Here is a 70,896-nt window from a genome sequence, read left to right on the forward strand (position 1 = left end):
CATTTCTTTCCTCTTTTCTTTTCCTCACTCACTCTTCCTTGTATCAACTCCTCTCATACCTCCTTAGGTGCAGAGTTGTTTCTCTCTCTCTCTGTTCTCTCGTCAGCCTCCCACAATTGGCCTCCTTAGCTCACTGCGCGTCACGGGTGTTTCTCAGCTACTAGCCAGTCTGTGCTGGCCTGCATAAGTTGATTCCAGCTCCGCTGTTGAGCTCTGCCGCCGCAGCACCGTGTACAATAACTCCGCACCCCACCTCAAAGACATCCTCTACGCCAGCCTGAAAACTCCGCACATCCATGTGGTCAATTTGAGTCCCCAACCTGGATTTACCACCACACCGGATGGCCCTTGCTAGGCTTTGTTGCAGTGGGTATGTCCCAGGCATGCAGCTCCTTGGACATTGTCACCTCCCACTGCGCTCCCAACGTAAGACTCCAAAGTGGTTGTGAAACCCTTTTTCTGAATGGTGAAGGGGATGATGGAGGTGCAAACTCTGCCCTTCTGACTATCAGAAAACAAGACCCACCAGGGTAAGCTTTAATGAAGTGATAGCAGTGGTTGGCTTAAGATAAGTTTGTTGATTGGCAAATTATAAGGCTTTAATTTCAAGTAGGGTTGTAATAGTGGACACTGGAAGTATTAAGTTGGGGGAACTGTAATTGGTGAGTGTTGAACTGGATAGCAGAAAACTGAGTGGAGTAGGAGCTCCTTTTATAGACAAATGTGAGAGATTCTAGCCCCCCTTGAGAGGGGCTCTTGGGTTAGGGTTTCAGCTAGTCTAGATAGGGGTATGAGGCATTTTAGCTGGTGGCAGAAGGTACAAATGATGTCATCATATGTCAGGGGTACAAAATGATGTCAAAAGGCTGCAGAGGTGCTACATGAAGATGGCATAAAGTGGTAGTAGTGACAGTAGGCTGCATGAAGTGTCACACAGATGCAGTGAGTGCATAAATGAGGTCTGAGGCTGTAGAGGCAGTGTAAGATGATGTCATAGTATGGAAATAAGGGAATACTTGACACTATGTAATGACTGTAGTCTGATGGGGAGATGTATGTTGATGTGTATGGGCATAATGCTGTGATCCTGGACTTCAGGCTGGTGAATGGGTGTGTCACACTGAGCAGGTAGAGGGGGGGGGGGCATTTGTGTCCATCCAAAAATCCAGCTGGAGTGTCCAACAATGGATTGTAACTGTATTGGACCATCAAGATTTCCAGTGGACACTGTGGCTAAAGAGTGTCCACTGGATGGTGTTTTCTGATGTCCAAATGACTTTCTCAAGTCCCAAGTCTGAGTATCACTTGGATGCTTCTGTATTATGTAAGATTCCAAGTGATGCTCACCACTTCTGTTATCTGCTGGATTCTCCCCAGGAATCCTCTGGACGCTTCTCATACATAAATGTCCATGGGATGCAGGGAATCTCAAGGAATGCGCCCTGTGGTGTAGGTTGATCTGATTCTGAATCTTTCCTCTTTTTAGGGCACACAGAATTAGCAAAAAAGTGTACTAACTTAGATAGTACTCACCACTTCCCCTGGAACTTTTTCCCCTTGGCTACAGGTATAATGTTGAGAGGCTACCTTAGCCTGGCCAACAATGTGCCAGTTTTTCTTAAATCACCATTTTAATCTGCTTTGAATTGTGAGTTTTCTGAGGGGCTATCAACAGGGGAGATATGTTCCACTCCCCAGGGAGTTCCAGAGCTGAATTTTACGTGAGTTTTTGTTGGCTGTGGGCCTGATGTGGATTAGCAAATCATCCCTAAATGAATCATAAAGTGGATGGAGAAGTGATTCAAAAGTCAGCCAGAATTTATTTGGGACTCAACACAATTTTGTCATTGTGTAGAATTCTCTTGTTTTCTAGGTACAACTGTAGGAAAAAATATGATGAAATGATATTTCACCCAAATTCAACTCATAAATTCCTCCTGTTTACTGATGTTGAAGGATAGAAAAGCAAAATTGACATTCTCAAATTCAATTCCTCCGAAAAAATGGGTTTCTTGTAATTCACATTATATGCCCTCATGTACAAAATTAAAGTAAAATTATACTTGGTGCTATTGGGTTTAGGATTTCAGAAGGTGGTAATGTTGCAGTAGAATTAGTGAAACCCATTTTCTTGGAAATGCAGGGATTAATTTGAATTTGGCTAAAAGAAAATGGTGAAAACCTTTTCAATAGGGTGAAAGTCTGAGTTAAGTCAAGGTTGGACTTGTGTCACACAGCTTTCTGCGGGTATGTTTGTGTGACACACATATCACCACACAGCTGAGTGCCCACGTGACACCAGTATATTAGGTGAAATCTTTACAAATTTATATGAAACAATTACCCACATGCACACACATCCTTTTGCGGGGATTGTCTAAAGTCATTCAAAACCCCTCATGAGTAATCTGGTGCTCCCTTGAACTTGTCCCAGACTTCCAACTCCCTTGTGAAAAAAAAATCAGAAAATTCCCCAACAAATTTGTATGTGAGAATGCCCATTTGCCTGTCTGAAACCTGCCAGATCACAATGTGGTTATGGTGGGTGAGTGATAAAATTTTTATCATTTGATGCCAAAAAAACATCAAGGAGATAAGCCAGTGAGTGATGCTAGCTCAGTTCAAAGTAAAATCACACTTTATCTCAAAGGATATGATGCTTACAGCATCAATAAAAACAAAGGATATAATTATCCACTATCTTATTTTTTCCTGCACATCTATACATATTTTGAGTGATGAAAACAGAAAAACTATTCATTGAATATATGCACTTTCATAACACAGTCATATCTACAAAGTGACAAATTCTGTTTTTCATGTATGAAAACATATTTTGAGTTGTGTGGAAGACAAAATAACCACATGAAAATATATTATTACATCAAGAAAAACCTGTTTCTGCCTGGCCAAGAAGTTAAAATAGTTACAATAAATTGAATGGTCAAGTGGGGGTTTGTTTCAAGTTGATTTCAACCCATTCCCAATGTGATTTCAGAAACATTCAGCATCAATTAGGGTGTTCAAAGTTGACTTGCATAAAATCATAACACCATAAAATCATAAAATTCTAAGCTGAAAAAAATATGTTGCACCCAAGCACTCAAATTAGAGCAACATTTCTAGAATGGTACATATGAAATCATCACTTGAAAGTTTTATAATTTTATGATTTTATGCATTGAAAATTTTATGATTTCAACTTTGAACACCCTTAATTTAGCATAAAAATAAGCATAAATTCAGCACAAAAATTTCCACAATTCCAGAGTAAAGTTCCACAAGAAATCTCAAAATCTTCCTAAAGAGAGGGGTGATGACACTGCACCAGGGAAAATAAACTGTCACAAGACTACAGGTGACATCAGCCTAAGTCCAATGAGCTACCCACCAGTTGCAAAGCTGGCTGCATGGACAGCCCCCTATAGGAAACAAAGGGGCCCTTGGCGCCTAGTGGTGGTAAGACCAGAGCAGGTTCAAAGTAATCACCATTGTTGCTTGATGTCACTTGATGTCTGGTGACAATTTATTTTTCCTGGTGCTTTCATGTGAGTGCTGAGCAAACTCTCCTGGTGCAAAATCAAGGCTAAGCTATAAATAATATGCTACGAAAGAATGAGAACAGTATAGAGTTAATTTAATCTAGACTGGAGATAAGAAAAAAAGAAAAGCTAGAAATTTGAATACATGAATGTGGGTTCAATCCTCACTCTGAATAACTTTTGATCTGGCTTCCTGGCATCATACTGAGTTCATGTGGTTGTTTAGTGTCAACTTGAGCAAACATCTTGCTCATACTGATAAAAACAGCCACAAATTAGGGCCTCTACCAGAAATTTACACCTAAGTTACCCAAATCTGGGAAAACATGTAACGTACCCGGTTTTGTTCAAAATATCCAGGGAATGTAACTAGAAAAAATGGAGCCCATTTTCTGCAAGAGATATTGTAACTCCAAATTAGATATCTGTAACTAGCAGATAATGTAACGGTATGGAGCTTTGACCGGTGCTAGGCCGGCGACAGCGCTGGGAGGGGAAAAAGGTGCCTGGTGGCTGCCCTCTCGGATCGGTCCAGAAGGAGTCGTGCGGATTCGAATTGATAGCTTGTGGTTGGGTGGTTTTGAGAGTTCGCCGAGGATTGGATTCTCGACGGCGGTTTTGTTGAGGATTCTGAGATGGTTGAGGGATTTGTCAAAGGGAAGGGGATTCTTGGACTCGGACTCTGGACTCTGGAGATCAATAAGATTTGATGGCGGATCAGAATGCCATGGCCACCCATCATCCAAGTTCGAGCTGAACTTGGACTCAGGGTGACATGTCACATACATTTCATCACATCATCCGCGCGCGCAAGCGCGCGCAACAAAACCACACAACACAGAGAAGAAGGAAGAAAACAAGAAAAGAACAAACAAGAACAAGGAGAAAAACCCTGAGCCTGACTGAGAGATGAAAGAGAAGAACAGAGCACCAAGAAATGAAAGATCACAGAGCAGCAACAAAAACCATACAAGTGAGAATGGAGGAAAGAAAGGAGGAAACAGGGGATAAAAGGAAAAACAAAGAAAAAAAACCAACAACAAACCCACAGCAAATGCTGTGTTAGGACCAAGAAAGGTGAAAAAGGATAGATGAGAGAGGGAATGGAAAAAGGGAATAGGGAAGAGAATTTGAAGGGAGGGGAAGATCTTGAAGTCTTGAAGAAGGTTGAATATTGAGGATCTTGAAGAATGAAGTCTTGATGATCTTGAAATCTTGAGGGTCTTGAGAGTAGAGCTGATCTTGCTGGTGGCGAGGGAACTGCTTCTGACTAGCTGTCAACAAAATGGGCCACCACAACGGTAAAGGTTACATTACACTCAGAGTTATCCATTTGGAGAACATATCTGCCCACTGCTGCCAGCTGGTCCTGTTTCTGTGCAAAAATCATGGCATTCCGTGATTGCAATTATTTTGTGTTTGCCTCACACTGTGAAATAAGATCATCATGATAATTTTCACTTTGGCACAGGAAGGCTGTTGCCACCGGGCTGTGTATGGCAGAATTGGGGGAGAGTAAATTGGGACTGTGCCCAAGAACCCCATCACTATAGCATCACATTCACTCTTGATGTCCAACCAACAAACAAGCAGCAATACATTTTTGGTTACTACCCCGGCCCTTGCCCTAAAAAAATCATACATTTGAGGTGAGTAACTTTTACTGGTCAAAATGACTATACATACAGCTGGGGTGCGTAGTACTTTTGCTTTTTGACAAAAAAATCATAAATTTTTGTTACTGTGCTCCATAGGAACTTTCCCGGATCCTGTCACAACTCTCCAATACGGCAAAGCCGCTTTGCACATGATAGTCGGAGGAAAGCAAAGAAAATGATAAAGACAAAGTTGATAATAATATCCAACTAATTCAAAATCCAAGTCACATAAAACAACAAATGCAAGTTAGTTCAAGAGCTTAGTGATTCTCTCAATCTCATCTATAGACTTTCCAGCATCTAAAAACTTGGCAAACAACTCCATCTTCTTTGACTTATTCTCTTGAGAACCTTGGCAATCGAGTTTTTCCAATTCAAACTTTCAATCTTTGTCCCTCTCCTCCTTCTCCAAGGTCAACTTCTTCTCCTCCAACTTGATTCCGTGATCCCACTTTTTTACCTTGAGTTCCTTTGTATGATTGAATTTCTTTTCATCCAAATAGATTCCTTTACTATCAGTTTCAATCAATAGATGATACTTCATCTTCTCAAAGTTTAGATTCTCTCAAGCAACCTCAGACTTGCCTAAAAACACATCCAAAAAAATTGCATCAATTATGATTCCAAACAAAAATTCAATAGGATGACGGACCAGCTTCCCTCTTCAATGTGTAATCTTCATAGGCAACAAAAGGAATAGGAACACTGCTTCGGCAAGACTGGCTTTTAGGGTTGATGTTTTTTGATTTTGAAGCTTGGCGTTTCCCTTTATTTGGACTAGGCCTTGGAGTTTCAGAAGATGTGTTGTCATTTGTCAAATCGTCCAAGGCAAGCTCAGCAGCTGTCAAAACAGTGGAAGAAGATTTGTGCTTCTTCTTTCTTGAAGCTGGTTTCTTAGGTTGACTGGAGTCTTCATCAGTTGTATTGTGTACTGCAACCTCGGCAGCTCAGAACGATCTGGACTTCTTCTTCTTTGCTGCAGTTTTCTTTGTTGGGCTTGCAGCTTCACTTTGATTGGAATCATGCTTTTGGGAAGGTTTTGTGAAAGCTGTCGAAGTTGATTTATAAATTTCCTTGCGCTTCCTCTTTGATCCCATTTCCTTCAATGGAGAGTCGTTCAAATCATTGTTGTCTTGCAGGCCAATATCTTGTGAAGTGTTGTTGAGATTGATTTGAGAGGATTGATTGTTTTAGAATTTCTTCCGGTGTCAATAACATTTTTGCCTGATGGAAGGCTATCACATAGTTGAACAAACAATTTCTTGGAAAGCTGGACAGGAGCATGTATCAGTAAACATTATTTCAGTGAATTTGATTTCAATTAAAAACGTTCATCTAATCTTGCCACAGCTTTTGGATCTCCTCTATTTTCATTTGAATGATCTGAATGTTTGCTCTAAGAATTTCAATTTGTATTCAGTTTAGTTATGAAACAAAACAATTTGTATGAATGATTTAGGTGTGCTTACACTCACTCAATTCTCCTCAACATACTCAATTGAGCTATCATCATCAGAGGTTGGTTTGGGTCCATTTTTTTGATGCTTCTTTGGACTTCTCAACAATAGATTGATTGCGGAGGAGTTTGATTGCTTCTCTTCATCGGAGCCGTCAGAGCCGTCTTGGTTTTTGTCATCTGAATGATCCTCAGAAGAATGACTTGAATCCTCTGCATCTTTCCGACACCAAGGAGTCACATCTGGACAATCACCAAATAAGTCATCCATTTCAGCATAAAGGGCACACATGCTGTCAAGCTTCTCAGCAATTGTACTGATTCCAGCTTGTTGATTGTTGGGGGTTAGAGCAAATCCAGTAGAAAGTGATTGTGTATGAGCCTTCTTGTATTTCGTCCGGTAAGACATGAATTGATCTTTCATTTGTCGAGGTGTGAGATCGATTTTTGAGGGAGACTGATTGCAAAGGTTGATAGCCATTAACTTGTAACCATTGATCTTCCCTTTAACTGGTCATCCAACTTTAGGGGCCTTGTCGTCTCCAAAACAAGCGATGTAGTTTTTCCTGTCTCTGAGCCAGTTGATTATGATAAGGTAATCTTCTCGCTTCAGATGACCTTGGGTAGTAGCGATTTTGTCCACCTCTCCCAAATTGTTCTTTGGGAATCGGTTCTTAAGGAAGGACCTTGATTCCTTCTGTGTTGGTTTCTTCGCTGCCAAAAATTTGTTTTGGGCCATTCTGTTGGTATGATGAAGAAGGATGAGAAAGAGATCAATGGGATCAAAGGTATAAGTATACTTTGAATTGACGTGGAGTTAAAACTTACCTTGAAAAAACAGATTCGAATGAAGTCGGGGTGGTTGAGGTTGGAGTGTGGATGATATTTTGGCTGGGATGATTTGATTTGTACTTCAAAATCAGATGTATTTGGTTGAGAACAGGTATTTTTTTGTCTTATATTTGACAGGCCCTGGCCAAAAAAGAACCTTTTTTTGCTTTTGCAATTGAGGATTTTGCAATCAAGGATTGCGTGAGACCCGTTGATTAGGTAATGGTGGGTTTGGTCATATTTGATACCCCCTAATTTGGATAACTAAAAAGATTTTATGTTATCCAATTGAACTGCTGTAACGTAAAGTAACGTATCTGCCCACCGCTGACAGGACCATCTGTCCAAGCATTTTACAAAACACAATATGAGAATCAGGGGATGATGCAGTGATGACTCTAACCCCCCCTCAACAGCAGTCTGGCATCCATATTTTTTTTTCTCCCCTCCCCCCCCCCTTGGAAGCAGCATCATTGATGGCAATAACACCAGGTGACTGCCAGTGTGGTAGTAACCCGATGACCCAGACATCAGAACTACTTGAAAAAAGTACTTATTGCTGGGAGTATTTCTTCACAGCAGCAAAAAAAACGTGCACACAAAATTTGTATGAATCTTTTGACCAAGCTCTGAACCTACACATAAAATATGTATGAATGAGCTTCAAAAATGTATGAATTTTTCAAAAACATTGGGATTTTGGTTTCTGTGTTCTATTGGGGCTTTCCTGGGTCCTGTTTGTCATGTTGGATATGCAATATGGGTGACCTTGATTATGTAATACATACCGTCTAATACACACGCGTCCCGTCATCGTCAACTTGTAACCATCCACTCAATTCTGCAATCTCGCTCTCATATCGCTCACACCACGCAATCAAAACTCAAAGCTTCCCATGTTGGCTCAGTATCGTAGGCTGTTAAACCTGCCCAATCTGGCATTAGCTGTTGCTCTGATCTCGAATACCGTTAGGTCTATCAAATTCGATCTCCACGCTAGTCATTCACCTGCACCGTGAGTGGAACGGATTTGGAAACTGGCTGTCAAATTCAAGATGTGGGGTCTGATCGATTATCAACTAACTATCATCAGACAATGTATATGGTATTATGCCATGACCGATACTCTGGTAAGCTTCCACTCACATCTGAAGCATGATCCGACACAGATCTGTCTGACTCATATCACCTTCATCTAGGTCGTCATCTCAACCAATATCGAAAACGGGGATAACCAGAAGGTAGATCTCGAGGTTATCGATGGCTCAACCCACAAGAACGTTTACCAATCTAAAAAAGACCTTCAAGGAGAGACTCGAATAGCAATCACTACCCATAATGATGCCGATCTGGGTGTCTGTTTTACGAATCGCCTTGACTCCCGTGATTGATCATTCCTACCACTCTCGACTTGTAAATCGGGTTCTGATAGCTTACGCAGCCTCTTAATTTTTTTTATTGGTCAAATCAAACAAAAAGATGTGCATCTCGCTCGTCCAGCCCAAAAACGGAGTATCGATTTCGATGTAGACATTGGTGCAGATGCTGTTGACTACAACGCGATCGCCAAGGCTGAATCATTATCCGGGCTAGAGGTTGAGATGAGGAAACTCGAAGGAATCGTAACAGAAATCGTCGAAGAACTGAATTACTTGAAACGGCGCGAAGCCAAGATGAGGGACACGAACGGTATGCAGCACTACTCCCCTTCTGTTTTTTTTTTTTCCTTCTGCTTGTGCGATCTAATCACTCAATCTATTTCTCCTTTCAATGGAAAATCAAACCTGTCTCAAAAAATCTTAACAGAATCTACAAATGCCAGGGTAAAGAATTTTGCCATTTTGACCGTAACTGTGTTGCTTTCGTCTGGAATTTGGCAAATTTGGTACTTGAGGAAATTCTTCAAAAGTAAACATTTGATTGAATAGTATTTTTTTTCTTCTTTTTTCTTTTTTTTTCTTCTTTTTTCTTTTTTTTTCTCATTTCTCTCTGCTCTTATTTTTTCTGATGTGGAATACAAACAAGAAAAAGCTGCACCAAACAATGTCAAAGACTTACATCTGGGGGAACAAAGAATAGCATTATGTAAATCTATGCCAATGTGAATAAATGATGCCCACAAATGTAGCTCCTGATGAAGTTTTCTACACATCTTATATATTCAACCCATTGTAATAGTACAACTGAGGAGGCTCCCAATACCTCTGATGTAAAGTTTGAGACGTCCTCAATCCACTTTTGACTGCAAAAGCGACCTCGGTCTGAACCAATAGGTGTGTACGCAATCTTTGGCACCCTTTGCGTGTTATGCCGCACCACGTTTAGCCGAGTCGTACTTGAATCAATGAGACTCGCTGCCACAGCCAAGCCATACTCAATGATGCTGCTGTATACGCTTGATAAGGACTTATTCTGCGCTGTAATTACTACCCGTCTTGAAGGCTCTGTTGCTCCTAATCCCTCCGACTTGAATCCGACTGCCTGAAATCCAAGTTTTGATGATTATTCACCCCAGCGCGCTGTTCATTTGTCCTACGCTACTGATACTCATCAGCGCATCACCAGTGCAATGCTCTAACGCAGGCTTGTCTGATGGAACTGGGTTCAAGGGGACGGAGGAAGCAGCTTCCCTGTGAGTTTTCAAGGAACTTTTCCAAAAAAAAAAAGTGTTCTTTCCATGTTTATCTCCTTCAATTTCCCTTTGGCATTTCAGTATATCACACTCAACCAGGGCTACTCATGAGTAAGTAAGCTCTCAGGTGAAGATGCCTGTCAATCACAAAAACTAATTTACGGATTCTTTTTCTGCAGCGATTTGCTACGGACCTCAGCAGAAAGGTGTGTCAATGTGGAAAATATAAAGAAATGATTTTGAGCTGAGGGAGACACTTCTGAATATCACAAGATTGCATGCAAACTCAGAAAGGGAAAATTTTGTCAAAAATGATTTCACAGTTTCTGATTCTGATTCCAGGGGGTCCAAAGTTGAAGCACAAAGAGTACCCGGGAAAAACAAAGGCAAGTTGTCACCCAAATAGGATCACAAATATTGGGTTATAGTTATACAACACTGAGTATGGGTATACTTCCTGCATCACTTTCTCCCCAACCCTTTCAAAAAACATATGAAGAACCAGAAACTGACCAGCAAAAAGCAAAAACAAAAACAAAGCAGCAAAGACCTTCAAAATATGCTTCATACCCAAAACCTGACATTGAAGACTCTGAGGAAATGGTGTAAGTTTATACAGAGCTGTTGAGTAACTGATCCAAAAATAGAAATAAAAGTAACATGATATGAAAATATGAACAAATTTTAGGTCTTTAAAAACATTTATGTTTCTTGCACCAAGGGTGATGAGAATCCGCCCAGGATTCATGCCCCTCTTTTCAAGATGGATGGCGTTAGTTCAATTTTAACAATTTGAAAGCAATTTTTGGCCTTCTACCAAGGTTGTTCCTCCCGATACTTGCTCCTATATTGATTCATACTTTTCCCAGGAAATATTATTGGGATGCTGTTGAACGGAGGCCTTTTCAACATCTCCCTATCTCAATACTAGTCTCAGAAGCCTTAAGGTGGCTTACAATTGATGTTAAAGAGTGTGTATATTTAATTTTTTCTCACCTGCCTTTCCCATATCCTGTCTCTTAAGTTTTCAAAGCCTTTTTTTTATCCTTGTCTCATCACCCTCTGCCCACTAGGGGCCTATGTAGGCCTAATGGCTCCAAATTACTTAATTATCTGATCTAGTATTGATTTTCTTATATTCTAGCTTGAGCAATCCATTTGTCACAGACATTGCGTCAGGGGAGAGTAAAACAAAAATTGAAGACTACTTGATTCATAAGTTTCGAGAGCGGTAAGTTGATCATTCATATTTTATCTCAAATTTAAGGAAACAAGTTTTGATCTCAAGAAACTATTATGTGAACTTACAATGATGATGAAAACTAGTACGTTGGATGAAGTCTTGCAGATATCATACGGCAATCTTCGGCAAAGCGAGAAGAAGTACTTGATAGAATTTGCGCTCAAGAAAGCGGACAAAGGCGGCAAGCATCCTTCTGAACCTGGCTGGAACTTGGTAGATGTTGCCATATTGCAAAAGCAATGGTCTAATAGCCGGAAGCCGATCGGATTCCACATCTCAGATAAGTGGGAGCAAAATAAACCCAAGGGTGCTTACACTTCAAGCAAGCGCAAGTCGATTGGATCCTACGTTTCGGACTGGTGGATGAAGCTGTGCAATTTCTTCAAAAATCTTTGGAAAAACACGTGCAAGTTATCTACAACGATTTGGACCAAAACTTTTGGATGTTCCAAAGTGAGATGTCATTGATCTCTTGATCAGATCTCTTCTCATTTCTGCTATGTGTTGGGTTGAGGTTTTATATACTCCAGTCTCTCGATGAAGCTAAACAGAGAGGTGTATTTGAGCAGGATAGTTTCAGTTTAAACGCTGTGTTCTAAATACACGTACACATATGATTATAATTTTGCAATTCATTGCTTGCTGTTGCTTTGTTATTTGTGGCCGATGCGTGCCCAGCTACTCTAGCATAAATCTGTGTTTTGCTTTCGTTTGACATTTGTTGTGTACCCACCTTTATTCCTCTGGATGTTTACTTTGTCGGAAACTATGAGGGAAAGTGGAGCAAATTAACAGCTGAAGAGAGGTTTGAGTTTAAGCGTCAAAGGACTTGAAGAAAGAACTTCAAGCAAAACACGTCTCTTTGAAATTGATTTGATTTTGAAGAGTGGACGACTTCTCGTCAAGATCTAGTCCCCCCCCCCCCCCCCAGCAATGACTTGAGAGCCTCAAAAGCTAGATTTCCGTGCCTCAACCGAGATCTGCGAGGGTGGACGGGAAGTTTATCCACCCTGTTGTTGACCGGGCTGTCGAGGTCGACGATCAGGATCGATAGAGAAATATGTAGCCAGGCGGGCCGATTGCGGGGCCCATGAGCTGATCGATGGTGGAGAAAGCCTTGAGAGGTGAGCAGCAGCTTCTTGAATATTTAGATGGCTGCTCGGTCGAGCAAGGTCCGCTGAAGTGGTTCGGTTCGATTAGCTGGCCAGGCTGGGAAGCGATAGATCGGGAGCTGCGAGCCGGCTATGTATGTATCAGGATGATCGTTGCGGAATCCGGAGGGAATGGACTGGCCGGACCAGCTGGGCCACACAGCTTCCACAACCCAGAGAACAGCGGGGCACTCTCCTTTAATTCTTCACGGTAAGCGGAGTCTGGATGTGGCCGCCAGTGTTGTGTATCCAAATGCATGCTGGATGTATGTAAATATGCAGCCGGCCAGTTTGGAAGCTTGTGAGGCTGGGAATGATTTATTCACCGAGCGCTGGTCGTGAGCTTGATTGGCGAATGGACAGGCAAGATTACAGTCAATGAATAATATTTGAGACAAGCGTGCAGATCGAGGCAGAACTGCAGTTGTGTTACTTATAAATGTGAGAGTAAAAAATAAATATAATGTCTCTCGGTGAGTCTGCAGCTTGCTGGGGTGACATACATATAAAAGAAGATGTGCTCTCTTCTCTCCGCTGATGGATGAACCCTCTCGCTTAGAACGAAGTGACGTGCTATGTAGCTCCGGAGCAGCCGATGTTTCCTTCCCGATTCGGAATCCCACCGAATCTCAGATTCCCGAGGGGAGCACGCCCTGTTGTGTATAACAACCTGCAGTCCTCGATACTTCCGGCCGGCGATTCCCCCCATTTCTTGTAACATTTCCTCCTGCCAACGCCCGGAGAGTGCGATGGATCTAGTCAAGGTAAATATGTACGATGGGAGCCGCCCTCGAGCAGCAGCCAGCCCCGAACTGTCAACTGACTGCCTCCTTCTGCCCCCAGCTCCTCGAGTATTTCTACCCGCTGGCGGACTCGGCCGGCTCCCCGAGCCCCGCTCGCTCGCACACTCCCCACTCCCAGCCGGACAGTGAGGCCGAGGGGCGCCCAGCAGGTCAGTGCTTCTCACGAGCCCGCCTCCGCTGGAGAAGACTCCCATGGCTGGCAGGGGACTCCCACCAAGCTCCCCCAGATATGTAATCTTTCCCCTGATCTGGGTGGGAGCGAGCTTCCCTCTCATCGCACACACACGCTAACCACTCCTGCCCATCCCATCCCAGCCTGCCCCTACCAGCCCCAGCCCATCCAGCAACAGCAGCAACACCCACTCCATGCGCCCAGCAACTGCCAGCAGCCCCCGCCTCTGCCCGCCGACTCCGACCAGTCCTCCTGCTCCTTCTACTCCTGCACGCCCCAGCTGAGCCCCCCCAGCCCGCCCCACGCACCCCCTGCCCTCCTCCCGGCGGCTGGCCTCCCGCGCCGAGCCGGCTCCACCCAATCCACCCTCAGCAGTCCTCCCGCCAGCGCCGCCCACCACTCAGACTCGCCCGCCTCCAGCCTCCGCCATTCCCGCATCAGCACCCCCCACTCTTCCCGCCGATCGTCCCGAGCACCCCCCTCCGTCCAGATCACCAGCCCATCCTCCTCGCCCCCCGCGCCCAAGCCACCTGTCCCGCCCAGCTGTCTCGCATCCGCCCTCCCCCACCCATCCCGCTCGGCTTCCGCACTCCTCCAGCCACTCCGCTTCCACCGCCCATCCTCCGTCCATCTGGCCCCCAGCTCAGCCTCTCTCTCCAGTCTGGCCCATGAACACAAACCAGCATCCTGGCGCGCTCGTCGGCACTCCGCAGTCAGCCTTAACCCCGCCCAGCACATACAACCACCCGTCTGGGCCCACCCCCATCATCTTATGAGCTCAAACCAACCCCAGCTCTCCTCGGCAAACCCTTTATCCTTCCAGAAGTCCTCCTCCCCCGATCTGCTCCAATCCTCGCCCTCGCTCACGGCTGCCAGACCGGTCGGCGGGATTGGCGAATCTCCATTCCGCCCAAAACATGGCTCGGCCGGACATCTCCTCTCGACCACCCTCAATCACTCGCGTCTGTTCAAACAACTACCCTCCCGTCAGCGCTCGCTAACCCAGCATGGAACCCACCCTAGCCCGTCAACCTTCCAAAGAATCCACACAAGGAACCTGTCTACCCACTCCTCCTCAAACACCTCAACCTTCCAAAGAACCCACAGAAAGAACCTGTCTGACTGCCCATCCTCCGAATCCAATCATCCCTTCTCCTCTATCGGCCGGCCCTCGACGCCTACACTCAATCAACTCGAGATCCCCTCACTCATCGCCCCCACCCGCACCCGGCGCGACAACCAGGAACCGCGGTCGATCGTCACCAGCTTGGGCTTGGCGCCAATCTCACAGTCCACAAACCATCCATTCGGCTTCCCGCTACATCATCCTTCCAAAGACAGCTCGACCAAGCTAAGCTCATTGCATGGCTCGTCTAACCACACCGGAGCAACATCCGATCTACCGCGCTCCCTCTCTCAAGGCTCATCGATCCCTTCGCTCTTGAATCCCTTACGAGTCAAGCCCATTGTGAATGACCAACCCCAGATCGATCCGCAAACACTACCAGAGCAGACCAACACCACACAGCTCACAACAGCTTCTGATCGGGTACCACACGAAACGCCTGCAGGTACATCAGGTCCTCAGCCCCTCATCGCGAATCATCCGTTTCAGACCCGGGCAACTTGTCACCCCGGCTCCAACCGACTAGCCGACCAGGACGCGTACCATCCGCAGCCTCAGCAGTCACATCCCCGCCAGATCGCCCCCGTCAATCCTCCGCCGTCGCCCAAACAGGATGTGACTGCAAGCAGAGCTCGAGAAACGCTCGAGCCAGGGGTTTCCTTCGAGCCATCTGGGAAGTCGTTTTGTAAATATGCCCTGCCGAAGCCCCGCCTGGAAGTGACCCTAGCAACACCTAACGTCACTCAACAATCTGTGGGCGACCGCAAGCGTGGTGAAAATCATACGAAACCAGCCACCGAGACCTGTCCCGCTGTTTTTTTCCCATACACGACGCCCCCGACCGCGTCTGATATGCAGACAGAAGAACTCAAAGAACGGTATTGGAATTCAAAGACAGAAAATATCAGCGCCCATGAGGTTTGGGCCGAGATTTACATATCCAGGCTCGAACGCAAACTTTGGAAGGCACAAGCTGAGGCAGACTTCTCAGTAGATTGTCTCGCGTTGTGTTTACCTACAGGTGCCAAGGGGAGTAGTACTCTCAAACCTCAGAACGGTCGTCGCCGTGTCGCCTCGGCGTCCGATGCCGAGCAGGGCCGCACCGAAGCTCCATCGTCACGCCCTAAAAAAAACAACCAGACCAAGGCAGGATCAAACAAGCGCGGCAGGTTTGATTTCACAAACTTTCAAAAAGCTGGCTCGACAAATGAGAAGGTGCTGAGCAAGCTGATCAGCTGTCAGCCGAGTAGTCCCCTAGAGATCAGTGATGGCCCTCTGCAACGCCTTCCATGTATCAGCTCGAGCCAATCACAATCCACTGGCGCAATAACTCCCTACAGACCTGAGATTTTTTCGCCCTCACATCACCCATCCCAGTCAATCCTTCGCTCCGCGGCGTCGTCCCGAGTCATTCGGCATCAGGCAGCGGCTGATTTCCCGAGAAATGGCGATTCTCAGCGCGGCTATCGTATCGTTCTACCCACTGACAGTTCCCAGCAGCAAAGAACATTCCGGCGTAGATCTCGCTCTGTGCCCGACTTGCGCCGGATTCATCTCCAGCTACCATCGCCACCCAACTCGATGAAAGACTCAACTGGGTTTTCCGGCGATCATACAACCGGGTTTTCTGGAGATCTTGCATACAAGGATTCTCCAGGATTGCTTTCTCATATCCATCGGCCGTGGCCCGCAGAGGATCCCACCTCTCAAACCAGCCTTTCAATACCTCAAACACTAATCGATGCCATGTTCCCCCCCGCTTCCGACGTCGCGAAAGACACGCCCTCCTACCCCCCAGAGTTCGTAGTTCACCTTTTATTCCATCGACTGTGTGGAGGGAATCATAAATTGATGTTTTCTATTCCATTCCAGGAATCTATTATCGGTTGACTCGAGTATCCGGCCTGTTCGCTGTGTTACTTCTCCCAAAGAGCTCCACAAGTCAATATGTGCCACCATTGAAGTTCCTGATAACACCTTCACGTCTTCCCGCCCGGATTCCGCCGCTGCCAATGAGCTGTCAGAACCATTACCAAAGGGCCCCTTATATTCGCTTCCTCGGTTTATCGAGCCGCGCCTTGCGACTGTCGTGGCACTGCCTCCACCACCCCGGAGGCGCAATCCCACTCCAGTAACATCTACAAATAGCTCGAGTCAAAATTCTTTTGCGGGAACCAAACGGAGTACGAACGACTCGATGGTGGCTCATCTATCTCCTGCAACGCCCTCTGAAAAAACCGGCCCCGAGTTCCCAATGCCCCCCTCCGTCAGACTGGTCCGCAGATCGGCGTCACCCCTCACTCCCCCAGACCCAAGTGCCGATGCGATCATGCCGAACTCCGCTCCCACCACTGGCCTCCTATTTGAGCCTCCTGAGCGAATCAGGAGCCAAAGTTTTTCGTCGGTTTATCCGACTTCTCCCACTTGTGAATCGCCCGTTGACAGTGCCCATAGATACAGTGGATTCTTCTCACAGGTTTCTAGTCGGCCTTGCTCATTTGGTGTGAGTGTGCCCTGGATTGATCGGGAAGATCGGGATCAGACAGCCGCTTTGACGCCCAACAGGCCACCTCTCTCAGCCATATATCTGACTTCTACACCACAAATCTCTCAAAGCCACGCCGGGGGAGATGCTCAACCGGCCAAAACGTTCATGGATTCTCTGAATGAGGCTCGCAATTCTTCTCACTCGGGTGGAAGTGGGTCTACTCATTCGGCCATCGACCCTGACAAGCCTATCAACCAAGCCGATCTCGTAAGTGTGCCTATGAGCAATTTTAACAAAAAACCCCGCGAGGTCGGATTACTGACTCCCAGTTGACTCACCTCAGTTTTATCAAGTACCCGCATCGCCACGTCGGAGTCTGATTCAAGACTATGATGATCATATAATCAAATCGAAGCAACCCTCAGATGAACAAGCCGGGGAAAGCACATCCCCCACAGTCGTCAAACGATCAGGCTTAATCGACGAAATCCTAGCGGGATATGCTGGTCCGCGAAGAGCGCCGATAGCACGATCCAGACTGGAACCCAATGAGCCAACCTTGGACGGTGTAGAGGATAGAGTGAGTTGACTTGATCAGTTGCTGCAACAACCTCTCCTAAGCCCCCTTATCTTTCTCTTGCCAATAATTAGGAGGAAACAAGATCGGCCGAATCGGGTTCTATCGCGTCCCACACCGATTCCTCTCAGCATTGGCCCCGACCGACGGTGACCCAGAGAATCCCGCGGATCATTGATGCCTTTGAAGCGCGCCAATCGTCGCGCTCTCGGGCCGGCTCACACTCTCACTCCCACTGAACCGTCCTCTGCTTGCTGGCTGTGTGTGCCTTGATGACATATGTATACCCTCAGTCTAGATCCCGACGCTTCAATTGCTTTAGTGCCTTCGGATCATCCCAACACGTTCTGTGTTATATACCCTCCCCAAAAATAAACTATCAGATCATTAATCTAATGTAGAAATGACCTTGTACATACTCCGACCAGAGAGCTTATCTAATCCATTCATCTCTCTCTCTCTCTCTCTCCCTCTCTCCTTTCGTCCTTTCGTCGTTCAGCACTCAAACATTCATTTCGGATCTTCCTTTTATCGCTTTAATCCAAGTTTGTTGTTTTGATACATACCCACACCCACATAGACACACATACATACATATACATACCTTGTCTGCTCTCGGAAACAGTTTTATCCTCTGATTATCTCTCTTTCTCAGATCTTTGTTGTTGTTTTTTCCGTCTTCTGTGCTTGGATACGTACCGTCGTTTGTCGTTCTTTCTCTTTTTCTCTTTTCTGCATGAGAGGAACACCGACCAAAGCATGCTTCAATTGATTGGAATTCCCTTTTTGCTTTCATGGTGACCGGGGTCCCAACATGACCAAGAAATGGATACATAAATATGTGTTTGGGCGATCTTTTCAAGAAATAATTGGCCGCATACAATGTATTGCCGTGTAAGATGTGGCAATAAACTTATATGAGGTTGGTAGCGCGGGATCTAACTCCCTCAGACAAATATCTCGGAAGTTCTTAACACGCTGGGATGGATAAGTGTTGAACTTTGAAGTGTGTCGGATGTGAAAATAACTGCAGTCACCACAGTGAATACAGATCTGTGGCACCATTCAATGAGTTCACCTCATGGTCACAGCAGATACGAAAAAGCTTGCGTTTGGGGGGTCTGAAAATCCGACCCCCAGGCTCAGAAAAAGCCACACCCAAACAAAGCCACAGAGAGATACAGGACCTGTATCTCTCTGTGGTTTCCATACCCCCCACCCCCCGATGCCGGCACCATATCCCCCCCCCATTCCGGCCGCACCCACCCCAGCCATCCTCGATCCCCCAGCCCCCCAAATCCCCCCCCCCCCCCCCACTCAGCCCGTTGTGAGTTTCTCAATCCCTCCCTCGTCTCTCCTTCCTGGCTTTGGCTGACCCACCGACCTCTGCACCCTCCCCCCAGGCCCGAAACCATTGGACCAGCCGAGATCAGTCAAACACCCCGCAGCAGAGCATTTGCCCGCTTTGCAGGTATGTAAATTTGGAACTTTGTTATTCTTCATCCTCCGGCTGACATCCCCTGGGGATCTCACACGCTCAGGTATCAACGGCCGATGGACCACCAGTTTGACTCACGAATCCCGCCACTCCCCTTTGCAAACGAGCCCAGCGGCACCCAAGAATCCTACTTGGGGCCGTCTCTGGGCGATGTACCCGACTCAAGATCGTACGTGCTATTCGACCAGTTGCAAACGCAGGCGTTCCCGTTGCAATCGCAAACCCAGCCCCTTCCTTCCCCAAATCACGGGCTACCCAACAGCCAGGCGCCTGCCCCGCGACCACAGCCGCTGCATGCGTATCCACAACCACCCCAAGTACCGCCCAACTTGCAGCCGCAACCCCACTCCTCGCCGCCGCGCTCCCAGGTCGCCTCTCCCGCCCACCCACCACGCCAGCAGCAATCAAAGGAATCCGCCGCGTCCAAATTCAAGGGCCCTCCAAGGGCAATCATCCTTGAATTTGCGGTTTTTGCCCCTTCGGTTGCCCATGAGATCGCCCTAGCTCAGAAGGGGAAACCGACGCCGGCCGTGCCCGAATGGTCAAAGTTAGGCCACGCAGGCGTCATTACCTGGATGGTCCACCTCTCGGACTACTTGTTTGACTTGTTCAAACGAGATTTCATCATGAGGGTGTCGGTCAATCGCGAACATGTCTGCACGCATTTGAGGAAGTTGGAGTTGGAGGGCAATAAGATCCAGTGGCGGTGCACGATCCACAACAATCGTGTTTTCGGAGTCGCCCGCAACACGGCAGTCACATCCGAGGAAGAATGGTCGAACTTCGTGACGGAGGTAGCTCGCAACCCCGGGAATGAGGTCAAAGTGAAAATCACCATGCAGGACCCATCAGTCCTGGAGAAGCAGGCTGCTGCGGTGAGATCACTCTTTCTCATTTGGAGCTTTTGATTGGATGGGCTGACTTTTGTAACCTTTCCCCAAAGGTGCGAGCTCAAGACGAAAACCTGGCCCTTATTCATGCGCCAGAGGAAACACGCCTGGCGCTGCAACGTAAGGCGACTTGCTTGGTGATGAACGTAAGTCATCCTTACGGTCTTTACGGTCTACTTACGTTCATCGCTGGTTTTGGATGCTGACTGCCTCCTCAGCCAAAGGCCGATGTAGACTCAGCTGAGGTAATACAGATTGTGGGCGACCTGACAGCGCACATTATCGCGAAGTACGGTGGGAACACCGAGAACCTCCGGATTAAAGACCCGCTCAATTCGTCCAAGGCCTTGATTCCGATCTACACGAATAACTTGTGGCAGTGGGCACGGGCCATCCATCACGGGGCCCCAGGAGTGGACTACGACAATCCCCCCAGGTCGAAGGACTTCGTAAGCGAAAAAGTTCCCATCCTCACCCTAGACGAGGTCGCCGAAAAGGCGCCGATCCATTGCAAAGGCAAAGGCGGCGGCAAGGCCGCCAAATCCAACTCCGCCACCCCAAAGTTCACTCCAGCCCGGGTCACCGCAAACGGGATCGTCCGCCCCCCCGGATGATCCATGATACACCGACGCCGGCTCGGGTTGGTTCGGATCGCGCGAAGGCGGGGTCCTTGCGGGCAACAACCAGTACACCCCAAGCGGCGCCGCCACCAATTCAACCCCCTTCACCTCGGATCCCAGTGCCCGCCGTGTCCTATTGGGGGGATCCTTGCGACGGCGAGATGGCTCCTATATCCCAACCACGCGTCCCCATAAACGCCCGGGTGGGGGTGCCCATCCGATCAGAATCCCCTCAGGGGTTGCCTGACGTCAACGAGCTGGACCGCCTGAGCCCGAGTGCCCCGGGGTCGCCCTCCGAGTCGCAGGCCAACTCGTCGGACACCGATCACTACCCTGAGGACCCAGCCGAGCATGACGCAATGGAGCGTGCACTGCACCCCTTTGCCCGGCCGCCAGCTAAGTCCCCACAGCAGTCAATCTCCGTGGCCAGCACGGAAATCGAGTGCGTCTCTGGTGGAAAAGAACACCTGGCGATCGACCGGTCCCCTGTCCGCAAACTACCGCGCAGCCCGGCCACCGACGGGGTAGCTCACACACTGAGTCGACTTCAATTCAACCGACACCGCTCACCGCCTCGCCGGGACGCTAAATCCCCAACTCGCAAGGCTCCGGGGTCCGGGGTGTCTTCCGCTATCCAGCTAGGCTCGGGCCGCTCCGCAGCCACCCGCCCGGAAGTCTCTGGGATCGAACCGACTGAGGTGGACTCCCTAGACGGGTGGGTATCCAATTCTTCGCCCAAGAATAGCTATGGCCATCAGTACCCCGGACACCTCAACGCTGCTGGCCGCGCGCTCACAATGGAGCAATTCCTCGACCACTGCAATTTTCATCCAAACAACCCAAACCCTCGGGCGTTAATCAACATCTCGCTGGTCAGCCATTGGAGCTTCTTCGCGGAGACCAACCTGGCGGAGTTACGGTCCATGAACTATCCGATACCTCTAGCTCGGCAGCTCTTGACTGGGGCGCAGACTTTAATCCCTACCCACTATGATTGATCTCCATCCCATTAGGCCATAATGAGTGTTTGGAGGGTTGCTCAACATAGGAAGTTTTTTTTTGCGGGCGGCAGCCTTTTTTTTTCTTCCTGATGAGACCCATAGCAGCCCCCTTCCTTTCTTTATCCAATTCCTATCTTGGTTATGTGTTTCTTTTACTCTTATATCCGTGACCACCTTTTTCCATTTTATCTTAGTTATGTTTTCCTCTTACTCTTATATCCGTGACATTCTCTTAATGGAATGCATACATATATCTTAGCTCCAATAAACAGACAGTGCGGGCGGGCGCCAGTCTTGGGCCCGCCGGCTCCGCCGGGATGTGAGTTTGACTTTGCCTAAAATGTCCGAGTCCCTCTGCGGCCCAGTTTACCGCTGGGGCCCGGGGACCGTCTGCAAATAGAAAGACTTTGCCGAAAATGATGGGGCCCGGGGGCCGTCTGCAATTGTCCCTCTGGGGCCCAGCAATTTTTTACAAGTCACGGAATTGCGCGTGGGGCCAGACAAGATGACTCATTAATTTGAAGTACCGGCCGGCAAGGACAAGTCCCCACCACGGACGTAATCTTTCCAAGTCCTGGCCCACAAAGATAGACCAGTGCCCACGCAGCCTAGTCACGTAGGCCCACCATATCTCACAAGTCCCCACCAACCGGCTCAGAGGCCGGCTCAGAGGGATGCGCTCAGAGGGCTCCTTATAAAGAGGCAGAGACTCGAGACTATTTAATTCTCATTTGAAGAAGTAAAGAGGAAAGGAACAATAAAATAGCCAAGAAAGACAACAAGAAAGCGAGTCATTAAAAAACTATCAGGCTCAGGCCCTGTACCCACTGCCCCGAAAAAGTTTTTGCATCAAATTGGGGGTGGCAATCCTTGGGAGCACCCCCTTGATAATGTCGGCGTCCAACTCGGTCCCGGTGAGCATCCGATGTCGTTTGAGGTGCGACTTGAGGTTTGAGAAGACCTTCTCAATCGGATTCATGTCCGGCGAGTAAGGCGCTAAATATATCAGCAACACCTGATTTTCCGCGCAAATCTTGGCGATCCGTCCTCTATGGTGAATTGCTGCATTGTCCATGATGAGCACGCTGTTCCTGCCAGGGAACGGATTCATCACAGGCATCTGAAAAAATTGAGACAAGTACGTAAGTAAGCCGCTGAGGTCCGCCAAAGAAAAAGCAAAAAAAAAGGAATCCCTACCAGAACATCCTCTAAAAAGTACTCGATGTCAACGCGACGCATTGTCCCCTTCTGCGCCATCACACATAGCATGCCATCGAGTGAAACCGCCGGACACACCGAGATACGGGGCGCATCGTGAGCACGAGGGATTCGTTTCGTCCGACGGCCGCGGGTTGACCACGCACGATCGCGTGAGTGGGTACCAAGAGACACTCCGCATTCGTCTGGATGCAGCCAATGCATCAGCCAAACTAGCCAAATAGATACCACAAAGCAAACCACCCTGGACTTACCTATAAACACAAAGTAGTTGGATGGGTATGGGCCCACCTGGGTCACATATCGGGCTCTTTTCACTGGGCATTGCGCCGGGTGGACGGTCCGGGCAACCTTCTTTGAGAAGTTGAGCCGGCTCCTCAACTCGTCCGAGATCGAGGCGATTGGGTGAATTTCGCCTGTCATGGTCTCCAGGTGAGACTGAATCTCATCTAGGTAGAGTGTCGGCTCTAACTCGAGGGCCGAGAGGATAAATTCCCGCTCCTCGGCCGAGAAGGATAGCGGCCAACCTCTGTCTTCATACAGCGCCGGGTCACGCACCACATCTCGAGTGGTTCAATACAGGCGATTCCATCGCGCCAAAGAGTCGTGAGAGACATTCTTATCAATCGTGTCATTGATTTCATCGAGGGTCAGTCCGCGGAGGCTGAGCTTGACGACAATCACCTTGACGTCTCAGGCGTACTTCACGAACCCCATTCGGGAGGGCGGCTGGCTGGATGATTGGGGAAATCGGAGGATCAGACCTATTGATCTATCATGGGGGAAAAAAAAACCTACATAATACTGACCACCTCGCGGGTTATTGGTCCAATGGTTTCGGGCCTGGGGGGAGGGTGCAGAGGTCGGTGGGTCAGCCAAAGCCAGGAAGGAGAGACGAGGGAGGGATTGAGAAACTCACAACGGGCTGAGTGGGGGGGGGATTTGGGGGGCTGGGGGATCGAGGATGGCTGGGGTGGGTGCGGCCGGAATGGGGGGGGGATATGGTGCCGGCATCGGGGGGTGGGGGGTATGGAAACCACAGAGAGATACAGGTCCTGTATCTCTCTGTGGCTTTGTTTGGGTGTGGCTTTTTCTGAGCCTGGGGGTCGGATTTTCAGACCCCCCAAACGCAAGCTTTTTCGTATCTGCTGTCACATTATCAAAGGGGAGGGTTGTAAAAATTGTCTTCATGAAGGACTCGGTACGAACTGCACATTTTATTCAGAGATACGGAGTGGCGCACACGCGCGCACCTCGATCATGAGACGCATGTTGGGCCACACTTCACAGAAATCCTTCCATGCCTTACCAGGCTTCTAGGATCTCCGAGAAATATGCGTGAACAAGGGCAAGACGCTTGATTGGGTTCTTAGCGAGAACTCGTGTGCATGGTGCATACATGTGCTGTGAAGCAGGGTGCAAACTGAGAACGTTATCTCCCGCAGGAATAGTCTGGCAACGTTTTTGAACATCGTCGCCGCAACGGATGCTTGAGGTCCTTCCGATTCTTTTGGGTGACCTTCGACGTCTGTATTTGTAAAGCGCGATGGAATGCGAGAGATAGAGCCGCCTTGATCGTGCTGCATCGCAGAACCTTGCTGGGTTACTTTCAATGATGCTCCGAGGCTGTGTCGGAGCCTGGAGGGCAGATAAATATGTATGTAGTGTGCATACACCTGGGCTTTTTGGCTTTTTTCCGCAAGCTGTCTGGGTGGATTAAAGGACCAGCTGCGTTGAAACATCCTCTAGAGAATCGATAGATAACTGGATAAACGAGTACAAATCTCCCGAAAGTTAAACCAAGAATGCGTTCCGGTTTCAGATAATAATGCTCTGATCGCTATCTCTTATCATCAACGCCTCCGTGTTCTGATCGGCTATCGTTAATAACTCAAATTATTGCCCCTTGCTTTAAGTTCTCACTGGTTTGGATTGAAGGGCCTTCCAATGGATTGTGAGACCAAGCCTGACCCGCCGGATTTGAACGAATTGGAAAATCAAGGCCAGTCGAACCGAACACTCGAGGCCGGTCGATCGTCATCTGTTAGTCGTCTGGCAAGTTGCAGCTCCTACTCATCTGCTCCTTTTCTTCCACAAAGTCATCTTCTGAGTGTTATGGGCTGAGTGTGTGTGTGATTTCCACCGGTTCTGCTCTCAGGGATCGATCGACCGTTCGATTCCTAAGTCTCAAGAACATATCATCGCCGGGGAGAAACCGACTTCAGAGGCACTGGCCGTCGAGAATGACAGCACTTCCGGCAGATCGCAGAACAATACAGGAGCGGGACAACAAGTTCGACCTCGATGGTGGCCTTCACTAGTCCAATGGAATAAGAGGGACTCCACAAGCCGGTACAAACGAATGGTGGTCCATCTATGTCAGCTAACTCACACAGAAGGCTATATATCAAGACGTCCTCCTCCGAGATTTCAATGACCTAATTATCAAACCTGTACCTCTTCTTTCGAAATAAGTTCTGGTGGTTGTCTTATTGGGATGGTGGATATCAGGGCTGGTGTTAAAAAGAACCAGGCATAAATGGGTGGTGACGACTTTTTGGACTTGGTTATTCCTATTAATAAGTTGAGCTTTTTTGTTTGATCTTTTGAAAATGACTCGGAAGCAATCTGATTCGCATTCCTTCAGTTTTCTTTCGATGGGTACCAACAAAATATATCGGCAGACCAATTGGGAATGCTTACATGACCTTAATCGGAAACCCTGTCATGAAGTTTACAAACCAAAAGGTCCGACTATCGATTGGCTGGCTGATTTTGCTCGGTCTGTGGCTTGCCAGCACATTTGGAATCAAGTTGGGTCCAGGAAACAGCTATACCGATCGCGTGAGATCTCTAGTCGGTGTGATTATATTTCAGCTTGGCTTTTGGTCTGTCTGTCTTCCTCTACATCTTATCGTCCTTCATCCATAAACCCACATCTTCCCCCACTCAGCCTTTTATTTCTTGATTTTTCAACCGTAGGGCGTCATCTAAGAATAGGAGTTTGATTCGCTGGAGAACTGTCATAGTCGGGTTGATTGTTCAACAGCTTTTAGCTCTGTTGGTACTCAAATCTAAGGCCGGGTAATTATTCACAACTTCCTTTCAGCAAAGAATAGAGAGAGAAAAAAAACGTGAACCAAAAGCAAAACAGCTCAGACAACTGCAGGGCACCGTAATCAAATTGAAGTTTGAATATGAAACCAATAGACTAATTTATCCGTTGTTTCATTGATTGATGATCCTAGGTATGATTTCTTTAACTGGATTGCTAAAGCAGCAACGGACATCTTAGACCAAGGCACGAAAGCCGGCGGGTTTTTCTTCTCGCCTCAGGTGGTCGAAAGCCATTGGTTTTGTACGTTTTCAAAGGTTCCGTTGCGATTCCGAAAGAAGAGCACACTTATGCACGATGAACTTCATTATTTCTTATTTGTCCACCTTTGGTGCATTCTATGCAGTTGTGAACACATTGGCTGCGATAATCTTCTTCATAGCGCTTGTCCAACTTCTTTGTAAGTCCAAATATAACAACAATTTAGGCATTTCAATGTTTGTTTAGGATGTGTCTTTTTTTAACTTATTCCTGTTCGAACCCAATCCATAGACTATTTCGGGATCATGCAGGCTGTTATGGTGAAATTTGCCTGGGTGTTTTACACCTTGATGGGGGTTAGTGGTGTTGAAGCTGTGGTTGCGGCCGCTTCACCGTTTGTTGGTCAGGTATGACGCATGCATTGACTATTTTCTTCCATCGCATGTTCAGAAACTGAGTTGCGTTTGTTTTGCATTCTCAATCCATCAACAGGGGGAAAGTGTTATCATGATTCGGGTATATCGTCCCCCAAAAATGAATTGGAATGATCAATATATCTTAGCTAATCGGCGTATCTTGACATTGATTTGACAATTGCTGGATACATACTTTTGTGCAGCCGTTCGCCGCACAGATGACTCCTGCTGAGATTCATCAAGTAATGGCCTCAGGCTTTTCAACGATAGCAGGATCTGTTCTGACGGCCTATGTTGCCATGGGGATCCCAGCGGTTTATCTGATCAGCGGTGAGAGCGTATCGTACCCCCGAATCACATATACAAAAGCAGAGCCCGGATTAATTCAACACGTTATTTTCTCCAGCGTCAATCATGAGCATACCTGCTTCCTTGGCGATCAGTAAGCTGAGATTCCCGGAAGATGGCCAACCGCTCACCGCTGGCGAAGTCAGAATTCCTGAAGATGAACAAATCAATCGTAAGGACAGCAATGCACTGATGACGTTTTCGGATGGGGCTTGGCTTGGTCTTAGAGTGGCCGGAATGATGTAAATATCAACTTATTCCTTTAAGAAGTCATCTAAGATGATACTTGTTGATGATAAGTATGTGATTGATTGTTCATTTGTTTGATAGACTGGCCAACCTTCTAACAATTCTTGCACTTTTGTATACCGTCGATGGCCTGTTAACCTGGATCGGACAATTTTGGGGAATGGATCCGAATGGCACGTATCCACTGACCCTCGAATTGATATTGCAATACTTACTTTATCCAGTTGCTGTGAGTACTTCCACCGGATGATGTTCTGGGATGTTTTATGTGGTGCCCCAGGTTTTGACGATTCGCATCCTTTGGAATTTATCCAGTGGCTCATGGGCACACCCAACCAAGACGTTTTGAAAGTCTCGAGGCTTTTGGCTTTGAAATTGATCACCAATGAATTTGTTGCTTGTTGAGTGACTTTCTCTCGTTTCAATTACCCTCTCGATGCAATTACCTGGACCTGATGTGCAAAATATCTCACTCGGGATCTGATGGGGGAAAACATCGCACTTTTGTTTTCTCAGATCAAGAGTTGTCCAAGTTGCGAGCCGAAATGAGCGAGAGGGGCATCATCATTGCAATCTACGGTTTGTGCGGATTCGCGAATCTAGGCAGCATGGGAATCCAAGTTAAGAACCCAGTTTTTGGACTGGTTTACCTTGCATGGCGCATGGGATGAAACATTGATCCCTGCTATCTTATTGTAGATTGGAGTCTTGAATAGTCTAGTACCTTCAAAAAGACATGTGATCAGTCAGGTCGCGATCTCTGCATTACTCTGTGGATTTTTTTCGACGATTCAGACGGCGGGTAAGCACCATATCAGTTCATGGATACTTTTGCTTGTTAGTTCTAACCGAGCAGATTTGTTTCCTGTCTCTCTCTACTCACAGCCATTGCTGGGATGATTTTTTAAATTGATCCGAATTCTCCAGTGTTCATCTTAGTAATTTGGCAGTGTTCATCTTTGTAATTTGGTGGAGAGATCGTATGTACACTACCTTCTTCTTTTGACGAAGAAATTCGTAACCTGTTGTAGTCCCTGTCCAAGCCTAACTTGCATGCCAGCTGCATTTGTGTGGCCCAATTCAATACGGCCCAAGAATATGATTTTTGTAATATCAATCACAAAAAAATAAAAAAATAGAAGAAAATAAAACAGTCAAAACGTGGCGCATGATGTGAATTTCGGAAGAGCTGATACCACTTGAAGAACCGAATTCTAGTACTAATGATAACAAAGGTGCTTGGATCGCCAAAACAAGAAGAAAATGTAGCAAGTGATGTGGGCCGATTGCTGGGAAGGTGAATCGCAAGTTGGAATGGGATGGGTTTTTTCATGCTTTATCGTATGATGCTCCGCCAGCCTACGGAGACAGAAGAGAGATGAGGGGGCAGAGGTAGTTAGTGATTGATTTCGGGCAGCTAATTCCAAGTTCGTTTGGAAGGCATTAACCTTTCTTAGCTGGACCACGATGGAATCCTCGTTCAAATCTTCTGTCGAGCTAGCAGGGACCTGTTTGATATCAAGATTGGAAATCGCAGTTATTTATCGTGCTAAAAAAGGATGTTGTCTCAGAACTGAGAGAACAGAGTACAGACTGACTTCGATACTAAACTGCCTCAAGACGGATTTGACATCTGCTCTGTGAACACTCAGCTTAGCTTTCCTCATGATTTTGACTTTAGGGCCGATCCAGATGATTAGAATAAACTTATGTCGCTGTGATTCTTTATCGTTTGCGTAAGTCTGTGGTGAGTGGACAGATGATGAAAGCCGAGAGGGTTGGGTGATGTGAGGTCGATGTGTCAATCACTGGTGATCATCATGAGGTTGTTGTTTGGAGGTGGAAAATATGTGGGCTTAACGATTCTAGCATAAACGAATGAGGCTTGGTCTTCTTCGAGTTTGTCCTTGAGCTCGTCCAATCCTTCTGAGCCGGTAGCCGAGAGCTTTAGCTTGTCACTGCGCTCGGATTCGTAATTCAATAACAGCCTGACTGGCACAACAAGTAGATGACAGCAAATGAGGAGATTGATATATAATGAAGCAGCGAGAGAGTATCAGTCATTGCTTCCTGTCTTTCTTTCTTTCTCTCTTCATTCATTGACGACTGTGTGTGTAGCTAGTCTTCTGCCTGGGCTATAAGAGGATGGGTTTTTAGTGACAGACCAATTTGTGGATGTTTTATCGTTTCTCACGTCGTCGTAGGCTGTTTGACGAAATGAGAACAAGCCAAGAGTTTAGTTATCAGTTTGGATGCCAAGCTAGGAGTCGGGGCAGGCGATGAGCTGACCTTCTTGGATGGTAGAATCCTGGACGTCTGCCATGTTTTTTGTGTCGCGGTTTTCTTTGGATTGTTGTTGTTGCTGTTGGAGTCGGATGACGTGTATAGATAAGTTCGAACTTGGGGCGGGCAGTCTCCAGTCTCCCAGATCTCCCGGCTTTAATGACCATTTTTCAATTCCCAGCATGGCACACCCCGCTCTTGCACATGAGCCTATCCTTCTCCAGCATCCTCCATCAGATCTAGCATGCTGCTGTCAACAGATCTGGAAAAACCCAGACCAGCTCGATATGCCAGAGTCGTTAAATAATAAATTGAGTTTTGTTTTCGGCTGGCGGTCCAGTTGACCTGGTTGTGTATGCACCAGTTAGCTTCAGTGTTTAGAGCCCCTTTGAATGGCTATTTATTTATTTATTTATTTATTTAATTATTTTAAAGAAGCCTGTATATTATTGTGGCCAGACTGGCTGGGGTGCAGAGTCATCCAGGGGTGGCCTGTCCGCCGCGAAGACAGCAGTCGCCTCCCCAAGCTGACCAGCCTCCTTCCCTCCGACACTCCATCACCCAGATACATACTTCCGCCGCTGTCCGCTGTCCCTTTTTCCCTCATCTTCCTCCAGAACCAGCACGCCATGTCCATCTCCTCTCCCCCACCCAGCCCGCTCCTCGCCAGCCTCCTAGTCCTCCTCGCCCTCTCATCATCCTCCCTCGTCCACGGCCAGTCTCAGCCGTTGCCCTGCCAACGATGGGCTCACCAGACTACGATCTCCGCAACCCAAGCCGACTCCCAGGCACCTGCCCACCCAACCCTCTGGATCCAAGGCGGCGAACAAAAATCATCCCCTGACCAGCTCAACAACACCTGGACCAATGCCCTCCTCTCACTCGACCTCTCAACCTCATGGAACGCCGGCTCTCCTGCACTCACCCTCGTCGAAAAGGACAACTCAAACCCCTACTCGCCACCCGCAGTCTCCCTCGGCGCACTCTGGGCCTCAGCCGACGCCCAACAGCTCTACCTATGGGGCGGCCAGTTTGCCGACAACCCGTCCGTCAACCCCGGCCCAATGAACACCTTCGTTTACAACATCCCCAACCGCTCATGGAAGTCGATCAATACCTCCGGCGATTCGGTCCTGCGTCCAAGCGAAGGCGCTAGCGCACTCGTCCCCGGTATCGGCTCCAATGGCGCTCCGATGGCCTACTACTTTGGGGGCCATCTCGACTGGGCAAGCGTCGCCGGCTGGAGCACAAGCACCCCAAGAGTCTTCCTGGACAGTATGGTCCAACTAGACCTCGGCTCACTCTCGTGGACTAACTATTCCAGTGTCAGTAGATCTCATCACTCGCCTCCACTCCCCAAACACACACACACGCACTAAAAGAGTCATATATCTCTTTCTCAGTTCACCACCGCATCCAACACCAACTTCATCAACGCCACCGTCGAAGGAACACCTACCATCAGGGCAGACGGGACTCTAACCTACGTGCCCTCCGTTGGACCTTCGGGGAAGGGCGTGCTCGTCGCCATCGGCGGCGGTCAAAACTTTCAATCAGTATCCCAAAACTGTTCGTCGCGTCCATCTCCTGTCGATCTGCTCTGCTACTAAACCACTCACGCCCCATCCTCAGCCAATCGTAGCATAGACAATTCAGCCCTCGATGTCTTTGATCTTTCTTCCAAGACTTGGGTCAAGCAGGCCACCCAAGGCAACATCCCCTCCCCCCGCATCAATCATTGCGCCGTCCGTGGCACGGCTAAAGTGAACGGCAATCCGATCCATCAAATATTTGTCTACGGTGGTCAAGTAAATCATCATCAGCCGCCCGCCACGCCTTCTCTCTGGACGTATTCAATTCCCATCTACAACCTCAGCTGATCCTCTATCTGTCTATGTTTCATTTTTGACTTAGATAGTCAACGGATCCAGTCAAAGTACAGAAATGTATGTGTTGACAATACCCGGATTCACCTGGACGTTTATTGGCGACAAATTAAGCTCCCAGCCCTCCGCCCGCGCGGGTCATAGTTGTGATCTGATAGGCTCGCAAATGATCGTAATCGGTGGATACGTTGCTAGCGATTTACTATGTGACAGGTATAACCAAACTGGCTGTCATGTCCCAATTTGGCCCCCAGTATTGATTAATGTTTTTTCCCCCTTGAATGACTGCACAGCCAATCCGTTTATGTCTTTGATACAACTTCGTCCACGTGGAAAAACACTTATACCCCCGGACTACCCTACAAGACTCCAGATATGCTGGCTCAAATGATTGGCGGCACAGGAGTTGGACATTCAACCAGTGGAGCTGGATCAGCTTTGGGCGGAGACGGTTCACACGATCCAGACGTATCGACACGCTATGCACAGCAGACACATTCAGTTTCCGTTGGCGCAATTGTCGGAGGGCTACTGAGCGCCATCGTCGTCCTACTGTTGATCATCTTCATCTGGATCATGATCAAGAGGAAAAAGCAACGGAGGATAGAGGCCGAAAGGGCCGCAGCAGCAACAGCTTCACTTCGAGCTGCCCAGAGCAGGGAGAAATCGACCATCAGCCATCAACCTAGGGCTTCTGGAATGTATCTTGATAGTGAAGGGGCGGCAAGGACATCGCTGGGAAGTGAAGAAATCACAAGTCACTCCCTCAGTATGGCCCTCGAGAAACACTTCCAACTGTTCCCAGCAGCCTCGGATGATCCAGAGCACGACACCGAAGGCTTCGAACCTCAGTTCTCGACCCGTCTGGTGCCCCGCCAACACCTTCGGGTGATGAACCCAGAATCAGAGGGGCCTAGTGAATCACCCAGCTGATGTCGGTGAAGAAAGGGCAATCACCAAGCGAAAACCGATCAACCCCTTTACAGTCTGTCTGTTGAAAGAATAAAAAACCCGACACTCCTCTCCACTCCCAAAATATCAGGATCCAGATCGAATCTTGTCAGATCATACGACACTCGATTGAACTTTCCTACGCTCAATCATCGTTCCCATCCAATATACACCATCTAGCCCAGACCCATCTACCTCTCTCCTCACTTGCCTGGTCAAATTGCTCACCGGCCGCACCAGGAATATGAACGTCTTGCATCAAATCTCAACCACTCTGATCAGATCGTTCCCTTTCTCTCTCAGAATAGAAACGGACGTTCCTGGTTTGACTGAAGTAATCTTCCTTCTTTCTTGTCCCGCCCTTTTTTTTTTTACATACACACTTATATCCATAGTTTCTCTCCTTAATAATCAGTTTAGACATGTGAGTCTATTTATTGGATTTATATCGACCATGTTCCTGTCTCTAATTTGGGTCAGCTCATCTACCCCAAAGAGCCGGCTCTCCTTCTCCATGGATACAAATTTTGATAGTTTGTGCTGTTACTTATCATTATTAGTAATTGTGTTATATATCCATCTTGAAGAGAGAAAACCGGGCGGACTCGGAGAAACCAAATATATCAAAGATCAAATAACTCTTATCTTAGCTCAGTAACCTTTGGACGTTATTTCTTTCTCTTTACATATTAATCCTTATAATCTTTATTTGCTTCCCTTTCATACATCCACACTCCAACACCGACAGTAACCGCAGCCGAACCCTGTCGATCTTGTCATCCTATCTCATTGATGCTTCTACATATATTAACAAGTCTCTCGCTTTGTCTCTCTTTTCCCAATATTTGACTAACTGTGTATATAACGTGTATAAACATTACCCGATTTCTACGCCTCCCATATCTTCATATTTACAAAATCCACCAAGGCCTTTGCTTTGGTTTCTCATGTATCCTCCTCTGTTCCTCCGCTCCTTTTTTCTCATTGAATCAATCTAAAACACTTGATGCTGTGTCTCATTCTTACCGGCAAAAATGTGCTTGGTTTTGGACCTTGGTGTTCGTCTGATGATTAAGAACACTTGAAAAGAGAGGGAGAGTACAATGCAGCAACAATGTGTATGGTACATGCCAAACTTAACGAAGTCCGAAGGTGGGGGCGCGAAGCGCCTCCACCGGAGGGACTTATGCGGTATCGGTGATTTAGGACTGAGAGCAAAGGCCAAAAACACCAATTTTGACGAATGTTCCACCAGGAAAAATCAGTAGTCACTAGATGACAACTGACATGACACCTGCTCCAGCTGGCTATCCAGCCTCTAGTGCAATTTTCACAAGCTGATCCTCAGCTTTGTCCCAGGCCCAGCTGCTGCTCAGCCTTGGCCCAGGCCCAGCTGCTGCTCAGCCTTGGCCCAGGCCCAGCTGCTGCTCAGCCTTGGCCCAGGCCCAGCTGCTGCTCAGCCTTGGCCCAGGCCCAGCTGCTGCTCAGCCTTGGCCCAGGCCCAGCTGCTGCTCAGCCTTTGCCTGAGCAAGAACGGGCATTGATAAATGCACACCCGTCCCCCGGGGGCACGCCCACGCCCACCCCCTTTGAAAAGCTTTATCAAGGGCGTGCGAGGGCGTGCACGCCCCCACATAGGCGTGACAAGCGTGCACCGTGCCTGCTCGCCGAGAGCCCCTCGGTGGGCAGGTGCATGTACATACATATACCTGCTCGCCGAGAGCCCCTCGGCGGGTAGGTGTATGTATCCCTGCTCGCCGAGAAGGATAACTCTCGGCGAGCAAGTATACAAACACCTGCCCGCCAAGCCTGCTCACCTAGAGCCCCTCGGCGGGCAGGTACAGATCCCACCTCGCCGAGAGCCTTGCCTGCTCGCGAGAAGGATAACTCTCGGCGAGCAGGGCATGTATACCTGCTCACCGAGAGCCCCTCGGCGGGCAGGTGCATGTATACCTGCTCGCCGAGAGAAATTATCGGCGAGCAGGCATACAGATCCCACCTCGCCGAGAGCCTCTTGGCGAGAAGGTATACATATACCTGCCCACCAAGCCTGCTCACCGAGAGCCCCTCGGCGGGCAGGTGCATTTATACCTGCTCGCCGAGAGGAATCCTCGGCGAGCAGGCATACAGATCCCACCTCGCCGAGGGCCTCTCGGGAGCAGGTATACTTGAACCTGCCCGCCGAGGGGCTCTTGGCGAGCAGGCTCGCCGGGCAAGTGTTTGTATACCTGCTCGCCGAGAGTTATCCTTCTCGGCGAGCAGGCAAGGCTCTCGGCGAGCGGGGATATGTATGCCTGCTCGCCGAGAGGTGTATGCCTGCTCGCCATGGATTTCTCTCGGCGAGCAGGTATACATGCACCTCCCGCCGAGCCCGCTCGCCAAGAGCCCCTCGTCGGGCAGGTGCAAGTATACCTGCTCGCCGAGAGGCTCTTGGCGAGGTGGGATATGTATGCCTGCTCGCCGAGGAGGTATAAATGCACCTGCCCGCCGAGGGGCTCTCGGTGAGCAGGCTCGGCGGGCAGGTGTATGTATACCTGCTCGCCGAGAGGCTCTCGGCGAGGTGGGATCTGTATGCCTGCTCGCCGAGGATTTCTCTCGGCGAGCAGGTATACATGCACCTGCCCGCCGAGGGGCTCTCGGTGAGCAGGTATACATGCACCTGCTCGCCGAGAGTTATCCTTCTCGGCGAGCAGGGATACATACACCTACCCGCCGAGGGGGGCGGGCAGGTGTTTGTATACCTGCTCGCCGAGAGTTATTCTTCTCGGCGAGCAGGCAAGGCTCTCGGCGAGCAGGTGCATGTATACCTGCTCTCCGAGAGGCTCTCGGCGAGGTGGGATCTGTACCTGCCCGCCGAGGGGCTCTCGGCGAGCAGGTATACTTGCACCTGCCCGCCGAGGGGCTCCCAACGAGCCATGGTGCACGCCCGTGAACGCCCATGTGGGGGCGTGCACGCCCTCGCACGCCCATACAGCGGTGTGCATGCCCTTCGACTCGCACACCCTTGATAAAGGGCGTGCGGTCCACCTGACCGGTCCGCATATTCCCCCCTTGAAGGATTGTTCCCGCGCGCGCGGGAGACATCCTTCAAGGGTGTGTTACACCCAACCAGCGCCACACGCCCTTTTCGAAGGGCGTGGGCGAGGGTGTGCCCCCGGGGGACGGGTGTGCGTTTATCAACACCCGTTCTTGCTCAAGCAAAGGCTGAGCAGTGGCTTTTCCTGTGCCAAGACTGAGGGGCAGCTGGGCCTGGGCCAAGGCTGAGCAGCAGCTGTGCCTGGGACAAAGCTGAGGAGCAGCTTGTGAAAAATGCAAGCTAGAGGCTTCAGCTGTGCCAAAATGGGCACTGAGCTGTGTGCCAGCCAGCCCTTAACTAGCAGATGGAGTAGCTTTGGAGCTGAAACCAGAGCTGTGTTATGTCAGTTGTCATCAACTGACTACTTTTTTTTCCTGGTGTTCCCATAGCTCCTTCACCTCCGAGGATTCCAACAATTTTTTTGGATCAGATGAAATATCAACATCTTGTCTAATTTTTGATGCAAATATCATCATAAGTCCTTCTGCCTCACTCACAATGATCCATCAAAGATGGTGGATGGCAAAAGCCAACCCGGAGATTGTTAAAACAGCATTTTAGGGCAAATCCATACACTTGCCTCAAGAAAAAAAATTGACAGGTATTTATCCAGGACTCACTGCTCTGACATATCTGAGAATGTCAAAAAGCTGCAGGATGCGTGTGGGAACATGCATTTTTGGCTGTTCACTCCAAATACCAAGGGAGCCAGATTGCAAAAAAGAATCCATTGTTGGTTCTAGCCAGCATGAGGTTTTTTTTGTTTACATTCCTTGTATCTCAATCTTGGGAAGGAGAAAAATACACCGGAAGGTGGCTGGAGATAGCCACACTTCTGATGAGTCTTAGTGTAAATTTGTGGGGTGATTACAAAAAGAAAGCAACGTACAGGGACCTTAGCACAAAAAGGCAAGGATTTTGAGCATAACTCTCAGGCCAAAATCACCTGTAAGGCATAATTTGAGTTAGGGTACATGCACTATCTGTATCAGATGGTTTGGATTTTGTTTATTTATTTTGTGACTATCACACCATTGTTTTTGACAGGGGCAAACAGGGTCTGAGTTTCAAAAACAGGCAATCATTACACCAGCTGGGAGTAGACTACTCTGTAATAAACTTTCATAGAAATATGGTGAATCTCTGTGTATGGCGTTCAATGGTGATTTATGCATGCATAAATGATAAATTCATAAAAACAAGTCAGTGGGAATCATACTGGTGAGATCCACTGCAAAAAAGGTGTTATTATTTTATGATTTATAAAGTGGCTTAACTATTAATTCACTCCCAAGAATTACATTCTGACTCCCAAAACATAATTTTTGGGAGTCAGAATGTCATTCCCCCGCATAGAATGGGAGTTTGAAATGTAATTTTACCTCTCAAGAACACATAGTGAACTGCACAGTGTTAGCACACCCCAGGAATGGGGTGTGTACTGGGGGTATAATTTGGTGGATTGACTACAAGTGAAATCTGCCAAAACCTTAGCCACAGTGCTCCAAAGGGCCCCAAAATTTTACAGCACAAATTAAATTACTATTTCTCAAAATTTTTAGCTGCTAGGCAGTAAACCATGAACCAAATTGTTTGGCTTTTAAGCCCCTATTTTGATTATCCAGAAATTTTCATAAAATCTTTTTCCCATGTACCACATGGATAAAAATTTGAGAGAACAGAGCATTATTCATTTATGGTGTTCAAAGTTGGTTTGCATGATTTTATGCACGCGTAAATCATAAAATCATAAAACAAATTTGGTAAGGAAATTTTGTGTTACACAATCAGATAGTCATGATACATATCCCCTGAAAAAAAGATTTTATGATTTTATGATGTATGCATGCATAAAATTATGCAAACCAAATTTGAACACCATAATTGGAGAAAATCCCTGAAAGATTTAGAAATATTGTGCCATCAGAAAATGAGATATAAGGGGTGCACAGCAGAATGAGTAGGAAAATGACTTCTAACTGTATACATTTTTGGTTACAAACCCAAATGGTCTAAAAATTTCAGGAATAATTTGATTTTGCATATCATTCTGTCAGCTACCTGCTAGTCCAGACAGCGCATGCAGCCAACAAGGAGCCGCAAAAGTGTCTCCCTTGGCCTGAAGTGTGCTAGTGAGAGCACTGATTACATTGAAGTCAGTATGTAGAGTTGAGACCACTGCCGTGGCGTACCCCGCAGGGTATCTGTCTATGTATGGCAGTTGAGTTTTATGCCCGCTTAACAGCGGGCAAGAAGATGGAAGAATGGGAGGGAAAAGAGTCAAGGCTCATTCCTCCCATATAGTAAGGGGGCTCTCAGTCAAAGAGAGTTTTCCCCCAGAGTTTTTTGGTACCCAGCCCGCTTACATTGTTGAGACATCAAAAATTGGGGCCTTTACCTCTTGAACTCCCATTTCTTTCATACATTCAACTTCCTTGATTCAACCTCTTGGACCTTCCCTCCATCTCCACCAACCTCCAAGCGCAACCCCCTTCGGCCTTTGAATTCACCTCCCAGATACTAGTAAGTCTCCAACCAGGTAAGTTCAAGAGGCTCTCCTCCTTTCCACTTTCTCTTTTGTTTGGCGCTTGGATCCTCTAGATCCCAGCGAGTACTGCTCTTCCCTAGGCCCCTCTTACCCAAGAAGCGTGGCTCCTCCTCTTGCACCGTTGATTGAGTAGAGATAGACTACGGTCTAAAGGTTTTCTTTGTTTTTTCCGCTTCACCAGCACTGTCCACCTTGATACATAGTATCAATTTCATTCAGAGTAACATCACCTTATAGACTTAGCCTGACACATTCATTCCATGAAATTCTTATAAATGGGGTGGCATCAGAACAGGAGATACAAGGGGCATACACTAGGAGGTACTTTGACTACTTCACACACCTTATATTCTCATGTTTTGACTTATAAATATGGCCAATGATTTCATGGCACATATAATATGTGCAGTTACAAGTTACCTGAAGTTTTGAGACTGATGGAACGTAAAAAGAAAGCTATACTGTCAGCAGTCATTTTCCCACCAAGCCCTCCATGCACCCCTTATGTCTCATCCTTGCATGCCACCCCATTGCTCAAACTCTTATGGCATCAAGAATATGCAACATTACAGTATTCCTGAATTTCTTAGACTGTTTAGGTGTGTAAAAAAAAGTTACACAGCCAGCAGTCATTTTAATAACAATTCTGCCACGCACTCCTTATGCCTGATGTTCTTATTGCACAATATTGCTAAAGCTTGCAGGTATTTAAGTTTATGTATAATTCTCTGTTATATCAAATTTTTATCCATATCACCATGGTAGTTTCCTCGGCACTTGTGTGCAAGTGCCATCTCTGAACTCAGTCATAGATTTGGTTGGATCTCAGTTAGATGCTGGCTGGAAGGCAATTTCATGTCTAAAGAACCTAAGAATTTATTGCTGAAAAACAAAAGACCAGAACTGATACAAGATAAGTTAGAAGATTGAAACAAAGCTTAAGGAAGAATAGATTTGAGAGCAATATACCCAATGATAATATGAGGAGTGAGGACAGACAACTAAACAAAAGAGATGGACAGAAGGACAAGGACAAGAAGACACAGGACTGAGAGGAAGAAGTTAGTAGTTGAACAAAGAATTGAGGAGATAACCGCCAACAAGGGGAGAGTGTTGTGAATCATTTCTCACCAAGTTAAAATGACCAGTCAAGTGAGATTTGAGAAGAGAGTTCAAACAAAGTGATTGAGCGCAATGGATTTGAGGAGAGAGTTTGGTTGTTTGAAGAAGAGGCCGAAGTGATGAGAGTCTTGAGGAAAGAGTTCGGCCTTTAGGAAGAGACCAAAGTGTTGATTCTAGGAAGGGGAGAAGTTGTTTTAAAGAGTATGAGAATGTTGAAGATGATTTTTGAGGATTGGAGTTTTTTTTTGGATTGAGCGGAGAAGAGAGAGCGATAGTAAGAGAGAAAGGATGGTGATAGTGATGATTAGGTTTTGATTGGTGATAAATTAGATGAGATTCTTGAGGTCTTGATGAATGAGTGCGCAAGCGCGCACTGCGCATTAGCGCGGCTAGTCAACGAGTTTCAACAATGTCTGCCACAAATCAAGTTGATAAGAACTGGAATCATACCAAATGTGTTGTGCAATGTCTGTGTAAAATGTATGCCATACCTATGCTGAAAACCAGGCCAATTTAATGATAAGGTTTACTTGATCCTCAAGCTTGACCAAAGTTCCTCATATTTCAATTACCATGATTTTTTACCTCTTTGGAAACCCATACCCAGTAGGTTTCTCTGAAACAGTTTTTGTATTTATTTTCAGGGAACACACCAAAGAGCTGCGAGTTCTTTTTAAGTTGTTTCTATTACACATGGTTAAAACTTTGGATGGCGTGCAGTGATACTGTGGGAGGTAGAGCTGGTCCCTAGTACCCGTTGGCGGGTACACCACGGGCCGTCGCGGACGTTGATTGGTCATGTATATGTACATGTCCGCGGATTTCCAGCTCTGGTGCTGCAGGAAACATCTGCTGGATGCCACTTGCATTGCGCAATGGCAGACGTTTTGCCAGAATGCATCCGCTGGATGGAATGCAAACGTCCGCCAGATATCAGCCACTATCACCAGGTTTCTAAAATTGTAGGAGATCCAGTGGTGTCCTGATGTGTCCGCAGACCCGCGCTCCCCGCAGGGGGTCATGGAGGTCAGTGGGGGTGGGGGGGGGGAGCAAATGTAGCAGGGGAAGAGGGGGATGTCATGAGTGGGGCTTGAACACCAACCTGCTTGTCTGGGGTGCGCGCTGGCGGGACAAGCAGTGTCCATAACCAACTGCGATATTTTGCCTTTGCTGCCTTACCTCTGAACAAAGTCCATATAGGGTTGAGTTTGCAATGGCAGACCCTCTTGCCACCTAACAGGCAGCTGAACATCTTGGACTGTCAAAATCTTGACAGTCCAAGATGCAGCCATCAGAAACTTGTTCCAAGAGTGTCCGATGGTTGAACTGATAAATTCCTTTGGTCACTCCAGCTTGGGTGTCCGATGGATGGTGAGTTATGGTGTTCATCAGACACTCTTGGAGTCTTAATCAAGAGTGTCCGATGGACAGCCTCTTGATCAAGAGTGTCCAATGGACAGCCTCTTGATAAAGAGTGTCCAATGGATGCTGAGCTTTGTGGACCATCAAGATGTTCATTGGACACTCTCACTTGGGAGTGTCCACTGGATGGTGTTTTTTGATGTCCAGTGGACATTTCTGAGTGCCAAGCATCACTTTGACGCTTCCAGAAGTGTACAAGTGATGCTCAGTGCCCCTCGCGTCTGCTAGATGCCCTCTGGATCCTCTGGATATTTCTCATTGAGAAACGTGCGCGGGATCAACGGTGGGCCGCTACGCTACAGGGCCACTTAGCATTATCGTAGCGGCAAAAAGCGCCCACCCATTTTGAGTAGCGTTAGCGCGCTGTTAGCGCCGCTACGCTGCGCTACGTTTCAGCGGCGCTAACAGCGCACCAATTGTTTGTTAGTGTTAGCGCGCCGCTACAGTCACTACGCTACGCTGCGCTACAGCGCTTTTAGCGGAAAAAAGGCCTTTTTTCAGCTAAAAGCACTGTGGCGCACCGTAGCGCGCGCTCTTTTGCGCCCTGCGTGTGTAGCGTTAGCGCAATTGCGCGCATCTGCGCTAACGCTACGCTAACAGCTAAATTAGCTGTGCACCCTTTGCGTGTAGCGTTAGCGCAGAAAGGCGCAATTCTGCTAACGCTACGCTAAAATTTAGCCGAATTCCGCTACGCTACGCCACGCTAACGCTACGGTTAGCGTAGCTGGCCCACCGTTGGCAGGATGCAGGGCATTTCCAGGAATGCACCCCGTGGTGTACATGGGTGGGTACCCGTGGAAGTGTGCAGGTATCCGCCAGGTGCGGGTGTGGTTGTCCAGTCTGGGTCCAAATTCAGGCAGTTACCCGTGCATAAATTTCCATTATGCAAAGCTCTGCTTGCCCCTAGTGCCCATTGGCGGGTACTACGTACCTGTGGGCGGGTACCCATGGAAGTACACAGGTAACTGCCAGCGGGTGCCGGGTACGGGTGCAGGTGTCCATTCTAGGTCAAAATTCAGGTAGGTGCCCCCACCAGCCATGGGTACCTGGTTGCAAAGTGTCAGCTCTAGTGGGAGGTCTGATTTTGCTCTGGTACTACGGTTTGACTTTGGCGCTGTGGGGCCAACTTTCACAAAAACATGTAACCTGTGCGGGTTTCTCAACACATTCTGTCACACAAACGTACAGGCGCACGTTTGTGTGACACATAGACCATCAGGCAGCCATATCATGCCAAGATGAGTGCCCGGCGATCCCAGGGGCAAATTAGCTGAATCCTTTAACAATTATATCTGATTTTCATCCATCAGTACAGAAATCATTTCAAGGAGATTTTAGGAATTCATTCACAAACCCTGGGTAATATGAGGCTCCCCTGGACTTGTCCCAGAATTCTAACTCCCTTGTGACAAAATTTAGCAGCTGAAGAATGTGTCACACAAATTTACACATGTGTTCTGGTGTGTCACATTTTTCATCACTGAGCCAAGTGATGCCAACCTGAGTGCTCATGCAGAGCCAGGGGCTTAGGTGGACCCTTCAAAAATTGTTTATAACTTTCAGCCATATGTACACAAATGGCTTTGGGGATATTTTCTGAATTCATACACAACTCCTGATTAATATGAGGTTTTTTCCACTGGACTTTTCCCAGAACTTCAAATATTTTGTGAAAAAAATTCAGCAACTAAAGAATGTGTCACACAAACTTACATGTGTATCTTTTTGTGTACCACTAAAATATCTTCAGCTTTTTGGAATTTATGATAAAAACATGATAGAATGAAATATATAGAGCTGGCACTTTGCACCTGGGTACCCACAGCGGTGTAAAGCTCAAAAGTGTTCCTGAGAACCTTTTGCTGAGTGCGGAAAGGGATGTATGAGGAAACCTCTGCCTTTCCTGGTTCACTAGACACTAAAACAAGCCCACCAATCTCAGATTGGCAGGTTTAATGTAGTGATAGTGGAGTGTTATCTAAAGATAACTGTTGTTATAAAGTGGGTGTGATGAAGTTGCTAAAATGTGTTATGAGTGAGGAGTCTGGACTTCAACCAGGTGATAGTTGGTCAAAGAGGACCCCTCAGAGGTTTGTGTTATGTAATGTGAGTGTTGTGTAGAGTTGTTATTTCGTATGTAAGTGTTTTGTAATGTGTGTAAAACCAAAATATAGGGTGACTGATATATTGTGGAGTGAGCAGTTGTGTACTTTGTTATAGGGGAAACTGAGTGCAGGTAGTCTGCTAGTAGTCTGCTAGTAGTCTGCTGGGGGAAAGTTACAACAGGGGAGGAGAGCCTCTTTTTATAGACAACAGTGAGGGATTTTAGCTCCAGAGGAGCCTCACATGAGAGATTTTAGCTAGGTACATGAGGGTTTTTGGCTAGTACATATGTTGAATGGGTGAATGTGATTGGTCAGGACTGTAAAGGTGATTATGGGTTATGACATGCAGGCTGAATCAGGAGGTGTGATTGGTCAGGACTGTATGTTAGTGTAGTCATGCTGTAACCAGGTCACCTGCTGTTGTTATGCAACAAAGATCCACTAGCGCATGCAGCTTAGTGCATGCAGCTATCACATGCAGCTAGCACCTGCATGAGTGCCTGCATGTGTACACTGTATGTATGTAAGTGATGATGCAGCTATGTGTAAATATGTATGTAGCTATGTATGTAACCATGTGTGTAACTAAGTGTTGTAAATGTGGATTGTGTAACTGTTTGAGGTTGTAAGGGGTATTGTGAGTGTGTAAGAGTATGTAACTTCTGAGTGAGTGCCCTTATGAGTGTTCTGTAAGGCAAGACTAGGGGTGAATTTGTCCCAAGAAGCTGAATCTTGAGGAATATTAAGTGATTGATAAGAGGAAAAGGGAGATTAAGAGTAAAACTAATAGAAATAAAAAGAAAAGCAGAAAATTTTGATTTTGGCATATGGGATACCATAAAGCATACCACAGCGGGTTCAGGTACCTTCATGAATTCCGACCCAGAATGGACACCTGCACCTGCTGGCTGTTACCTGTGTACTTCCACAGGTACGTAGTACCTGCCAATGGGCACTAGGGGCAAGCAGAGCTTTGCATAATGGAAATTTGTGTGCGGGTACCTGCCTGAATTTGGACCCAGACTGGACAACCACACCCACACCTGGCGGATACCTGTGCACTTCCACAGGTACCCACCCGTGTACACCACGGGGTGCATTCCTGGAAATGCCCTGCATCCCGCGCACGTTTCTCACTGAGAAATGTCCAGAGGATGTTTGGAGGGCATCCAGCGAACGCAAGGGGCACTGAGCATCACTTGGACACTTCTGGAAGCGTCCAAGTGATGCTTGGCACTCAGAAATGTCCACTGGACATCAAAAAACACCATCCAGCGGACACTCCCAAGTGAGAGTGTCCAATGGACATCTTGATGGTCCACAAAGCTCAGCATCCATTGGACACTCCAGCCAGAGTTTCCAATGGACACCAAAAACCAACGTTTTTGGAGCTTAGACTCACTTTTGCATAAATTATGAAATTTGCATGTAATCAACCAGTGCTTGATTCTTTCATGAGGCACAGCTTGCCTTGAGCTCTTGCATCTCAACTGCAAGCAGTTTCTAGAGTTTTTCTTGCAGTTCACGCAGTGGTTACCCCCTGCGCTGTGCTAAAACCTACACTTTTTGTAGGGCAGCGTAGCCTTTCACTATTGTTGACATAATCTAATAAATCAAAGCCTGTCCAAAAGTTTCAAATGCAAATTAGATGTACACAATTATACATGGTTGAAACATTGTTCCTTCAATTCTCTCCCAGAACTGAATTATTTTGATTGTACATGCAATAGGGGGATTCAAAGTTGGCCATGCACAACTTGCATGCACTTTTGCAAGTTGGTGTTCAAGGCTTTTATTGAACACCAAATTTCAAAAAAACATTCAAGCAGGCTTAGGGGGTGTAGTACAGTGTGGCTTGCATGCAATTTTGCAACTCAGTGTTCAAGAATGAACTTGAACACTGACTTGCAAAAGTGCATGCAAGTTGTATCTGGCCAACTTTGAAACCCCCTAATATATGTACCCTGATGCAAAATACTTACATATAACTTCGGATCAGAAGGATAGTTTGTGGGCTGGGAAAAATTACAGCAAAATTTTCACTTTTGAATTAATTCCTGATCAGCAGGATCAGTCATACAATTGCATTCTGCCAAAAAGAGACCACAATGCACATCAGTTTATCATTAAGATGTGAGCCCCCACTTTGTGGGGTTTCACACAAAGAACCAGGGGTTAATGTCAAAATCTCCCCGGCCAGACCTGAGTACATAGATCAGTCCCTCCCCCTGCTTCCTAGTCCGGCAGAGAGCTTCCACTCTCTCCGGTCTGTCACATCAAGGGGAAAATTGTGGGTATGCAATGACCATCCTATACCTAGTATCAGACTGTTCAAGATCAAACTTCCCCAGCGGCAGCAGTTGCCAAAAGGAACAGCCGGAACATGCTATATTCAACATTCTGATTTTTTCCCAGAGAAACCCTTGGCAAAAGGTGTCACTGTTCAACCCCCAACGAGATCTATGCTGTTGAACATGGTGCCAATCGTGACACGAGTAACGATACGTAAGTCAGTAGAGCTCCATGACAACAGGCGTTCTCGGTGGCCCAGATCATGCGGTGGGATCCAGACCATTCATGCACCCATTGTGAAATCATAGGAATACATAAAGTCTGAGGTACTGATGAAGCGCCCTATCCTACCCGCGTCATGCTTCTGCTGGTAGTGCAGCGCTACCGACGCCGGCGTGTGCGTGGAATCATGTAAATATAGCTATAATTGCTGATGGCCACTCCAATTTCACTTCACTTAGCCCCAGCCGGCTTCCCTCTTCCTTCGAGATCGGATGCTATGGTCGCCGACGGCAGATCGTTGCAGGTTGATTATACATAACAATGCCTTAAGAATACCTACAAAAGATTTTTTCAAATATTTGACCTTACATGAAGAATTGATGCCCTAGGAGGGATAGGTCCAGGACTCTGACTGTGAATAGTGATAGATGTGCCTTCAAAAGTTTTACCCTGAAAGCACTTTGGTTACTATGACTATATTTCTCATTCAAATAAACTGAACAGAAGAGCACTGCAAAGACAAGTGAATATGTGAAACACCGTAAAGTAGCGCCCAACCACTATATACTTATCTGCCTGATGCAAAAGCCATTGCGCCCGGAATATTTGAGCTGTAGTTTTTTTACATTATGAGGACTGTTTTCCCGGTACCTTATCGACCACCAAATCAACAACGCCATGCGTGTTGGGCCTACTTGAATGCGGGAACTGGAGGACTTCCCGTCGCAATCTGGGATCATTCTGGGAGGCTCCCAAAGTCCCAAAGCCTTAGATTTCCCCACAAAATTTGGCTCAGATCTGGGTCTGGAAGGTGTTCCCAGATTGACGGGCGGGAAGTCCTCCACTGACTGTGTGCAGTTACGTTCCAGCCCGTCAAAGACACTTGGATGTTGGGTTGCCACCATGTCCAGAGATGCTTTAACATCGTTATAGTCTGCCAGAAGCTAGTGAAAGTTACTTTTACACCCATCACAGTGCCAGCGGATTAGGGTGAACAACCTGATATCGCCCATGTTCTGACAAGTCTGAAAAGTTGCCAACTTGCCAAGAGTCCATAATCAAAACACGCCAAGTGCCAAAGACTCTGCATAATGCCGCTGAACAGCAGGCTCATGCTGATTGCCGGCGGGCGCCGGGCGCCCTAGGGCTTCCACATGTGTAATGCGTGTGGTTCAGTTCTCTGGAAAACCGGGTTGAATTGAGATTGGAGGAATACATAGCTGAGACGAGGCGCAAGCGCAAAGCGACCCTCCTTCGCCGATCGAGGGACTTTTGGAATGTCACTCTCCTCGATCGGAGGGATTCATGATCCGGTCGAAGAGGTAGGCATACCTCGTTGACTGGAAGCACCCCTCTGGTCAGCTGCTCTAACCAGGAATGAAAATTTGTTGTACTTTGCAGTCCGCAGACTCCAGATGCCCTGTGTCTGTTTGTATGAGCTTTGGCTGCCAGTTCTTCTATGAGGTACATATTGTTTGCAGGGCGGCCAGGCGCGATGCATACGTATACTTATTTATGTCAGTGTCAATTATCATCCACGTTATTCTTCTCAAAACCACACGCGACGGTCTTGAGTCTTGACTCATCGAGTCAACAAAAATGACTTTCATCCGGATCCCCCTGGGCAGTCCTGGGCGCATTCATCGACATTGTACATAACTTCGATCCACATATTTATATTTAAATACTGGAGTAACATTGTACATATGTACAGGCGTTCACCGGCTGATGGCGACTTCCGAGCCCAGCGGGTGATTGGCAACCAACTGCTCAACAATCTTTGCCATCTACATAATCAACAGAGATTTGGACTGTATGTACAGTTGAGAGCGTGCCAGCGTGGGTGGTGCGTGGATGTGGATGTGATGTGGATACATAAACATCTCGATGGGCGTCGTGAAGCAAATGAATTGAGCTTATTCAGTATGTAATTGATCATCCAACTTCCAGAATCCAGACGCGTTCTTTCAGCGCGTCTGCTAAGCACATATTTACAACATGATCTTGCAGGCGCTCATGGGGTAGCAGCTGATGGCAGTGGGACCCCGGTCGAGCAGTTGAAAGTTGAGGAAGTCTCCGAGCCGGCGACCTCCGGGGCAGCAGGGCCACGGCAACAGCATGGCGGAGTCATTTGATCAGGGGCCAATACATACGGACTTGACTGGATGCATTCATAAATACATAAATACATGAATTGCGCACAAGGCAGCGACGGTCCGTGATGAATTCCTGCTGACGTCGCCAGGGGGTCGGGGGCAGTGATGAGGGACTGCCGACAAGGATATGTATCTTTCAAGGAGGGTGGCTTGTTTCAGGATTGGAGCTCCCGATAGGCGCGCGGAGAGCCGGGACGGGGTTTTGAAACAAGCCGAAGGACACTTGCTCAACCAGAGGGTCCTCTCCCGATGGGTCAAGTCAGGCAGGGCTTGAGGTGTTTTGGGTGGGTCGGAGTGTTTCAAAGAACTCCGGCGGTGTTATGATGGATGTGTTTTGTTCTGGTTTGTGGGCAAGGGTTTTATACATACATAAATCCCGGGAAAGGGAAACGTTGGGGGTCAGCTTCTGATGTCCTGTATGGATGTACTCCCCTGCAAGGGGGTTGAGAGAGCTCTGAAACGGAGGAGTGTCTGAAGTCGATCTCCAGGGGAGTGTATGGAGAGCAGTTTCAGAAGCTGTATGGCGACTAAAGGCTGTCTGGGCAGCCCCTTGAGACTAGGAGATGGCGGCGGCGAAAGCGGGCGCGTAGTCGGCGAAGGGCCGAAATAGAGGAGATACAGAGGACAAAACATGGGCGAGTGGTTAGAGTATGCCAGTTTCATCACCAGAAGTATGATTTTAGCACCGGTCAAGTCTGGCGCTGAGGCTTGCCTGCTCTTTGGGGTACCATGGGGCTGCCGGGCGCTGCATGGACATGGGGGGTGTTTTGCTTCGCAACCTCATCAGGCTCCAAAAGCGTTCGTCGGGTTCCGGTTGAGAAGTCTGTATATTGGATGGTGTGGTGTATATGCATAGTATGTATGGGTTTGTGTCTTGACGATAGGCTGGGTTGCTCGGCTGCGTTTCTCTTCGACGCTCGCTCGCCCCGCCCCGCCCCCCTCAAGTAGCACCCCGTGGTCCAGCCTCTGCGCCGAGCCCTCCCCCTCATCTGCCCATCGGCTGCTCAGCTGCTGTGCTCGGACTCTACACAGTCGGAAGTGTATTTACATTCCAGATAAATAAATAAATAAATAAATAAATATCAACATCGAGTAAATAAATATTTAAAACAAACAAACAAACAAACAAATAAATATCAGATCTTCCTCCACGCTGCACCCTCCCCTCCCCCCCCGCCGCCCACGCCGCACGTTTTCCAGCTTCCGGCTCCTCTCCAGCCAGCCCTCCCGCCGGCGCTCGCTGGCCACTCTCCCACCGGGCGCTTGATGTAGGTGAGTCTTCTGCTCCCCGCCGGGCCCTCGCCAGCCGCCCACGTCGATATCCCGATTGGGCAATCCCTCCCCCCCTCTATCCCCCCCCACACATATCCACTAGGCTGTCCCCCTGCCCAGCCCTGCCCTATCCGACGCTGGCCCAGACAGATCCGCCCTGGTCTTTTGTCTCCTGACCCCAGCCCTGCCCTCTTTTGTTCCCAGCCACAACAGGACCCGCTGGCTGATCTGCTCTGCCATCTCCCTTCCCAGCCGCCACCCCCTCCAACATCCACTGCCACCACCCCCACACCCCCACACCCTCAGCCTCCCACCACCCTTCGCCCCGCGGGAACCGAATGGCCGCCTCCGACCCACCAGCAACCGCCGCCCCCCAGCCCCTCCTCCCCCCCAGCCCAAGCGACAAGACCAGCGCCTTCTCCGTCAAGCCCCCCCAGCTCCGCACCCTGCGCAGGATGTCCACCCCCGGGGCCCAACATGCCAACACCGAAAGCTCCTCCTCCCTCGTCTCCAGGCGGGCCAACGAACTAGGCATCGACCCCTCCTCGTCGCACGGCTGTCTGGATGACATGGTCATCGGCGGCGAGTGTGGCCTCGCCGACGGAGGCAAGGCCTCTGGCGCTCAACCACCCACCAGCGACAACTGGTTGGTCTTCTCTCCAGCCCGGCCTGCTCGCACCATACTAACCCTGCCCTGCCGCCACCACAGGATTGCCCATCACCTCTCAATCGTCCTCCAGCACTCCTTCACCGTCTCATCACCCCATCCGATCCCCTCCTCAACCAGCCCCGAATCCCTTCCAAGCCAGTTCCTCAATCTCCGCAATACACCCGTCCCCGAAGCCCTCCGCAACAAAGTCTCTATCACCTCCCTCTCCAGCTTCACCACCTCCACCGCCACAGACGAAGAGGAGGACATCGAAACAGACGACGTCGAAGAGGCCCAGAGTCAAGACTCAACCGCCTCCTCCTGCTACTTGCCCAACCTCAGCCACCCCGACTCCTGTCCCCTCCAGCCTCGCCCATCAACCCCGCCCTCTCGCCCCTCCTCGCCCCCAGCCCCGCAGATCAACCTGCCCCCCGTCCTCTCTGAATCCCTTCCCTCGGCATCCCGTTTTCAACTCCTGCGGATACTCAACACCTGGTCCTTCGACGCCAACTCCCTCTCTCCTCTTCAGATCCGCTGCTCGCTACATGTATTGCTCTCCGTCTATCTCGAGTATACCCCCGGCTTTTCTCAGCAGCTCACTCAGCTCGGCGTCGTCGACCCTGAACAATGTCTCCAGAGTCTCGTCGACAACCTCGAAGTGGCCTACGATCAACGGAATGCCTATCACAACTTCCGACATGCAGTCGACGTCGTCCAAGCCGTCTACACGATGCTCTCACACGAAGGAATCGTCCCTCCCCTGGGCTGGGTTCTCCAGAAGGAGTCTGATTGCAACTGTCCCGACTCGTGGGAACGCACCCCTGTCGGACGTACTGGCTCACTACTAGATGAAATGACCGTCTGGGCCCTCCTCTTGGCTGCTGCTGGTCATGATGTTGGACATCCAGGCCTGAGTAATGCGTTCATGGTAAGTCCTTCTTACTCCCTCTGTCCCTTTCGCACGTTTTTATTTTTATTTTTTCTTTATGCTGCTCACATTTTGTCTTGTTCTTATCAGGTCAACGCTCGAACCCCTATCGCTTATGTATTTTCAGACGGTGCCGTGCTGGAAAACTTCCATCGTATCACCTTCACAAGGATGTTACGAGAGCATGGGTTCGGGAAAGTGATTGATGGGCATGCCGGATTCAGGCAAGTTATGGTCGGGGCTGTGCTTGCCACCGATATGGGGCGGCATTTCCCAATAGTCGAAGAATTGAAGCGGCTTGCCTGCAAGTGGGCTACATCTCCGGAAGATGGCCCCCACAATCCCGATGAAGACCTTGCTGCCAAAGTCCTGCTTACGGCTGGTCTGATAAAGTGTGGAGACATCTCCAACTCCGTACGTTCTTCCGCTCCCGTATTCGCCAGTCACACATTTCCCACTAATCCTTTCTCTCATTTCTAGAGCCGTCCGCATCATATCTCCCTGACCTGGTCGTCTTGCCTCCTTAACGAGTGGTCCCGACAAGCCGCACTAGAAGCTGATCTTTGCCTGCCCGTTAGCGTGGTAACCCTCGATCCTGCTGAAAAGCGTGCTCAAGCCAAGAGCCAAATTGGCTTCACCACCCTCTTTGTTATGCCCCTCTTCACAGTCATGGAGCAGCTAAGCCCAAAAGGTCAGTACATCATACTTCCTCTCTTCGCTTTTCCCGAGCCCATCTGACTCTCCCCGAGTCCCAACAGCATTCCGGCCATTCGCGGACAATTGTCGGCTCGGCCTGAAAACATGGCAGAAAGTAGTCGAACAGATAGACAGTAGCATCTCACTACCCGAACCTGCTGTTCTCAACAACCCTGAACCCTGTCCTTCACAACGCTCAAGTACTTCCTCAACCGACTCGATCCTCGCTCGACATCCTGCAGATACCTCTCAGGATGCCACTTCGGAATTGCCTCCGGATGAAACTGTTTTCTCACCGCTCTCAGGTTGTCCTTCAGATGGGCTCTTTTCCCAGCCCATCGCAATGGGCTCCATCTCCTCACCCTCTCAGACTTTGCCGAACGATCTCGACCCGCATTCAACACCCAAAGCGCGGCCTGCCGGATGGTGGGGAGGCGAGTTTGGTCCCATTCGTCGAAATCGGACATCCCTCCCCTTCCGGAAAGCATCCTACTCACCACATCTCGTCTCCCAGCAAGTCGCATGCGCCAAGGGCTGCGGCAAAGTAACCGTCAAATGCGTCAAGTGTGCGGCTGCTTCGAAATTAAAAATGTACCGGAGTCTCAGCCTTGCCAAGGGTACCTTCAGCATTCTCGCTGGGTTGACTGAGGAACAGCCGGCCGTCGCCCCACAGGATCGTGTCAACCTTCCGATGGAAGAACGCTCTTGGCCTCCTTATCCCTTTCGGCCCCTCGGGTAACCTGTCATTTGACTCACTCATCAGTGTGATTCGGATACTGGTTTGTACTTGACAATTATGATGATCATTGAAACGTTGTATCCTACTGGTCGCCACTGTTGATTTTTAATTACTTTATTCATCTTGGGTTTCACTTGACTGTTTCAACCGCAGGAACTCAAGCGCTACATATATATTTATTCAGCTTAGTTTCTCTTCCCCGTCGAAAAACAAAAACAAAAATAGTATTTATTGTTATCCATACACTGTTTCTTGATTTCAGAGCTGATTGACAGTCTTCATCATGAACTTGTTTACTTGCAAACTTGATATGCTCTTTTGACCGGGCGAGGTTGACCTTCATAGCGTTTCATATTCGTATTTTCTGCATGCCCATGTACTGGTGTTTTTCCCTTTTACCTTTGCCCCCATCAAGATTCTGTTCTGAAAATCTTGTCGAAATTTACAATTTCTTATACATATATACTTATTTTTCTCAAAATTATTGATGTACAGTTGAGGATCGTCATCTATAGAATCAAGGCTGGATTCTCCATAATCAACGGACACCTACGTAGCTGCTTGGCTTCATTCTTTTCTTATCTCATTTTTTAAAAATCGTGCCTGGTGTTTTTTTTTTTTTTGCATGTAGATATTCTATTGACCAGACCACTTGATGCAAAAAACTCATAAATTATCAACTTGACTTAACTGTCAACAAGTCAAAATACAAGCGGTACAATTTGAATGAGGGACACCGCACATAAACACTAAGAATTAGAAAACAGAAGGGAATACGAGGAAAACAGTTATAACAAAAGCTAGCGCCCAAACTTGGACAATGGATGCGATGCATGGAAATCTCCTAATTGTGCTTGATGCGAGTCTGTTGGCATCTTTCAAAGGCATCGGCGCAAAGCCAGGCCCACATCTGGAATTGGTCATCGTTCGTGCCGATGGATAACTATCACGGAGTGTCAAGTCATTGCTTGATATAGAGAGACTAGTGAAGCGGAACAAGTCGTGATCGTCCGACCGGATAAGTTAACATGTGTTCCCTCTTTCATTTAAGCAAGAGAAGGCAGATCAGGACCTACGCGTATAACTTCATTATAGACTTGGTGCAGTCATTACAACTGGGGTGTGTCCCACTGGGCAAATTTGTTCCCAGAGGCAGATAATAGTAGTACTAATGATAAAACAGAATCTGTCAGCAAATCAATCAGAACGATTGTAACACAGCGGAACCTAGCAGCTCACAAGATCATCTGGAGTTGGACTCGACATGGCGTTCACAAAGCAATATCTAACGGAAGGTTGAGCTGATTCGGCACTCGAGTTCATCGTCGCTAGCTTGACAGAGGTACGTTGACTGGCGATGGTAGTATTGGTTAGGTTCTTGACCGGGTTTGCCGCAAGGATCATTCCAGGTGTCGGAGTCTCCCGAGTCGTAAGGCAAGCAACCTCACGCATCAGTCTATAGCTGCTGAGACCAGCAAGTGCTTGGACCGCCAATGAATTGCGCTTGTCCAAGTCTTTCCCACATCCAAAACGGGGTGATTTGATATTCGAAGAGAGTTGATCAAACAGGACTTGGCATTGATCAGGGTCTGCTTTACAAGACGCGTCAAGTACTTTATCGACAGGCATTACTGTGCTATCAACCGAGTCAGTCTGGTTCGCCTGCAATGTTGAGAAGGTGTTCAAGGCACGACCAGCTTGATAAAACCCCTGACTAGTAGTCAACAGTAAGGAGATGGGATGACATTCGCGGAAAGCTGCGTTCTTGAGGAATTGAGATATGAATGGTCCACACGTTTCGGAGTCAAACTCGGTGCCTAGACTGGAATCGAAAGGTTCAGGAAAGGCCGGAGCTGAGGTCGTGACGGATGCTGCTTGCTGACGCTTGGTAAGATGGCCGTGCTGGGTCATCAGAGGCTTCCTCTGAGATTCACGGTCATGATGTCGGTCTTGAGGGGTAGGCTCATCAAATGGCCCCAATGAATCATGATTCGACTTGGTGGAGACTGGTTGACTAGCGGAAAAAGATTGGTGTGTTATGAAGGAGAACTGCGGTTGCTGCCGGGATACTGGATACTGTTGATGGTGGGGATGGCTTGCTTTAACCGACGCCGTGTTTGAGCTGGCATCAAAATATCTGAGGAATGATGAGGATCTTGAACTACTGATTGAGGAGGTTCGACGAGCGGCTTCGAGTTTTCCAGCTGAGGCCACTAGAGATGGTGAAGAACTTAGAGCGGCGGTCGCTGCAGCAAAAATAAACCAGTTTTTCACATTGCTCCACCGACACCTCGAAGGATTAGGCATGTACTGAGGGTAGAGAATCATTATTCAGGCATGTGCGAGAAAGACTGTTCAAGTACTCCAGAGTGGAAACAAATTGGCACGCTTGCCAGGAATCGTTGGAATGAAATTAAATTAGTGTAGGCAAACACAGAACGAGAGGATTGCTGTAGAAGCTGTTGAAGTAAATAGGATTAGTGTGTGTGAGGTCGGAAGTCGAAGGCTTGGAAGGCAAGAATGTCCAGCCCCTGCTTCTGCTTGGGAAAGAGGCAAGATGCTTCAAAAAATTGCTCCAGTGGGTTGCAAAAGAGGAACTTACACACTGAACCCGAGGGATCTCAACAGGGTTAATACACACTTACATGCAACGGGTACAAGGGCCGTTGCAACTTGCCACTCGCCGGTGCCCCAAAAGCTGTCGGTATTCCCAATCTCAGGACGTTTTGGGCAGGTCGGTAGACACCTCGATGCATGAGAATACATTGCTTATGTATTGACTTTTGTGCACTTTCTCTGCAACAAAGAGGCACAGCCAGAGAAGAAAGGTGAGCACTGTGAGAAAGCAATGTCATGTCGACAACGACTTTGCATGAGTTGCATGTTACAGAGAGACACAGAAGAGAAGGTTCCCACCAGATGCTTGGGGACGCGACTGCTTAATTCATATCGAACTTAATTGGTCCGGACTTCCTTCAAGGTGAACGGAGGGGCGGCACTGGGCAGGGGGCGCCGGGCGGCCTTCGCGAGCCGCCGCTAGAGGCATCAAGGCCGCAGCGGCCAGCTTGGCCTTCTTCTCTAATACACACAGGGGCGGATGGGGCGAACTTAACACAAGTCCCCTGCTGCGGGGTGCGCCAGCCAGTTGGCTGGCTGGTCGGTTCGCGAAGCGAACCCCCCCGCAGGGGGGACTTGCGCCTAAGAGGTCGGCAAACCCGCGTGATGAGTTTCCCACCTTTTGGTGGGAGAAAACTCCAGCCTCGAATTACACAATGTCCTCAAAACTTTGAGGATCTCTGAGCAGGTTTTATGGAAGAGCAGCATCTTCCTGTTCATCCAACCCAAACTCAGAACAAGTACATAAACTTGTGATTTTATAATGATTTTCATGAAATCACACTTTGAACTTTTTTTTGCTTGAACGAGCGGTTCGAGTACCCCGCGCACACCAAAACAAGTCCTTGGGAGCTGAAAACAGACAGTTTTCAAAAATCTTTATAAAATCAGTGAGGACCAGTACAACAGGATACATAACACCAAAAGAAAGACAAGAAGCAGGCCTTCATTGTCTGCTAAGGAAATCAGGTGGATATGATCAAAGAAGCGGGTACAGGAGGAGGAAGTCAAAAAAGAGGGTTTTCCCGCGAAATCAAAAAACTCATCACGCGGGAATCCCAACTTAAGGTATAGGCCTCCACTGGCGTGGACAGCTCCACTACTCGCTACCGCTCCCGCCCGGAGGCCTAGTTAAGCTCAAGGATGGGGCGCCCCGAGGGCAATAGTGTTGCGCCGGGACCCCATGACCGCACTAACTTAACACAAGTCCCTTCCTTCCAAGGAGGCGCGGAGCCTAGCCTAACTAAGCCTCTCAAACGGAGGGGGGGGAGGGACCCCCATGTCCCGAAGGGACTCTCTGTAGGAGAGGCTTATGACTAATGTCGTAAATTTGGCCTGAGAGTTCTGGGCTTTTGTGGCTTTTCAACACTTTTTTTTCTTTTACCCCTCACACAACAAAAACCATCCAAAACCAGGCAAAGCCGTGAAGGGCATGAATAGCCAACCATCTTAGCTTCCCGCTCCTGTTCTCAAAAAAAAAAAAAAGGACACCTGAGCTGGAATTGGCAAGACATCTTAACAAGAGCCTGGTTTCCTCACATCCCATACTGCTTTCCACCACAACTATGCGTAAAAGTGGCAGTACGTGTTTTCAGTGTACCTCAATTGTTTGGCAAACCTTTGGTTGATAGTATAATGCAAGCCACTCATAACTAGATAACACCTTTGAAGAGTGTGATACAGTGCCTGTCACCACCTCTCGACTACCCCCACAGGGGGGCGTTCCAAATGTTGAGGTTGAGAAATTTTCAAAACCCCCAAAACCCCGTGGAGCCCCACCGGGGCTCTGGGGGTCTGGGGAAGAAGAAGCCTTGCAAAAGTCAGATTCGTGCACTTCTTTGTGTCCATTGCGTCCGTCCATCGCGTCGCTCAATGGCTCTCAGCAAAGCTTCTCGCGTTCAAAGGCTCCAAAGGAAAAAAGAAGCAGCCCTAGCAGTATCCGCCCAGACAAAAATTGCCGAAGCCAATCCAAAGTCAAAGCGTGGTTCTTCACGCAAGGTTCTTGATAACAATGAGGCCATTTTAATAACCAAAAATAACGAGCCAATCCTGATTGATGAGGACAATACACTGGAAGAAGGCACACAAAATCTAGATGGTTACGTTGTCCTGGAGAGCTATGAAGACAAATTGCAGCTTGCTAATGAAGCGCAGGAGATGGTTGAATGGTGCAAAGAGCCAAACCAGCCTGATGAACTTGAAGAGTCCGAGACAGCCATGTCAATCCTTTGGCCAATCTCTTTCTCCAACAATGTTGAGACACAAAGACGGAAGCTCAAGTCAGGCAACAAGGGATATAAACTTCCCGTCTGCAATCCCAACAGCAATTCAAACAAACTTGTCCCGCGGAAGCCCCCAAGGACAACAAAATTCAACTGCCGCAAAAAGAAGACAGAAGCCCATGGATCGAACAACAACATCTTGGCAAATTTCCTCAAAAAAGGAAAACAACAAATGCAGAAATCCCAAGAAAACAACCAAGAAGTGGAAATAGATCAGAACACCTCTAAGCAGCCTCTTCATCCAATCAACATCAAAGATTCACAAACCTATCAAACACGTATCAATAAAAGCGTTGACGATTACCTCAGAAAAAATTCAAAGCGCAAGACCAATGAAGAAGAATCTTTTAAAAGAGACTTTAATGAACTCAACAATGTTATCGCACTCCTTGAGAACAAATACGCTGCAAAGAAGAAAAAAAACCCAAAATTTGTTTACCCCGCACTTGATATCAATGAACTTCATGAGTTCAATATCTTACAATTCAAAAATTGGATGAATGGAGTGCCAAAGCCTTTGATTGCTGCCTCTATTACTGCTGCTGCTTCCTCCAACTGCCGGCTTCAGAAAGGGACAACGAAGAAGTTTATAACCAGTGTTTATCAAGCAAGGTGCATCCGGTCTCAAGCAAAGCATGTCCTTGTATTCAAACAGCTAAAAGCTACCAATGCTGGCAAAGGTGCAAAACACGTGTCCGCTTTGGATGATCCAAATTTATTCAAAGCTCTTGCCACGTGGTCAGCAACTCAAAATCCCGGTCACGTAAGTCTTTCCCCTGTCCTACATACATTTGCCTCTTCTCCTTTTTCAAGCCGATAATACTTAGTCATGACTCTTTATGGGTTACTCCAAGGATCTTCCATGAACATACGGTCACAAATGTCCTACCAAAGTTCAACTTGAAGACTATCTCCAAGTCAACATCCATTAGATGGATTTATAAGATTGGATTCCGCCCCCAGAAGCACACAAAGTCGCTTTACTATGATGGTCACAAACGGGCTGATGTAGTCAAATCCCAAAAAAAATACCTGGACGATGTCTCTAAGCTGTGATTGTACTCTTTCAAATATGAGGGTAACGATTGCGAGATTGCCGTGCAAGTTGACCCTGAGATCCTCGGTGATAATCAAGAGACTGTATTCATCTATCATGATGAGTCAACAGTCCACGCCCAAGAACAACCTCAGCTGTCTTGGCTCCTTCCCGGAACAACTGAACTCCAATCTAAGAGTCAAGGTTGTCTCATTCATATATCCGACTTCATTCTAGAATTGACAGGACGCTTGGTCTTATCGCAACAGCAGCAACATAGCCTCCAGTTACTGTTCAACGATGCAGCCACAGTCATCTACCCTGGATCGCAAGGTGACGCTTGGTGGGATATGCAACAACTTTGCGATCAAGTTTCAAAGAAGGCATTGCCTATCTTTAATGCTTTACACCCGGGTTGCCAGGCAGTTTTTGTATTCGACTGTTCAGCAGCTCACAAATCATATGGACCGTCAGCGCTCCGCGTTCAGAACATGAACCTTGGTTCTGGTGGGAAGCAAGCAAAGCCAAAAGATACATGGATCCCGTGCGACGATCCACATATTCCTGAATCTCTTCGAGGCCAACGACAGACAATGGTGTTTCCATCCGATTATCACATCCCAGCTTTAGCCAGCCAGCCAAAAGGAGTCCAGCAGGTCCTGACCGAGCAAGGACCTTGGCAACATTATTCAGACAAACGTCTTAAGGCTTGTTTACCAAATCTCTGACTCAAGTGCGCCGCGTGCTCAAAAACCGGGGCCCAACAAGACCTGAGCAACCGAGTGGCACAAATGGCCAAGCAAGCTGAGATACGAGGGTATGCCCTGAGTGATCAAGAGTGCCTGGACGAGCTTGGCGTCACAGTTGACTCAACAGCAACAACTCCCTCTCAATCAACTACTTGCTGCTGGTCAAAGATACTCGCCTCGCAATCTGATTTCCAAGCAGAAAAGCCCCTCCTCCAAATGATAATTGAGGAAGCCGGGCACCAATGCCTCTTTTTGCCAAAGTTCCATTGTGAGCTGAATCCAATTGAGCTTCTATGGTCTTACGTGAAATCTGGCATGTATTTTCCTTGCTTCCTTGTTTTAATTGGACCGTGCTGATATGCTTTAACGGTTGTTTAAGATTACCAGAGGCAAACTCATACAACTTTGACTTGGAAACAAAGCCAAGCACTATTTGAGAAATCCCGTCAATCATGTCCAGTGTCTACCATCCAAAAGTACTTCCAAAAAATTGACCGTCAACACTCTGCTTACGAGCTTGGCCTCCATGGAGCTGCCGCTGAACAGGCTATGAAAAAGTACACATCCCATTGTCGCATTTCAAAGAATGCAATGATGAATCTCAATGCCATTAATAATGCCTGAATAGATTATCCTTCATCACTTGGATGAAAGTTGCCTGTTGTTTATTTTGTCTTTGAATCACTCTTCTTGTCCGGGTATTATCTCTTATAGTGAGAAAAAGTTTCTGTTATGTACATAAATGTGTATGCATCATAAGTGCATAATTCCACCACTTAAGTACATAGTATGGCTTTATCGGCCCCTAATATGCCCTCCTGGGCGGGCCTGAGCATGGTGTTCCAAAGTTTGACATGCAAAAAATGAGAAATTTTTTTTGAGGCCTCGCACTGAGTTGTGGATGATAGAATCTTGAAGCCCTGTTCCTGTAGAGCTCAGAACTATGTATTACATGTGAATTGGGGCACATGGTTTGTTGTACTTGAGGGTCAAAGTTGAACTTTTTTTTTTGCAGGCGCGGGGTAGTCGAGAGGTGGTGACGGGCACTGTAATTGAAGTACATAACAGCTGGGAATTTAAGGCACCACTCCCCCTCTTAATCAGCTGGTGAACGTTATCGAAGAGAATCATCAACCCAGATAAAAGAATGCTACCCAAGGTGAATCAAAAACAACACTCTCCCATTCCAGATCAAGTCTGGTCCCCAACAGGTGTCAATGTGTATAAGAAAATTTTTGGAATGAACGATCAGGATTTGAAGGCACACATCGGCAAGATAGCTCTCAAAAAATACGGCCAGTCAGCCAAACCCTTGCAGATTGATGCGGTGGCCAACTTAGTCTCGGGCCAGAACACTTTTGTTCTAGCGGGTACAGGATTTGGAAAATCCCAAATAGCTGAAATATATTTTGGTATGATACCTATGAAGAAGAGCTCAGTCGTCCTCACCTTGAACCCGTTGGATTCCTTAGGTGACAACCAGGTCTATGAAAAACAGCAGGCTGGATTTACGCAACACTGGGTCGCTACGCTAAACTACGCTATTTGCCCACTATTATTGAGCGTAGCGATCAGATTTTACACCAAGATCTTCATAGTGTTAGTTGAAGTTGATTCTAGTTAAACTAACAGCAGCGTAGCGGAAATATTTTTTTCAGAATTATTTTCTTGCGCTAGCTTGAGCTAATCAAAGCTAAGCTAACAATAAGCGTAGCTTCTTCCTCGCTAAAAATTTTCTGACCAACAGGCAGCGTAGTTTGATTTGCGCTAACAGTTAGTGTAGCGTAGTTTGATTTGCGCTAATAAATAGTGTAGCGTAGCTTTCCCTCAGCTAACTGACAGTGTAACGTAGTTAGATTTGCCCTGGCAGTTAGCGTAACTCAAATGAAGTTAGCGGCGACTTAATAATGGTACCTGCTGCAGCGGTCACTGGTCAGATATTGGTGGACTGACCTTGCACTGCCCATGACGCAAAAGATTGGGAAACCCGCACAGCGATGGGTATCGGAATCAAACAAGGGGGCACAGCCGAGGTGACACTTGCTGCAGTGCGCTGCAGCTTGACCGTTGCGCCAGATCCACATTGGCAACCGTCGTTGAAACAGTGTCTAGATACCACCGTCCCTGGGCAGTTTCAGGTTCGCTGTGTGTATGCATGTACGTCGCCCCTAGGCTGGCACTAACGTGGCTTGTTTCAAATTCTATGTACATACCTTGGATGAATCTTGAAACGCCTCGGCAGACCTGAAACAGTTCAGATTTTGCTGCAAAACACCGGGCCACTTTCTGAAAATTTTCCTGCTCATCTGCTCTCACCCGAACGTACTCGAACCTTCTCTCTGCCTCTCTGCCCCCAAATCCTTCGCAAGCGACCGCTCACAGGTCAAAAATTCATTGAAACAACACTCTGACCCCTACTTCTTTTCAAATTGACTGAACATTCCATAGGCGAGATTGCTGGGGTGCTGCCGTTCCTTGTTTGCATCTTCTCAGCAGCTGGATTGATTTCCGCTTCAGTAAGCATATATATGTGTCTAAATCTTTCATCACTTCTCCTCGCTCAAACAATCACAAGTCATAACTCAAGAACCGTCCATTCTTTTTCATTTGGACCAGAAACCCAAGCATAGCGCTTCCATAAACCAACATAACACTCTTGCCGCTATCGTTTTGTTCAACTCCACTTCAGTAAGCATTTCTCCATAAATAATTGCTTCCATCGCGCAATCAATCGCAAATCATAGCTGACGAAAAACCTTTTGTATTTGAAATAGAAACTCAAGCATAACGCTTCCATCGACCAAAGTAAAACATTTACTGCTATTGTTTTTTCACCTCAGGCTCTGCTTCAGTAAGAGTCTCCCCATCAATAACTGCTTCCATCACATAGCTCACGGACATTATGTTTCATTTGATCCAGAAAAAAAAGCATAGCGCTTGGCTCCTGTTACGATCTTGTGATTTCCTAACAGCTGGATAAGTTTCTTCTTTCGTAAGCATCTCTCCTTCTCATCATAGCTGCTCATTGTTCAAACATCGACACCCATTCACTTTAAGTTGACCATGCCAACATGCTTATATCTTATTCATCACAGGGAGTGTGCATCCCACATCAAGTCCGCCATGGGTAAAAACCGAAGGTATGGACACTCATCTATTCAATGGAATATCAATACTGATTGATAATTCTCTTGTCACTTCTGCTTTTTTTCTTTGATGGTTGCTTCTATTAAAACTTATTACAATGACTATTTTGATTAAATGATGGATCTCGGGTTGAAATCTGCCTGGGGACTTGAAATTATGTCTCATAGTCATAAAAATAAGAGTAGTAAAGCATCTCATCAAAGAAATAAGGCGAAGCAATTGAGGGAGAAATCAGCTTTGATGCAGGAAACTCTTGGTTTGAAGGAAGGGACGGTGATTCGTCATAGGATAAAATACGCCCCTCACAATCTCTATCCGAACATCCCTTGGGTCAACGGCAAACCAATCCGTGCTCCAACTGCCTCCGAAATTGCATCAGCATTTGAACAAGTCAAATCATACCAAATGCTCACTTCTGGACTCAACATGATTCCAGATCCTCTCGACAAAACTTTGGTGATAGCTATTGTAGAATTTACTCCCTATGAAGAACTAACTGATTCTCAAAAGGAGGATCTCAACTATGTCTCTAATTTTCTTCACAAGTCTAAACAATTCATCAATGGTGTTAAATCTTGTTCCAGAGTTTGGGGTGGCCTAATGTGGGCCATTGGCTGGAGGAAGTTGTATGACGAGGACCAGATTGTGGGCCGGTACATCAAGGCGTTTGATGAAACCAAAATGCGGGCCTTCGATGAGCATTACGTCAAGTCTTCAAGAGTTGGTCAGATACTTGGAAATCTATTCAAGGATCTTGCTCGTACTCCTTTCCAAGACAACCAAGATCTCATGAAGAAGTATAACATCCCCTCATTTCCAGACCTTGCTTATGGCAAACTTCCCGAGGATTCGACATGCACTCCTCACATCACATTTACTACCAATGGCTTTTATAATCCCCCACACAAAGACGACAAAGATATATCCCAATGGGCCTTTGTCTTGTTTCTTCCAACTCGCACTTCCGATTACACTATAGTAGACTCCTCTGAATACAACATTACATCTGGACCTTTTATTTTTCCTGATCATCGTATTGGTATTAATTTTGACCATCATCATGGGATTGTCAAGATGATTTGGCAGGCAAATAGGTATACCCACTGTACTATGCCTCACTCTAAGAGCTCTCGATTTACTCGTCTTGGAATGTCTATTCAAATCAACTCCACTCTAGCTCTTACTTGTGAAAAATATATGAAGGGATTCTACCAAAATATTGCCCACTATTTTGGTGATCACTTCTATTACATGTTTTGTAGTATGGGTAGAAGTACTTTAATAGTGACTTCAGTCACAATTTTGTTTTACTTTACTCTTTTCTCTTCTTTCTGAGATCTTTATGCTTGTAATCCCCAAGAATATTCTGATTCTAACTCCAGTATCCTATTTCAATTCAATTTGAGCCTTCATAACATATATATGTATTAAGAATTCATCAAAAGGGTGAGTTATGAGAAAGCAACTTGATTTTAGAGGTTTTCTGAGTTGGAATGAAATAGTATAAAAATGAGAATGTGCGGGAAAGCAGCCATGAACTCTATTAGCATAAAAATTGCCATCTAAGTAATAAAATTTTAAACCCCATGATTACCAAAGATATACAATCAAACAAACGGGATGAGTGACTTCAATTGATCTGAATTGACTGAATACAGCATAGTGAAACTCAGAAATATTAAAATGAATGTTAATACATTGTAGTTTCTATTCATATAAATAAGAACATGAATTCAGAAGACCATTTTAAGTCAATCAATAGTAACATATGCATGAGCTAAGAAATTAATTATTAACTCCCAGAAGTTTTATTTCTCAAATGAATGTGCATGGAATCTTAAAATTGAAAAAGTTTCAAAAGAAAATTTACTTTCAAAATATCCTTAACATAGAATCATGATAGACTAAAATAAGCTAGGAAAGCCAACATTAGCATCATGATACTTGAAAGAATCAGGAATTTTATCTCTTGATTTGAATCAATATGGTTCAAGAGTGAACCCAGGTTTTTCAATCCAACTTACAACTGATCAACTCCTGAGTCCTAGAGTATGCCATTTTTTTTGGCAAATATCCCATGGAATGGAATGATTTTAATGGAAGTGATTTTCATAGCATAGTTTAATATGATGGTTCATACTGTTCATTGACTCATTGAAAATTATTCCAATCACCACATAATTTTTACAATAATTCTAAACAAGATTCAATATTAATGGGCTAGAAATAGACTAATGAAAGGGGTTCCCATGTGGAATTGAATAAATTATAAGTAAGAAGTTGTTTTCAGCAAAATATACATTTCTGTGAGGTGAATTTGAGCCTTCATATCAGACTATATTTTCTGGTGTGGGTCACAGATATTAATTTTATTTCCCGCAAAAACTATGGGTAATTCATAGCTGTGCAGATTCCTCTGGCATTTTTTTTTCCCAAACTCGCGAGTTGCTTTCTGTCCGTTACATACCATTCTACACAACAAACAAAGTCAACTCCTGCTACTTTTTCCTCTTCCAGACTTTCCTTCCGACAAAGCGAAACAATCAATCAGTTCAATAAATTCATGTCAAGTCAATCTACCCAACAAGCTGGGTACACAAGCGATGCGTCTGAGGGCCGATTTCGTCGATCCTCAAGAGTCACCACCCCTATCAAAAGACCTGGAATGATTAACCCTTCACCAGATTCGCATCGTTCAATTACCCAGCCCCTTTTGTCGGATAGAACTTCAAGTACAACTCAACCCAGAAAACGAAAGGCACCCTCAGAGTTGGATTCAGAATCAATATCCCAAGACACACCCATTGCCACGAAACAAAAAGGGAAGAAACCAACCGCCTCAAGTCGCTCTCAAAGAACTCCCAGAAACTCCAAAGCACAATCTTCCCAGGCTACTGACTATATCCAAGACTCTGATGAAGAAAATTTGAAGGCACAACCAAAACGGAAAAGACGCAACCCCGAGTTTGACGATGCCAGAGATTTTTTTTCTGAGCCATTTCGTCGCAAGGATGATGTAAGTCTTAAGAAAAAAAATATTATTATTAATAACACAATAACTCATCATCTGGGTTTTTCTTTGAAGCCTTCTGATAAACCACCACAGACATACAGCTGTAGGTGGTGTAGCAAAGAAGTACGAGTCTCTCAAAGCAGTTTTTCAAATCTTCGTGCGCATCGTGATGGGTCTCGTCAGGGTGGAAGAGTTTCAGAAGGATGCCCAAAACGTCGTGATGCTATTGCTGCTGGTGCCAAGCTCCCTCCGACCACTCTTGAAGAAGACAGACTGAAAAAGGCTGGTGGAAAACCTGGAACGATCACTCACCATTTTGCCCCAGTTGAAAAATTCAACAACGTTGTACTCAACCAGATCTTAACTCTGTGGTTGTCACTTCAAGCAATCCCTTGGACTCGAGTTGAGGACGCTTATCTGCGAGCGGTGTTTCACTACTGTCAAGCTGGTGCCAACCTGTTTAAGCAAAGATGGGCAGCTGATTTGGCTAGAACGGTGTACTTGGACTTACAAGCTGCAATGATCAAACACGTAAAAGTGTGTACTCTAATTTGATTGTTTTTGAGAAAATTACTGACTAATTTGGTTGAAATGATCAATCATCAGGATACCGACAGCAATTTCAATCTTATACACAATGTGTGGACAACCAAAGGGAACCGTTTTGGATTCATTGGCGCTTCGGTTTCTTTTATTGATAACGATTGGAACTACAATGTCCTCCATCTGAGTCTCAAACTTGTTGCTTGTCACCACCGAGGGAGCTTGTTGGCCGAGCCAGTTATCAATGTTTTGAAGAAGCATCAACTTCAGGGAAAGATAAGTTTTTTTTTTTGCTCTTGATAATATTTATACAATAAAAGATCCAAAATCTAATTGGGTTTCTTGTAAATACATGTTATGCTAGACTACAGATTCAGGCTCAAACAACGGTACAATGGCTTCAACAATGCACTCCCAATTGCTTCTCCTTGAAGGAACCGACGAAATCGAATGGGACTACAATACGATGCACATCAAGTGCTTTTGTCACAAGATAGCTTTGGTTGTTAATGCTGGTTTGAACGAATTAGGTCTTGAAGCCCCATCACCACCAAAGATCAAGAAATCTTTTCTTGGCGCTTTCCCCTACTCGGACAAGCTGGAACGAATCTTGGAAGAGGAGGATGAAGATGCTGCAGATGGATTGGTAGAGGAAAGCGATGCTGGTGACGATACCGATAGCGATATTTATAACGAGGATGAGGATGATGTGGTAGAAGACGATGACGTGGTAGAGGACAATGAGTATTCTGAACCGGTTGAGAGAGAAGATAACGATAGAAGAAATAGGAAGGCTGGAAATAAGAGTAAATCTGCTACAAACAGGAACGAGTCTAATGAGTTGCATGATTTGACTAAAGCAGTAGGTTTACAGTCTTCTCTCTTCTATTTTTCTTCAATTTTTGTGTGCTGACTGAACTATTTTTGGGGATATAGATTTTTACAAAGTGCCTTTTACAGGGTACAAGGCCCTGTAAAAGTTCTACATTGTAAAAGTAAAGAATAGACCGGTTTATGTGTAGTTTTACAAAGCGGCCTCCAGATTTGTCACCTTGCAAAGGGGGGCCTTGCAAAAAGTACATTGTAATAAACTACCGTCATTGCTCCATGCACAGTATTATGCGGCAGAGTTTACAAGGTAAACTCCTGGACACTCTAAATATCTCAATTGCGAGTGTGAAATTGAAATTTACTATGATACAGGCAAATATTTGTTTAGAGGGCTTGCAAGAATACAGATTCCGCCCCTCTTCATTAAAAATACAAGCATGCTGCAATTTGCACTGTACATCTCTGCTTCACAGTTCTAGATGTGTATCAACGAGATGAGCTTGTGTCTCGGTCGGAGCCATCAATCTCCACCTGTCTTAATCCATTTGATCCATCCTCTGAAAACATAAGGACTGTGTCCCTTGCCCCCAGCCCACTTCCCCTCATCCGGACCCCATTCTGTCCGGCTATTCCAATGACCTCTTCCAAGTTAGACCCCGACCCCCCAGGGTCAAACCCATCAGACATAGCACTTTCAAATCCGTCAAGCATAGTTACAAACCCTTCGAGCACAGTTATCAAATGGGAGCTGCCGTTAGATTTTGAATCTTTCCATACCTTCATAGATCATGGATGCACTCTTGACCGTGAAAACTACCCAATATACCCCAACGGTGCCACAATCTTTGTCAAATCAGCCGATCAGACTGTTGTTAATTTTGGATCCGTTGGATTTACTAAGACCACCGGAGTGGAGAAGCGAGCAAAAGGCACCTGGAAAATCCAGCGGGTCTATTGCCTTGGTGCCCTGGTCTGCGATATGGACACCTGTCAGTGGGTAGGCTCCCCCCCAACTGCAAGAGGAGGCATCCAAGATTACCTTGAAACGTGAGTTTTTCCATGCTGTCTTTTATTTATACTCTTCATTTTCCATTTCTGACACCATTTATTGTTTTGGATTAATTCAGTACCCCGAAGTGCCCTGGAGCTGCTGGCAGATGCCCTGGGACAGTCACGTGGGTCGCTTGTGAAGGGACAGCCACTCGCTTCGACTTCCATATCCCATCTGGCTGGGCGCTGCTCCGACATCGAGGTGTGCACGATCATCCATGGCCCGAATCCAAGAAATCCAACCCCCTTGCACGTGCAGATCTCAAAGCTGAGATTGTCAAGAACCCAACCAAAGGTGCTTTCAAGTTAAAGGTCAGGACCCTTGTTTTTTGATCAATAAGCATTTTTCAAACATGAATTCGTGCCTTTTTTGGTTTAAGATGGGACAAGCCGATTGTCTTGATGATCCTCTCACCAGTGTGACCAATATTCACGGGTCTCTGGTGAACGCCGACCGATTGCAATACTACCGGCGTCTTATGCTGCGAGAGCTCAACATCGTTCCGGACAAGTTGGGCGCGGGTGTTGGTGACAAGTTTTTGATGGACATGTTCCAGTGGAACAAGTCAGTCTCTTCTGATCTGGCTTCAGGGTATATATCATGTTTTATTGTGACCTTCACTTACTCGTCACATTGTTTTATTTGATTAGGCGTGGGCTGCTTATAATTTCGTGTGGATTTCAAAGCGACTGCGAGCATTTCTCCTTTCAAACCAAGTGGATGGCCAATCGATTGTTGGCCCGAGATGAAAATAACAACGTCTATCAGGGTGGCCTAATATCTGATGTGACGTACAGATTTTTCAAGAATGGATATCTACTCACAACTTCGATGTTCTGCGAGCAAACGGCCAGGTGGATTCCGGTACAGCTTTCGTGGATTCGAGGTCTCAGCACCAGCTACTACAAATTGCATTTCTCGGCACTCTTACGGCAGTTTGTTCGGCCCGAAATTACCCCCTCTGAGCGTGATTTGATGGTTCGCCAAGTCGTTGATTTCTCGCTGGCACAAACGGAGGGCTTCAAGGCAGCGTATATGGAGGTCTTTGCATGTTCGGACCCGATGAGAGCGGCTAAGATGATTAAGGGGTGTCACCAGCACTTCCGTGCTCAGGTGACCAGAGTGAGGCGAAACCAATCGATCCTCTCAGCAGATCAAGATGTAAGATCTTTCCTTTTGTCTCTTAAATCATCTCATTCTTAGGTTCAAGCCATCTGACAAGTTTGAATCAGGCCGACTTCCAAAATAAATGCATGGCGTTACTAGATCCAATCGAGCAAGATGGTCCTACACACAAGGAAAAGATTGACGAGATCCGCCGCCTTTTCCCCAAGACAAAGCGCTGGCTGAACTGGTGGACCATGTCCGATGTCCAATCGATGCTTTTTCCCTCTCGTTGACCAATGTTGGAGGATCATCCTGATGGTGATGATGGACTTCCCAATACTACGAACGCCATCGAAAGTATGCATAGGGTCTACTACATGATAAGGTGAGGGACTTCTAGCTTCCATATTCGTTGATACCAAGCCAAATTCTCACTCCAATTCTCATTCTCATTTGAACTGAAGCTCGGGGAAGAAATGCCTAATGGTAGGCATGGTGGAGCTCTTTGGGTTTGTCAATGTGTTGGAGGAGGAGTTCAATGCTGTCATGTGCGGGGTATCTGTCGAATACGGATCTCAAACGAAAATGCAGGTCAATATTACACACTCGATGGGCTGGGCCAAACCCAAGAAGCGCAAATTTATCAATGATGGTCGGCCGCCCGATACCACTGCTGCCCTTCTGGACGGACCCGATCCTTCAACCAAGAAAAAGAATCTCGGCCGTCCAAAGAACTCTCAGAACGTCGACCGAAGCAAGTGGTCAACCTACCAATCCTACGCAGCCTCCTCTGAGGAACACCTGAGGAACCAATGTTGGATGTCCGCTGCAATGGAATCGTTGTTTGCCCTCTACAATCCCCTCTGGCTTCGCAACAGTACTGGGAAAGGTGCAACTCTTTTTTACCATCTTGTTGTCCACTTTGGATCTCGAACAACCTTCAACCTGACCAAGATTGGAAGAATCCGGACCGTCTTGACCAACGGGCAGTCGAAGCTCTTCAAGATATGCAATGACAGGCACCAAGCGAATTTTCAGCCGGGTACTTTTGCATCGTGTGATTTTTTCTTGGAGCTTCTTTTGGATCCAAAAATCAATCCGACGAAGGCTCTGAACGGATTATTTGAACTCGTCGAGCACCGGAATTTTGTGTGCAACTCTGCTAAGCCATGCCTAGACCCACAAGTCCGATTGATCACAACAATCAAAGTTGAACGTAAGATGTTCCAAGAGAACAATGTCGCCGATTCGGACGTATCGGCTCTGATTGATCTTTGGACAACTACCGGACTGTCCAAATCACCCGGACTTGTTTGTCAATGCGGATCGGTCGTGGCATCCATTGAGCAGAAGCCCAAAACCAGAGGACGGCCCAAGAAGGTCAAAAACGAGGATCTCAAACCAGAAGTCACGGTTGTACCTCAAACGACGAGTGATCCAAATCGCTTGGTTCAATATGTGCAGGAGAACTCTCGGCTAGCTTTCAAAGACGAGCTGCCTCCTCAACATCTCTATTTCTTTCTCAAAGTCACCTCAATCACCAATCCAATTGAGCAGCAGCAATACATGCGTTCAATGGATTGGCCATACCAACTGAAGGTTGGCGGCGAGTCATACACTCTATTCTCGCGAGGCTTCTGGAACGGATTCCACTACTGGTGCAAGGTGCTCCGGAGTGGTCGCAGCAGTACAACTGGCGTATGGTTGCATGACAATCAGCAAAATGAAGGTATTGCTCGACTTGTCAACACAGATCCCTCATCCATTGGGGGCTGCCATCCTTTCACCAGTTTCCTCTTTTACTCCCGTTGCTGGACTGCTTGCGAGGAAAAATATGTCCTGGATTCTATCAGCAAGATAAAAGCCGATCACCCAAATGCTGAAGGCGACGCCCCCTTTGTCAACTTAGGCAGCCTGATCAAACCACAACTCAAAACCGCGGCTAGCAGCCAAGTTGTCAAACCTCTAGAAGACGGCGACTACGTGGACAACTTTGACGAGGACGCTGAAGAAGAATCCGAAGCTAGCGATCTAGATTGCGAGTCAGACAACAACTCAAGTAGTGCCAAATCCAACTCGGGTGACAAAGACAACACCAAATCTGACTCTGGTGATGAGGACAATACCAAGCTGGTCTTGCATCCAGTCGAACCCGCCCCAAAAACCATCAAGTTGAAGCTCAGAATCCAGTCGCAGCCTGCGCATGACATGGTTGCTGGTACATCCAAACAGCCCAAATCGCCCAACCCGACCGCTCCTCCTTCGGCCCAAGCTGATCAACCTCTGTCCCCCAATGAAGGCAAGCCAACCACACAAAGGAGCAGGAGGACTTCCGCCAAGAAGTAACTGCTCGGACTTTTCTATTTTTCATATCTTTTTGTCATCTATTTTCAGTAGAAAAGCACTTTGTAATTTCATTTAACAGCTTGTAAAATTCATTTTACAGCAACTTGAATGTTATTTTGCAATTTCCATTTCACAAAGTGGCCCTCACCGCTTGTTAATCTCCACTTTGGAGGCAAGAAATTGGGTTTTACAGGGACCTGTTGTTACAAAGTTCCACCCCGCAAATGCATAGCTTGTAAACTTGCACATAGAAAATTCCATGCTGATTTTCACAAGGCTGCATTCACAGGGCCCCCCTTTGCAAGGTGACAAATCAGGAGGACCCATTGTAAAACTACACATACCCCTGGCTTTTCTTTACTTTTACGCTGCCCTACTTTTACAGGGCCCTGTACCCTGTAAAATGTACTTTGTAAAAATCATCTGCCCCCTATAAAAACAGTTGGACTTTGTAGTAAAAAAGATAACTGGATCGTGTGTATGGAGACAGGAATTTGACCGTCGTGCAGCAGGGAAAAACTTGAAGGGTCTGATTGCAGGCTACGGAATCCGCTGGAACATAAAATATCAAAGCCGACAGCGTGCCTATGACG

General features: G+C 47.1%; 9 protein-coding genes across 9 annotated transcripts; 7 read left to right on the forward strand and 2 right to left on the reverse strand.

Annotated features, from left to right (window-relative positions):
- Positions 1–8,383: 8,383 nt before the first annotated feature.
- Positions 8,384–9,972, forward strand: PtA15_2A940 (uncharacterized protein; the record flags this gene model as incomplete). The annotated part of the gene is made up of 5 exons (XM_053167013.1): positions 8,384–8,502; positions 8,581–8,617; positions 8,687–8,870; positions 8,967–9,176; positions 9,929–9,972. 5 exons carry the CDS (start codon positions 8,384–8,386, stop codon positions 9,970–9,972), a joined length of 594 nt encoding a protein of 197 aa, XP_053018178.1.
- A 4,288-nt stretch (positions 9,973–14,260) lies between these two features.
- On the forward strand, positions 14,261–17,918 carry PtA15_2A941 (uncharacterized protein; the record flags this gene model as incomplete). The annotated part of the gene is made up of 4 exons (XM_053167014.1): positions 14,261–16,413; positions 16,487–17,369; positions 17,446–17,682; positions 17,754–17,918. 4 exons carry the CDS (start codon positions 14,261–14,263, stop codon positions 17,916–17,918), a joined length of 3,438 nt encoding a protein of 1,145 aa, XP_053018179.1.
- Positions 17,919–19,233: 1,315 nt separating this feature from the next.
- PtA15_2A942 (uncharacterized protein) lies at positions 19,234–20,085 on the forward strand (the record flags this gene model as incomplete). The annotated part of the gene is made up of 2 exons (XM_053167015.1): positions 19,234–19,244; positions 19,440–20,085. 2 exons carry the CDS (start codon positions 19,234–19,236, stop codon positions 20,083–20,085), a joined length of 657 nt encoding a protein of 218 aa, XP_053018180.1.
- A 592-nt stretch (positions 20,086–20,677) lies between these two features.
- Positions 20,678–28,266, forward strand: PtA15_2A943 (uncharacterized protein; the record flags this gene model as incomplete). The annotated part of the gene is made up of 18 exons (XM_053167016.1): positions 20,678–21,129; positions 21,948–22,007; positions 24,823–24,949; positions 25,065–25,284; positions 25,382–25,489; positions 25,554–25,794; positions 25,889–25,990; positions 26,155–26,264; positions 26,368–26,421; positions 26,514–26,629; positions 26,715–26,738; positions 26,842–26,968; positions 27,045–27,228; positions 27,317–27,464; positions 27,551–27,635; positions 27,752–27,855; positions 27,935–28,037; positions 28,247–28,266. 18 exons carry the CDS (start codon positions 20,678–20,680, stop codon positions 28,264–28,266), a joined length of 2,385 nt encoding a protein of 794 aa, XP_053018181.1.
- Positions 28,267–28,564: 298 nt separating this feature from the next.
- On the reverse strand, positions 28,565–29,558 carry PtA15_2A944 (uncharacterized protein; the record flags this gene model as incomplete). The annotated part of the gene is made up of 6 exons (XM_053167017.1): positions 28,565–28,594; positions 28,684–28,743; positions 28,834–28,977; positions 29,097–29,223; positions 29,401–29,440; positions 29,525–29,558. The coding sequence occupies 6 exons, from the start codon at positions 29,556–29,558 to the stop codon at positions 28,565–28,567; spliced, it is 435 nt and encodes a 144-aa protein (XP_053018182.1).
- Positions 29,559–29,700: 142 nt separating this feature from the next.
- On the forward strand, positions 29,701–32,337 carry PtA15_2A945 (uncharacterized protein; the record flags this gene model as incomplete). Its single annotated transcript, XM_053167018.1, has 6 exons — positions 29,701–29,838; positions 30,274–30,843; positions 30,922–31,087; positions 31,151–31,326; positions 31,433–31,617; positions 31,698–32,337. The coding sequence occupies 6 exons, from the start codon at positions 29,701–29,703 to the stop codon at positions 32,335–32,337; spliced, it is 1,875 nt and encodes a 624-aa protein (XP_053018183.1).
- Positions 32,338–48,908: 16,571 nt separating this feature from the next.
- On the forward strand, positions 48,909–51,582 carry PtA15_2A946 (uncharacterized protein; the record flags this gene model as incomplete). Its single annotated transcript, XM_053167019.1, has 5 exons — positions 48,909–49,216; positions 49,280–50,147; positions 50,238–50,561; positions 50,628–50,838; positions 50,906–51,582. The coding sequence occupies 5 exons, from the start codon at positions 48,909–48,911 to the stop codon at positions 51,580–51,582; spliced, it is 2,388 nt and encodes a 795-aa protein (XP_053018184.1).
- A 1,227-nt stretch (positions 51,583–52,809) lies between these two features.
- On the reverse strand, positions 52,810–53,889 carry PtA15_2A947 (uncharacterized protein; the record flags this gene model as incomplete). The annotated part of the gene is made up of 1 exon (XM_053167020.1): positions 52,810–53,889. One exon carries the CDS (start codon positions 53,887–53,889, stop codon positions 52,810–52,812), a length of 1,080 nt encoding a protein of 359 aa, XP_053018185.1.
- Positions 53,890–61,652: 7,763 nt separating this feature from the next.
- Positions 61,653–64,702, forward strand: PtA15_2A948 (uncharacterized protein; the record flags this gene model as incomplete). Its single annotated transcript, XM_053167021.1, has 2 exons — positions 61,653–62,445; positions 64,527–64,702. 2 exons carry the CDS (start codon positions 61,653–61,655, stop codon positions 64,700–64,702), a joined length of 969 nt encoding a protein of 322 aa, XP_053018186.1.
- Between the last annotated feature and the right edge of the window lie 6,194 nt (positions 64,703–70,896).

Source organism: Puccinia triticina, chromosome 2A (assembly GCF_026914185.1).
Source record: "Puccinia triticina chromosome 2A, complete sequence".
NCBI classification, from domain to species: Eukaryota; Fungi; Basidiomycota; class Pucciniomycetes; order Pucciniales; family Pucciniaceae; genus Puccinia; species Puccinia triticina.